Source organism: Gossypium hirsutum, chromosome D05 (genome assembly GCF_007990345.1).
Source record: "Gossypium hirsutum isolate 1008001.06 chromosome D05, Gossypium_hirsutum_v2.1, whole genome shotgun sequence".
In the NCBI taxonomy this organism is placed as follows: domain Eukaryota; kingdom Viridiplantae; phylum Streptophyta; class Magnoliopsida; order Malvales; family Malvaceae; genus Gossypium; species Gossypium hirsutum.
In genome coordinates, this window is record NC_053441.1 from 35,774,352 (window position 1) to 35,845,987 (window position 71,636).

General features: G+C 34.5%; 4 protein-coding genes across 14 annotated transcripts; 1 reads left to right on the plus strand and 3 right to left on the minus strand.

The window, feature by feature from the left end:
* Nucleotides 1-11,188: 11,188 nt before the first annotated feature.
* LOC107903931 (uncharacterized) lies at nt 11,189-17,071 on the plus strand. 5 transcript variants are annotated; one of them, XM_016830153.2, is made up of 5 exons: nt 11,189-11,873; nt 12,943-12,981; nt 13,318-13,553; nt 13,701-14,493; nt 14,632-17,071. In XM_016830153.2, the coding sequence occupies exons 3-5, from the start codon at nt 13,320-13,322 to the stop codon at nt 16,827-16,829; spliced, it is 3,225 nt and encodes a 1,074-aa protein (XP_016685642.1). In that variant the 5' UTR covers nt 11,189-11,873; nt 12,943-12,981; nt 13,318-13,319; the 3' UTR covers nt 16,830-17,071. The 5 variants fall into 5 exon arrangements, with proteins under 5 accessions (XP_016685642.1, XP_016685638.1, XP_016685639.1 ...); XM_016830149.2 differs by having other exon boundaries at nt 12,943-13,553; XM_016830150.2 differs by lacking the exon at nt 12,943-12,981 and having other exon boundaries at nt 13,303-13,553.
* Nucleotides 17,072-19,967: 2,896 nt separating this feature from the next.
* Nucleotides 19,968-26,321, minus strand: LOC107903928 (protein GDAP2 homolog). Of its 4 annotated transcripts, none has more exons than XM_041092914.1 (15): nt 26,147-26,321; nt 25,316-25,756; nt 24,658-24,735; nt 24,403-24,458; nt 23,881-24,000; nt 23,703-23,773; nt 23,093-23,186; nt 22,713-22,916; nt 22,008-22,259; nt 21,572-21,680; nt 21,323-21,390; nt 20,992-21,061; nt 20,838-20,912; nt 20,661-20,752; nt 19,968-20,408 (listed from the first exon to the last, which is right to left on the minus strand). In XM_041092914.1, exons 2-15 carry the CDS (start codon nt 25,628-25,630, stop codon nt 20,333-20,335), a joined length of 1,680 nt encoding a protein of 559 aa, XP_040948848.1. In that variant the 5' UTR covers nt 25,631-25,756; nt 26,147-26,321; the 3' UTR covers nt 19,968-20,332. The 4 variants fall into 4 exon arrangements, with proteins under 4 accessions (XP_040948848.1, XP_040948845.1, XP_040948846.1 ...); XM_041092911.1 differs by having other exon boundaries at nt 20,660-20,752; nt 25,316-25,654; nt 26,147-26,308; XM_041092912.1 differs by having other exon boundaries at nt 20,660-20,752; nt 25,316-25,690; nt 26,147-26,308.
* Nucleotides 26,322-26,824: 503 nt separating this feature from the next.
* Nucleotides 26,825-29,000, minus strand: LOC107903930 (uncharacterized). Of its 2 annotated transcripts, none has more exons than XM_041092917.1 (4): nt 28,647-29,000; nt 28,265-28,354; nt 28,077-28,173; nt 26,825-27,270 (listed from the first exon to the last, which is right to left on the minus strand). In XM_041092917.1, the coding sequence occupies exons 1-4, from the start codon at nt 28,834-28,836 to the stop codon at nt 27,075-27,077; spliced, it is 573 nt and encodes a 190-aa protein (XP_040948851.1). In that variant the 5' UTR covers nt 28,837-29,000; the 3' UTR covers nt 26,825-27,074. The 2 variants fall into 2 exon arrangements, with proteins under 2 accessions (XP_040948851.1, XP_016685636.1); XM_016830147.2 differs by having other exon boundaries at nt 26,825-27,242; nt 28,647-28,953.
* Nucleotides 29,001-31,340: 2,340 nt separating this feature from the next.
* On the minus strand, nt 31,341-34,385 carry LOC107903929 (26S proteasome non-ATPase regulatory subunit 10). 3 transcript variants are annotated; one of them, XM_016830144.2, is made up of 6 exons: nt 34,109-34,385; nt 33,204-33,529; nt 32,989-33,118; nt 32,291-32,415; nt 32,047-32,193; nt 31,341-31,829 (listed from the first exon to the last, which is right to left on the minus strand). In XM_016830144.2, exons 2-6 carry the CDS (start codon nt 33,387-33,389, stop codon nt 31,695-31,697), a joined length of 723 nt encoding a protein of 240 aa, XP_016685633.1. In that variant the 5' UTR covers nt 33,390-33,529; nt 34,109-34,385; the 3' UTR covers nt 31,341-31,694. The 3 variants fall into 3 exon arrangements, with proteins under 3 accessions (XP_016685633.1, XP_040948849.1, XP_040948850.1); XM_041092915.1 differs by having other exon boundaries at nt 33,204-33,610; nt 34,109-34,254; XM_041092916.1 differs by having other exon boundaries at nt 33,204-33,704; nt 34,109-34,244.
* Between the last annotated feature and the right edge of the window lie 37,251 nt (nt 34,386-71,636).

The window sequence follows — 71,636 nt, forward strand, 5'->3', positions numbered from 1 at the left end:
GAATCGATTAACTTCTTTTATAGCTTCTGTGGGATGAGACCTCACCTATGGATCTCTGCCGTTTCTTTACGAGGGAAAAGTGGTAGGTAGAATATTAACTTGCTAATCGTTCCTACTGATCTTAGAATTGTTACTGATGCAGGTATCAACCATGGCTCCAAGAACAATTCGGTAGAGACTGATAGTATATCTCACGAAATAAATGAGGCTATGGACATACAATCCTCGATAAGGGGCATACGCAAAAAGCGCAAGACAATTGCGAGGGTTGCAAATGTTGTTGTTACCAGCGAGGTTGAGGGAAATAGTGAAGGTTTGGAACAGCGTTGCAAGAGGAGAATAGACCCTGCTAGGTCTACCATTATAGCAGTTGCTATTCTAGCTTCCCCCTCTACTATCTCGCCATCAGTGCCCCTCGTTAGCTCACCTATTACTATTGACTAGGACTCTCTTCTCGCTGCTCATTATATTCCTCATTCTATGCCTGCTACTGAAGAAGCACGGGTTGAAGGTAATAGAGGTTAATTTCCATGGCATGGTTATTTAAGCGTGCAGGAGTACCCCTATAATCTTGTTGGTGCGACCCAAAAATGAAAGGCATCTTTACTAGAAATTGTGGGGTAGGAGATGCATACGGTGGGGCTATCGAGCGGTGCATAAAAACCCTCATTGAAAAGGTTTATTTCGTCTTTCTAATTTCTACTTACTGAAACTAATATCATTAAGCTATATCTCAGCCAGAATATTGATGGGGTTGAGGTCTTCCAAGGTGAGCTCGCAGAGACTAAAACAGAACTGGAAAGGGTTCGCAATCTGTACCTCAAGATGAGAGAAGAAAACGAAGACCCATTCTCGTAGGATGAGTTCGTATCCAGCTAGAGAAGCTCACAAGATTTTTACTTAGACGAAGACTTATTCGAGGCCAGCGTCTCTGCTGTTGACAACAACAATGTGGACCAAACCGTCAATGGGGAAGAAGAGGAAGATAATGTTCATTAGTTGATTAGTGCCTTGTATTACTTGTTTTTTAAATGAAGTTTAATTTTTAAGGAAATTTGGTTTTATCAGTTGTTGCTATAACATTATAGCATTTGCAAGCTTATCACATTTATCGTATGATTATATTGTTATCATCAAAGCTTTAACTTAAACAAAGTTTAGAAAATCATCAACTGCGAGCTGTTTTAAACTTAAGCAAATATTCCAACATTACCAAATGGGAATACAAATCTGTGAGCTATTTTGGAGGTTTTGATTTTGAATAAGTGAGCCTTTGCATATCAGTTGGGAGCTTTGGCTCGTGCTTATTATTTTGAAGGACGCGATATTGAATCAACGAGTCTTTGGATTACAGCTAGGAGCTTGATCTCACACTGACTATTTTGGAGGTCGCGATATTGAATCAACAAGCATTTGGATTACAATTGAGAGCTTTGGCTCGCGCTAACTGTTTTGGAGGTTGCGATATTAAATCAACGAGCCTTTGGATTACAACTGGGAGCTTTGGCTCGTGCTAACTATTTTGGAGGCCGTGATATTGAATCAGCGAGCCTTTGCATATTAGTTGGGAGCTTTAGCTTATGCTTACTATTTTGAAGGTTGCGATATTGAATCAGCGAGCCTTTGGATTATAGTTGGGAGCTTGAGCTCGCGCTTATTGTTTTGGAGGCCGCGATATTGAATCAACGAGCCTTTAGATTACAGTTGGAAGCTTTGGCTCGCGTTGACTATTTTAGAGGTTGCGATATTGAATTAGAGAGCCTCTGGATTACAGTTAGGAGCTTGAGCTCACGCTGACTATTTTGGAAGGACATGTTGTAAACATATTAATGAAAAAAACACTTTTTATTAAAGAATAAGAGTTTACACGTAGTCTTTTTTGAGGTAATGAGCATTCCATTTTAGTGTATAATACCTCTAACATTCTATTTGTCTTTGGGGTTGTTACGTGAACCCTGTGCTTGCTGAGAAGCATCATGATCCACATACTCGATGAGCTCGCCATCCCTGACTACCTTGTTGATAGTATCCTTCAAAGTAAAACAATCCTCAGTTCAATACCCCACATCATTAAGAAGACACATCTATCTGTTGAACTCAACCTCATTTCACTGCGCCTCATAGGGGACGAACAGGGCAAGATGCCAGAACTCTTCACTTGGTTCAAAATATATGCACGAGTTGCGTTCAATGGAGTATAGGTTTCAAACCTGTATTGTGGTACATACCTTATTGTTTGCTCGAGTGGTGATGTGATCCGGCTCGGTTGATTGAGTCGATTCACTTGATTGCCCGATCGTCGACGAGGAATAGTTGAGTTAACGGAAATAGGATGAAATAAGGCTAAAGATGCGGAAGCTTTTTAAGGTGATGGTAAATTTATAAGGGTAGTAGGCTCGATTTAAGTATAAAAATAAGAAAAATAGAAGTTGATAAATGAAGGCTCGGTTTTGTAAAAAGATATTATAGTTGGGTAAAATCTAGGATAGTCGGTGGAATGGATAAATGAGCTTAAACACCAGAAACGATTCAACACTAAAAGTGTCACCCCGATTTCTATTCGGTTCAAGGTGGGATTGCGGAATTGTAGAAGGTTGAACGCCACACCAAAGCAAGCTGATAAGTTCAAAAGAGAACGATAGACGCCACTAGCACGCTAGATAAGTCAGATCGAAACTCGTACGAATTTAGAGATGAGAAAACTCACTCTTTGAACAAAGTTCATTCAAATGATCAAAAGTCAAAAGTCCTTTACAAATGAAAGAAAACAAATATTTATAGGCACATAGATGACCATTCAAATTCGGCATCTAGGTGTTCACACAATAATAAAAACGTTCACACTAATGTATTAAAATAGTTCATAAATTCGGCAGATTCATGCACTAGCTGAATGGACACTTTCTTCCCCCTTAGTTTGTGCATGAATGCTTAGTCATAAAGAAAGGCTTCAAGTGACTTGTATGTGCACCAAAAGGTTGCATTCATCTCCTTGGGACGTTCATGCACTTGTATGGACCATGTATCTTCATAATTAAACACTTTAATGGCATGTAAGTTCATAAATGGTAGCATGAACCTAGTAAATTCGTTCTCCCCTTTGTGCATGCACTTAATTCAATCAATGTGTTGAATTATTGAGTTAATTCCTTCCCTTGGACGTTCTTGAACCCATCCATGCATGTGTAGTAGCCTATAGGTCAATTCAAAGTGTGAACATGCTCAAGGAGCTCTATGGTCAACATAGAATTAGTTAGCAGCTACTTCTTGGCCGAATAAGTGCCTTGGAAAGTTAAGAGACAGCCACCATACATGCACTTAAGCCATTCATGCATTCTATCATCCCATGCATTTGATCCATTCATGGACTAGCCTTTAATGTCCATACATGCATTCGACACATGCATGAATTTGTAGAAACATTGCATCTAGCCGTACATGCACCAGCATTTAATACTTCTTCATTCATGAGTGTGGAATGCCCAAAAGAGATGTTTCTTCATTCATACATTGTACCGTCCAAAGGAATGTACCTACATGAAATAAACAAGTCATTAAGACATCTCATGAACACTCATAAATTCGGCATGATGTGAACACATTAATGTCATGCATTAATTCGGCTATGTGAACATAATCAATTTATATAATGACAATGATATATTAATAACAAATATTAATATAAGACAAGTTTAATGCTTAAATGAATATGTGCAAATTTTATTTAATGTATTAAAGAAAAAACCGAGTTTAAACTAAAATGAGCTAAGTTTTAGCTCGTGAGCTAAAGTTGAGCTGAGGCTAAACTCCTAAGCTGAAGTTGAGCTAAGGTTTAGCTCGTGAGCTAAATATGAGCTAGGAGTGAGCTCGGTTTAGCTCAGGCAAGTTGGATCGAGCTTGAATAAGCTGGATTTGAGCTAGACGGAGCTCGTGGAGCTGGAAACGAGCTGGGATCAGCTTGCCAACATGTCAATGCTCGGCTTGACAGACTTGCTCGATGATGTTCGCGGGGCGTGCTCGTATCAAGTGGAGATCTTTGAGGGGCACTAGGAGAACTTCTTAGTGCTTGTGTTGTCTACTGTCTATCGCTTTAGGCACGTGAGGCCTAAGTGGGTGATCACTGCCTATTGCGAGCTCCTTCTCTTTCTTTGAACTACTGACCATCTCTTCAAAATGTGCCACGCGTCGCCCTCTTAATCTCTTCTGCTTTTGCGAACTTGTGAGCTCGCTCATATAGGTTCACCAAACCCTGTGACCTATTATTAGTAAAAGAGTACTGTACGTGCTCATTTTTCACTCTCATAATAAAGGCATCAATGACTCACTAGTCTTCAAGGTTTTTTTACAGTCGCTGCATGAAATCACTGTACGTAGTCCTGAAGAGGCTTTCCTTCTCTCTGCCTCACTGACGTCAATCCCATAGGTGTGCTCATATCGTCCTATGAGCCTTGAATCTTCCCAAAAACATCTGACCCAACTAGGAAAAACTTTGAATCAAGCTATGGAGAAGGGATAAATACCAATCCTTTGCACTCCCTTTGAGTGTTGTAAAGAAAGCTTTGCACTTCGCTGAATCTGAAGCTCCTAACATATTCATATAATTATTGTATTGCATCATGTGGGCTTGCGAGTCCCTCATGCATTCAAACATGTCCTTCGGGACTTTGAAGTCCCGTGGTAAACTTATTGTCGCTAACTCTGGGGCCAAAGGATTGTTAAAGGAGAAAGTCAATCCATGTCTTGAGCTTCTGGATTCAATGCCTTCACGTCTCACCGCAATGCATCTATTTCACCTTGCCATCCCCTTGCACGCAAGCTTGGAACTTCCTCTTGCATGGTTACATTATCATGAAAATCAGAATTATTAGATTGTACCATTTCTTTTTAGCTCCTCATTTTGCTTCAACAACTCTTGTTGGATGGTTTGTTGTTACTCCATTTGTACTTTCTGTGCAACCATTTGTTCCTTCATTAGCCCAATTTATTCCTGAAAAGCAAAAAAACTCTTGCGTAGTGCCTCTTGATTAGGGGGAAGTGATAGCCCTAGCTCGGTGGGAAGATTGAAGTCGGATGAGCTCGAAACTCTCGGATGGGACACATTACCCAAGTTCTCCAGCCAGTCGGCAAACCAATTAGCAAATAAATCTGTTCTAGCAGGTTGGCTGTCAGAATCTGAGGCTCTAGTCTTGCCAGACGAAAGATTAACGAAAAATTTTTCATTTGGATGAGCCATTATGATCATCAGACTGAGAGAATTCTATTGGTCGGAAGTGTGTCCACGCTCACCACGCCAATTTTGAGTATTTTTTCGTTGTTTTTCATTGAAGGGGATAATTAGGTATTTATACATATTATCACTATTCATGACTTGACTCTACTATTCACGATTTGATCCACTATTCATAGGACTGACAATCTGAGTGGGCCTCGAGCATGTTTTTCATTGAAGGGGACAATTAGGTATTTATACATATGTACTGCTCTAGGACATATGCACGAGTTGAGACTGTAAACTCCTTTCGACACGTGTGAGCTAATGATGCGAGCTCCCCCTGCTGACCTCTCGCTATATGTCTCGTACACATTGTTCTGGCAGAGTCTATTTAAGTTGCGGGTAAGCAATCTGGATGTTATTTAGATTTCAAGTTGGTGATCTTTAATGTATAACTATATGCAATCCAAATAATTAAAAAACATGTTTCTTGGAGGTCATTTTCTCGTAATTGTTGAAATTAAGTCATTGTAACGTGACCCCCAAAACGATTTAATTAAAACAAAGAACAAAATCAATCAAGCTTCAACACACCTAAAAAGGTCAAATCATTGTAATGAGAATAAATCATATTTCCGATAGATATACACATATATAAATCTCTAAGTGTATATAGCGAGAATAATTAAAAGATGGGAAAGCTTCACACATTTTCCATGAAAATGATGAATGCAGAAGTATTTAAGGGACCACAAATAAGATTAAGGTATAATTAATAAATTTCAATGAAAGAAAGAAAGGGTGGGTGGAATCATTACAGATTTATTTGATATGTATACAAAGTTTTTTAATTTCTTGATTCATACTTAATAAGTTGGGCCATATTTGTCACATCTTGAACCAAATCCAACCATACAAATTTCTGGTTTGAATTCTGTTGGATTTTTTAAAAAAAAAATTGGATTTTTCTGCAAGCTCATTAAAAATGCTGCATCATTTTAATTAATTAAATCATCCATTTCTGTAGCTTAATAAAATGAATTTCACGAGATAATGCAATGAAGTTATCAATTCCTACAGGAAACATTTATCAAGCTAATTACTAGTTTATGATGTTTATTCATTTGTCTTCTTACTTTATTTTTTTTACTAATTAAAATTATATTATTTTTTGGATAATTAATCTAATATAGCACTATAACTAAAAAATTAAAATTATTCTCTTAAACCCCATAGCAAAAAAGATAATTTCTTTTTAAATTTACATATTGATTAATATATTTAAAAAATACCATTTACCATTTTGCAAAAAAATTATATTTCACAATGAAAATTAAAAAAAAATGTTTTTAAAACATATTAAAATATCAGGTAAATTTGAAGTACATGCTGATATTGGAAAAAAAATTTTGGGTTTTCAGCCGATTTTTGTGATATTTAGGAAAATAGACCAATTTTGGAGATGTTTCTCTCTCCAAAACTCTTTTTTTTTTTGTGTTCGATGTTGGAAATTTGAAGAGAAAGATTTATTTGTGTTTGTGTATGAGGTAGACATTGTGATAGTTTTAAGGTATATTTGAGTTCACGGTGATGCAATAGCACTTAAAGACCCATACATTTCATCTGCCATGTTAGAATGAAACCATCACCTTAGAAACCTACCGCATTGCAACTCAGGCTCCAATTTCATAGTGCTTATACAGTCACAAGTTGAAGTATAACTAAGGCTCCTAGTTGACGATGGTTATGCAGTCACGAGTTAGAATATAACTCGGGTGCCTAATTAGCAGTGGTTATGCAGTCACGGGTTCAAGTTTCATGATACCGGAAAATGATGCTTTATAAGCCCCATACATAAGTTTAAGACCATAATTATAGGAAAAACAAATAGACTTTCCAATATAATCAACTTATTCTGTTTCTCCATCTCCACCAAAAGTAGTATCCTTAACCTAATATTTCAAAACCTGTGACAGAGTTGGATGCAAGATGACTTTTAAGAGGGGAGTGACTGTGGCGGTGCAGAGAAGATAAAACTCGAGTCAAGACGGTAGTGGTTGTAGTTATTAAGGAGTTCTTTAATTATAACAATCGTTGTCGGCCCGAAAGGACTTTCATCTTTTCTCTACTGTCATAGTCACTCCTCTCCTTGAAAGTCCTCTTGCTCCCAACTACGTCATAGGTTTCGAATAGGGAGGTTAAGGATACTACTTTGGTAGAGATGAAGAAAAATAATAAGTTGATTATATCGAAAAGCCCTTTAGGTAATTGCAAGTGATTTTGGTTTTAACATAAGGTATACAAGAATGAATGATGTACTTCTTACAACCTATACCAGTGAAGGGACATCCAACCGGGGTTGATAATAAACATGGAGCTAGAACGAAGAGGGAGCTAAAAATAAAGAGGGTTCTGAATCTGATAATGATCCAATCCAGGAGTTCGAGCTGAGTGGTTTGGAAATTGCATTATCTTCTGAACTAAAAAAGAGTGGTTCTGACGGTGAAGATTCGAAAATGCTAGAAGAACCCATCCGGATTTCACATCATATGCACATTTGGCCCACATGTATGATGTCGGCCTCCATGCTGAAGGTGGGTTAGAATTTCCAGAATTCCCTCATAGAAGACTGGACCATGCAAGTTCTTCTTTAAATGTCAGTGATTTATAAGTTAGAATTGAGTTTTCTTTGAAATATGCTTTTTTTGTTGTTGCAGTGAAGTGGTACAATATAAATCATGTGGTCGACTTCCATGTTAATTAATCCCAATTAGAAAAATTTGAGGCCAAGTGTGCAATGCGTGACAATAGATGTTCATGAAAAATCATGATATCTGTGAGAAATAAGATGGAGTTCTGGACAATTAAAAAATATAATGCTCCACATACTTGTGTTGTCGCAGGTATGTCACACAATTATTCAAGATTAGAATCTGACCTCATCTTTGAGATTGTATTACTTATTTTGAAATACTTATGTTATTGTAGGTATGACACAGGATCATTCTAAATTAGATTCTAACATGATCTCTGACATTATCTTATCTATGGTGAAAATGAGTCCTAGGATTCTCGTGTTGGTTTTGATTGCCAATATTTGTAGTCAGTACGATTATACTGTGCTGTACTACATGGCATGAGTTATAAAATAGAAGGCTATGGAAAAGATGCATAACATGTGGGATAAATCATATAATGATTTGTGGCAATAGTGTCAGGTACTGAATCGGTATGTCCCAAGTTTTGTAACTGATCTGCAAATGAGCTTGCATATTTCCGCAATCGTTTGGTCTAAGGGAAAAGAGTTTTTCATTGTTTGGTCCAAAATCGTACCCATGTTCCCAAATGTAGATATATTTATCGTGGAATTTTGCCCAATCTTCGTTGGTTCTCCATTGCAAGTTGACCTTGTGCAGTTCTTCAATGTCCTGGGATGACGTCGTAATACTTTGCCTAAACTCGAACTGACGCATCACTCAATCAAATTTGTGCATCTCTATCTTCGTGAAAACTATCAATGGCACCTTCACGTGCCACATATTATGATTGGCCAAAAATTCAGTCGGGATGCATTCTTGAATTATCGGATCAGCGTATAACATCCATTCAAACTATAGTACGAAATTATAAATATTATTATCTACCTAATACTAAATTTCAAATCCTTACGTAAATATTATATAATTTTAAAATTCAAAAACTAACCTCGACTTTCAATCATTGATCTAACAGTAGCTGATATCTTCGAGCTTGTCCATTATACCAACATGACTCGACTCATTGTTTCACCTATTCAAATAATATGTTATTTCAAAAATATAATAATGAAAAAAATATTATGATAACTATATTATCAAATGAATTTTACATTATTACGAGTGAGAAAGAATAAAGGGTGTTTACTCGAGGACGTAAAAATGGTAGTTGGTACCATGCCTATGATTGTAGAAAGAGTATGCAACCACTGATTTTAATTTTTTGTAGTTGTGTCACCTGACACATCTCTCGGTACAATGTGGCCAACACAACTAATCCCCAACTGAGTTACCCTGCTTCTTTCAAGTCGACGAGTTGTAGTAGCCACCTTAAATGAACTAGATTTCGAGATTTATCGGGCATTAGAAGACCTCCAAGTAACCTCTTTTCAATGGACTCGCGGAGTTGTTGATATAATTGAAATTTTTTTTCCAACCATTTCATCTCTACTCGACTACTAAAAAACTTGTTCGACATCTTGCCTAATAGTTGCTCGCAAATTGTGCTCCAATCGCCAACGACCATTACCCTCATTACGACTGACCCATCTACCAGTAAATCGAGTTGTAAAGCTACGTCCTCGAGTGCAATTGTACACTCACAACAAGGAAGATGGAATATGTGTGTCTCGGGTCTTCATCTTTCTATCAAAGCGCTGATAAGTGTGGGATCCAATTTAGTCCCCTTGAGCATACGAGACACGTGCAAGAATCTCGCCTCTTACAAGTGTTGTTCAATAACATGCGGTGCCCTTGTAGTTAAATTGTGTAAGTACGTCTCTAAAATCTGATATTTGGCTTGATTATATAAACATAAAAAATATAAAATTAATAATGTTAACAACTTAATAATGAACTTAATTAAAATTTAAAAAATTAATAATATTTTCTTACCATTTACAATTGGATACTAAAAATGTGCTTGCCAGCGAAACAAATAAGCCGAATTGCAATTATAAAAATTAATTAAAAACAAAGAAATTATGAAATATAAAATTAAAACAACAAAATTTGGAGAGAAATTAAATAAAAATTTAAGAACTAAAAAGTTAGAGAATTGAGAGAATTGAGAGAATGAAACTTGAATGCAAAAGGAAGAAAATTAGTTGTTAGAAAAAGGTTTGCTATCGGACTTTTTTATTGTTGGCTGAAAATACGTTTTGCTGGATGCCTTTTTTATTTCTCTCCTAAATCGACCTATTCTCCCGCATATTAAAAAAAATTGATATAAAATCTTAATTTTTTCCTAAAAACCCAAAAACATGTAATAATTTCTGACAAACTCATAATTTAACTCGTATTTTTGTCATTATCCTTTTATCCTCCTGTAACATGTTACCTTATATTGAGAAATTGGGCAGATTATTTAATATTTAATTTCGTGGAAATTGTAAATTAATAACTTAATTAACTATGTGAGTTGTAGTCCACTTCCACCATGTAAAACATCATTTTCTTTTTGTAAAAAAATTCTTACCATAATCATAACAATTGATTAAAAAAGGAAACATATAATTATAAATTAGTAGTTAAAGATTAATGGTTTCACTTAATTAGACGTTTGAATAATTAATTACTCTAACCCATAGTGGTAATTTTCCATTTTCCTTTGCTAATTAAGTGGATTTTTCTGTATTTAATAATTATATTAAAATTTTAAATAATGGGACAATCGAACTCAAGATTTTATTTAAGAAACATCATATTTATTGAAAAATAAAACTAATTTGGTAATTATGTGTCTTAAACCTGAAGAAAACTCATCTTTTTAACACAAAACAGTGTTAGAGGACCCCATTTATGTCTGTTGTATGTTATGTATTAACTAATTAATCACTGATTAGAATGAATCTAATTAACCACTAATTAATTACTATTACACCTTTTGGCTTAGGATTTCTTTTTCATTTTTTCTACAAATATCTAGATTTAAATAATGGAATAATAAAGGAATTGAAATTGAAATTTAAAATGATAAATGTCCGACCTAATATCATATTTAATTTATTGGATTCATGTAACAGTTGAATTCAACCGCAACCCGATGCAAAAATAATATTCAAGTTGCAGTTCTTCATTAAATATTCAGCGACAATAATTATTAGTTTTAAGAAAATAAATTAAAGAGGTAAAATTTGAAGTTTAAAAGTCTTTAAAAATGGATAAAGCTGGGATTTGTATAATTTTGTTAAATATCTGAAAAAAAGAGTAAAAAGCAAGGAAGGTAGAGAGAATCTAGAAATTCTGTTCCTCTAAATAATAATATCTGATTATAGTATAGGTGTAGTTTCTGAAAAACCCAAGGAGAGAAAAATAAATAAAAATGAAAAAAGAAAATGCGAGAGAGGAGAAGTGAAGAAAAAGCAGAGAATAAAAAGCGACCGGATGTTGACAAATTTCATGTCACTGTTCTTAGAAGGGTCGTTTGTTTGTGTGAAAGATTTCATTTCTTATCTGGGATCTCTCTCTTTCTTTCTTTCTTTCTCTCTCTAAAATCCCCTCTTCCCAAACCAAAGCAAATCAACTCTCTTTTTTTTTTTGGCCCCTTTAAACCTTTTTTTCTTCTCTCTCTCTAGAAACATAAATTAAAATTTAGAACTTCAACAATTATTCTTTGTTTATTTTTTTAAGAGAGAGAGAGAGAAGAGAGGTCCTGTAGATCGAAATTTCATGCTGTTTGTTAATTCAATCTGATGGTGATCTAAGCTCCTTTAATGGTGTCAGGAGAACATCCACTTGGTTGTTTTTTTAGCTGTATTTTTTTTGGGGGGGGGGGTAAAGATTTGTACTTTGTTTATTCTCTGGGGAAGTTTGGGAGCTATGGGTTATCTGTGATGCGAAAGTAAAAAGAGCTAAATCCATGGGAGAATCTTGAAGGAAGGGTGAGGAGAGGATGTGGGTCTGAGGTAAAATTCTGTTATTTTTTTCCCACACTCTGTTAATTTTACTTATAGATTCTTTTTAAAAAAAATGAGCTAATGATTTAGTCAATTGGATTTTCTTTTCTTTTCTTTCCTTTCATTTATTTATTTGTTCCTTTTTGCCTGAGTTTTTCCCCCTTTTTTCAAGTCTGATAAGTTCTGGGGGTGGTATAGTGGCTTTGTAATTGAGTTAATTAACCCCTTTAGCTCAACTGTAGGTTTCCTCCTCCTCCTTTTTTAGATATTTTTGTTTGCTTTTGATTTCCAGTTTATGGTTTCTGGATTGGGTTTGTTGGTAATTTTGATTTGATAGATGATTATAGCTTTTCTAATGAAATGTTTAGATGTTATTATTTGCTAATCTGTCATATAAATTTAGGTATTAGTTATGTGGGATCTAGTCTATTATTAATGTCCCATATGCTTCATAAATATAATAGGATTGTGCTTTCTTGATCATAGGGTTCCTAATTTTCTTTTTTAGCTCCTTTTTTCCCGCTGAATTCTGTCTTTGTCTGGGAATTTTCAATATGCTTATGAAGTGAGTATGGTTTTTAATTAATGATGTATGGACTTGTATTATAACTCCTAAATCTTGGTTTTTATGCGTCTACTTTTGGTGGCATTAGTTATGAATTTATGATTTGATACCTTACCATAGATGATAGGGCTAAACTTTTTAACATTTTAGCTGGAAGCCTGGAACTATGTATAGGAACTATTTTAGAGTATGGACATATTCTACCAAAGAAAGGTGTGACGATTCGATGGTTTAATGGCTATTTTTATGTATGATTTCCGTGAGCTTCTTAGTTGATGAGACTGTTGTTGTAGCATGCATCATTTAAAGTGGGGATAACATCAATGAGGGCGATTTTTCTTCAATATTGTTTGGTAAATATAGAAGTGGTTCCTTCAATTATGTTTGGTGCCTTAGCAAGTTGTTAGGTTTTGATCATTCAATCATCGTTGAAGTTTTCTTATTTTCTATATTTTTTTGTGAAACCACCATTGGCGAGGCATTCAACTGGGTTTTGTCACTTTGATGTTACAGGTGGTTTGAAGCTCCTTCTTCTTGGGTTGCTTTTTGATCGTAGGCATTCATCTCATAATTGCTTGTGATTGTTGTTATTTTTGTTTGTTTTTGGGTTCATGCGGGATAGGATCTGTGCATTAGCAGTGGAAGGGTGTCCTATTTTGTTCCAATGACTAATGTTCCAAGTTTTTAAACAAAATCCAACTCCGCTAGAGAATTTTTCTCACATCTTTTAAAAAGTTATTCATACTAAGAGAAGTAGAGAAAATTTCTCTCTTTTGATATTTACTTGTAATTAATTAAGCAAGTAATTTCCTTAGGCCAATAGTTATTAAGATTCTAGTACTCTTGATTGCTTGTTTATATCGAATTAGCTAGACTTGTTGATTTCAGGAATGGGAACAAAAGTGCAGTCTAAAAGCTATCTTCCAGGCTATTGCTCAATGAGGGATCTCAATGAGGACTCTAACAGTTGTAGCTGGCCACTTTATTATGGGGATAACACCTTGACCAATGGTCGGTATTACAGTAGTTTTTTCCCGAGGACCATACCCGATGCATATCCTGGGCGTCATAAGGATGTTTTGAAGCAAACTATGCTTGAGCATGAGGCGACATTCAAGACTCAGGTAATGGGGTCTCTACTGTCTGTTAGCCTGTGTTTAGTTGTATAAGGCTTTTACGTGTCATGTTTGATGAAGTTGACCGTTGCTTGTTTTTACTCTTCATTTTGTTTCGTAGATATTTAAATATCTGAGGTTTCTGTCTTTATCCAGGTGTCTGAGCTTCATCGCTTGTACAGGATTCAAAGGGAGTTGATGGATGAAATAAAGAAGAAACAATTACAAAAAAATCAGATTCCTATTGGGCCATCATTGTCATCAAGCCCATTAGCTTCGCAAATTACAACTGAAAATGCTCATAAATGGCATATCCCCAGCTTCCCTGAGGCAAACTCCATTTGTGCTAGACCATTGATATCTGGTGTTGAGCATAGTCATTCTCCCCTGAGTTTCATGAAGGGAAGCAGTATCCAAGCTGGTTCCTTTCTGTCACAAAATGGAGGTAACTCAAAGGATGTTGAGGTGCTAGAGTGCAGACCCACAAAAATGAGAAGGAAAATGTTTGATCTTCAACTTCCGGCGGATGAGTACATTGATCCTGAAGAAGCAGTGCAGTTCAAGGATGACTTAGAATCTGGCATGTCAAGATATCTTCCAGGTGGTAATGGGAATACCAGGCCTGAGAACGCTGAGAAGCTATTCCGTGGTGATGTTGGGAACACTGGTTGCTCAGGCGATGCTTCAAGATGTTTGAAGGGTAAAAATAGTTTGGCCGACTTGAATGAGCCTATTCAGATCGAAGAAACCAATAATTCTGCATATTCTGATTGCCATGACGCCTATCATGGAGGCCGTGGACTGTCTGTGAAACCTAAGCAAGAGCTTGGTTTGTCAAAAGAAATTTCTGTGAATTCTCATCTTCGAAGTGATAATAGTTCCACAAATAATATACATGCTGAAAGCAATGGAAATGCTAGAGGATTCTTTTCCCATGTGCTTGAAGCAGGTCCATAGATAATGTTTTGTCTATTATTTTCTTTTTGGTGCTAGACAAAAAAAAAAAAAAAAAAAGTGAGACTCGGTCTCTGTCATAATTTTGCATGTTGTTCTGATTATCTCATGTGAATATTGTCTTGCTTTGCAGGGAATGGTAAAAGCAACTTAGTAACTACTTCTCAAGGTTTTCAGCCTGAGAAGTTGCCTGCATCATCTCAGCAGGTACGCGTTCTTTTTGACAAAGCCCGTGATCCTCCAGCTTTTTCTCTGACTGATCAAAGCAAGGCAGATCTCTCTAGAGAGAGAATGCTTCACGGCTTAGAAGTTCCAGGAAGAAATTGTGAAATCTCTAATAACAGTTATCCAGATTTAATCACGACTTCCAATATACCTAGTTTGAATCCATTTGCTTCTTCCAATGCGGTAAAGCAGTGGTCTCATTCAGTTTCCTCTTGGGAAAAGCCTTCTAGTGGCCTAAGCCAGAAGTCAATGTCAGTTCAGAGTCACCCATTTTTTAATTCATCCGGTAGTAAGAGTTCCGTGATAGCACCCCAAAGCAATGGGATTTTTGGTGAGAAGTGGCAGGCGAGTTGCAATTCTAGACTTAACCGAGGTTTTGGAGGTGAATTGCCCAAACGGAATGGATTTTATCATGGATCATCATCAGGGTCCAACGAACCTGCAATTCGATTCGGTTATGATTACCCAAACTGTAGTAATGATAGTAAGGGGGTCTTTGAGCACTTCACCACTCATGGTTCAACTAAGCTCTACAATTGCTCAAGTAGCGTAGATATGAAATCTACAAGTGATGTGAATTTGAATGTGAGGCGTTTAAATAGTTCTTCTAATGAACCTGTTTTGCAACATGGTTATCAAATAGATGGAGGAAGAAAGCACGAGGACCATCTTCCAGGTCTGCCATGGCTGCGAGCCAAGCCTGCTTGTAAGAATGAGTCCCCTGTTGCAGGAATGGATTTGAACGTTGGAGAGTTGAGCTTCACTCAATCTTCTCCAGAGCAGTCAACCATTAAAAATGAGAGCGGAAATGGCTTCAACCAAATTTTGATACAGGATATGAAGTCAGTTCCATTCTCCAATAATATCGGTGCCAGCAGGAGTGAAATAAATGAATGCCTGCACAATAAAAAAATTCTAGGGATTCCCATTTTTGAGAGATGTTATATTTCTAAGAATGAGTCTTCTTTTACCTCCCCGCATGTATCTGTTTCTCAGCCAGCTGAAGGTGAAGCAGAAAATAAGGGGAGAAATAGGTTACTTGATATTAACTTACCTTGTGATGCCACGATTCCAGATGTGGGCCAAGACACTGTTGCAGAGAATTCTGTCATAGAGAAGGAAGTGAATACAAACTTTTCAAGTTTCAGACCTGAAATTGACTTGAACTCCTGTGTTGATGAGAATGATGCTTCTTTTATACCCTCTGTTCCTAGCACTAGCATGAAGATGACTGGAGGGATAGATTTGGAAGCTCTGCCGGCTCCCGAGCCTGAGGATGCCATTTATGCAGAAGAATTATCAGGAAAGGCATGTGCTCTACTTCCACAATCGGTGCAAAACAAAGATGATTGCTTGCAGTATGAAGTTATTAAGAGTGCAGCTGAGGCAATAGTTGCCATCTCATCATCAGGTCTTTACAGCCATTTGGATGATGTCAATTGCAATCTATCTGAAACTGCTGAGATAGACCCCCTTAATTGGTTCGTCGAGACAATTTCCTCTTTTGGCGAGGATCTTGAGAGCAAGGTTGAGGCTTTTTCAAGAGTTAAAGTTGGGGATCGAGATGAATCTTCATTGGAAGAGATTGATAATTTTGAATTGATGGTTTTGAAATTAGCAGAGACCAAGGAAGAGGATTATATGCCTGAACCTCTGGTTCCTGAAAACCTTAAAGTGGAAGAAACTGGGACTATTTCTTTGTTAACAACTCGAACGCGAAAGGGCCAGGGAAGGCGAGGAAGGCAGCGGAGGGACTTCCGAAGGGACATCCTTCCAGGCCTTGCTTCCCTATCAAGGCACGAGGTAACCGAAGATCTTCAGACATTTGGAGGGCTTATGAGAGCAACTGGACATTCATGGCAATCGGGATTGACAAGAAGAAACGCCACCAGAAGTGGGTGTGGCAGGGGGAGGCGATCGTTGGTAACAAACTCCTCTCCTCCGGCTTCGGTAGCTGCGACAACATGCACACCATTGATGCAGCATTTTAGTAATATGGAAGTGGGGTTGGAGGATAGAAGCCTTACAGGATGGGGGAAGACAACTAGGCGGCCTCGCAGGCAGAGATGCCCCGCAGGTAATCCTCCATCTCTTGTCTTGCATTAACCTAGTAACGGATTGAAAACAGGATTTTAATGTATTGATTGAGAAAAAAAATACTATAGAGGGAAGTAGTTCATTGTTTGCTTCATCGGCAGGTTTTATCAATTATCCATGGGGGTCTTGCCTTTGTACATTTAAAAAAAAAAAATCATGAAATTTGGGTACACTGGATTGTGTGTCTTGGGGTGGTTAGGTTACAAACAACTTGTATTATCCATAAATAATGTTGGATGAATTGTTCCCAAGATACGTGGCACCGAATTTTACTTGTCTGGTTGGTTTATTTTGGTAAATGTCTGGAAACGTAATGCTATTACAGATAGAGAAGCATAAGCTGGATGGTTGTGTCTTTTTACCACAACAAAGGTTAGGCATGTAATGTAAGGCAACCATTATTGTGATATAAAAATGTCAAATGGTTGTATTTAATGAATAATAATAACATTTGAAGCTAAGTGAGTTTGGATTAGAGCGGGTGGAGCAGGAACTGTTGGAAGTTCTGGTCCTGAAACTAGTTGAAATTTTAATGTGGTTTGAGGGGGAACACGTGAAGAAGAGGAGCGTGGAGGAAAATGTGATTCTAAGCTTTTAGTTGAGAGTTAAAATGTGATGATCGCATCCAATTATTGCCTTATGTCTATTTTTCATCCAACTTACCTTTTCCAATCTTCCTTTCTTCTCCTCCTCCTTATTAGAATGTTTCACTTCCAATTTTATAAAATTTTATTAGATTTTAATTTAATTAAAACTGAAATATTCGTTCACTAATTAAAAAGGTTAGTTATAAGCTTTTGAAAAGTCAACCGGGAAATGATTGTGATAGTGTTATTACTTGTTTCAATAGAAAATTTTATATTATAAAACATTTATGTTCAATAATGATTATATTTAGTACAATAAAACATTTCTAGTGTCTTTTAATATAAACATTTTTAATGTTAGAAATTTTTTATTTTAGTGCATTATATTTTAAAATAATAATTAATCGGTTATTTTTCTTAAATTGGGTCAATTTGAAAAAAAGGGGCTTTGAAAATTGATCTAGTAAATCTAGTTAGAAATGTTTTTTAAGAAAAATTAACGAGCAGGATTAATTAAAATAGAAAGATTAAATATTAATAATAATAAAAAAATCAAAATTGTAAATTTCATTATCTTAAGGTGAACCGGTTATTATCGTATTTCTGGATTTTCTTTCATTTAAAAAGAAATTAATTAATTTAATTAAAATTGTCCAATAGATAAGAAAAAAAAGAGAGAATTGGGATTAACTCGTAAAATACAAATAAAAAAGTTTTCATAACTTTTAATAAATATAATACGAAAAAGAAAAGTGCAGTCTTGAATTTCTAAACTTCCATCACTTCTCTTTTTGAACTTTTCAAAACGCCCTTATAATTTCCTTCATTTCTTAATCTTTTATCATTTTTACTTTTTATTTTCATAAAATAAATTCTGTTCTATGGCTTTTAAATACAAATTGGTAAAGTTTCAAAACTTTTTTCATAAATATTTTTAGACAAATTTTAAATATATATTGGTAGTCACCTAATTATTAATAAATATATTTTTTGATCATCCAACTATGAAAAGTTACAAAATTATCATTTAACTATTCGACTTATTCTGTTTTGGTAACCCAGCTATTCAATTTTTCTTTTTTGTTACCAACCGTTGAATTACTAATAAAAGGATACCTTGACAACTTCTAAATTTGGCATAATAGTAACTTCAACCCCTAATATTTATATATTACGTCAATTTACTCTTTCTTTCAAAAAATTAACCCTCAACATTTACACATTTTTACTTTTATTTGTGACATTGAGGGTTAATTTTAAAAGAACAAGAAAAGATGTAAATTATTATCTTGGATTTGTAGAAGTTTTAATTTTTGGTATATTTTTAATCAAAATTAGTTGATAGATTCGTTTTTTTTTAACTTTTTAAGTGAAGGGTCACAAAGATAAGCAAAATTGAAAAGAAAAAAAAATTAAATTACACATTTATGTTGAGGATTAAATTTTTTAAAAAAAATAAAAACTAAATAGACACAATCTATAAATGTTGAGGGTTAAAATTGTCATTATGTTAAAAGTTGCCATATCATCTTTCTATTAACCATTTAACAGTTGGTGACCCAAAAGAAAAATCAAATAGTTGAATGACTATTTTTGAGTGACAAAAGAAACTTATCAATAATTGGGTGATTACAAACGTAATTTACTCATTTTTGTATTATATAAAATTAAAATTAAATTAAAAATAAAATACAATTTGATTCAAATAACTATCTTTTTTTTAAGTTGTAAACTGAAAACCGTCCAAAGACGTTAGAATGGACGGATTTTTTCTTCTCAGCCGTACATTACATAGCAACATAATATAACTAAAGCTTAATGTCAAATTTGGAAACCGTAAATTTTTTAATATGGTATTGACGCTGTTTATCAATATAATATTTCTAATTAACGGTATTAAAATTTGACCTGTCAAAACATATGCCCCAATTAAATTATGACATCTGTTGCTTTTTTTCATCCTTTTTAATATATTTTTAACCCAAAAAAGGAATAAAACTCGTCATCTTCTCCATCTTTACACCCACAACTCACCACCATCATTAGACCTCTCCAACATCTTCCATGATTTCTTTTTCGCCCAAATCAATTGATTTTCTCAGTATTCTTCTTTCCTCAATAATACAACCTGTGAAACTTTTCCCTTTTCAGAGACAGACAGACAGACAGACATCCAAGGGACAAAAAAAGGAATGTTATCCCCTCTTGCTATATGTGTTGATGTTTTAGTTTTTTAATTAATTAAATTGCTATATGTATTAAGGATTACTGGAGATGTTCTGTTATTTTAGTGTTTCTTTTCAGAGCATGTAATGCTAGTCGACTGATTGATGATGGGTTTTCAATTTACTGATATGCTGTTAAGATGTAGAAGATGAAGTTTTTTTTTCCCCAAATTTTGGTTTATATTTTTTATTTGGGTTTATTTTTAGTTGCTGTTAAAGGGCAAAAAAGGAATGAAAATAAACAGGATATTACGGTGGAATCCGAACAAACACGCCCTTGCACCGAGAAAAAATGGAATCCAAAGACAAGAAAGTGTTTTCTAAGAGATGGAAAATTAGAAAACTCAATACATTGAAACAAATAGATACATACAATATAAATATGATCCCACACCGGACATCACCAACCATAATCCTCATTTACGAGATTTGATTCAATGATTTTCATAAGAGTGAATTAAAGTTGAAAGACATTAAAGCTCAGATCTCCCACCAAATATTCTTAATTAATACTTAAGATGATGCAAGAATATTACTTTCCCTAACATAAAAAAAAAAAGCACATCATTGTTTAATAAATCAAGAAATAGCTATTTCTACACCATAAACAATCACCAATCCCCCCCCAATCTGCCTACCAAATAGAGTTGAAACGAAACCAAACCAGGAATATCAACTGGTGATACCGTATATTTCGTGTCTACGGTCGTTGATATACATACTTCGTCCGGGGATCCACTATAAGACCCTTTCCACCATTCACTTCTAAATCGTGCCTGCAATCATCATATCGACAGAAAATTAGAATCATTTTCTACTTTTTTAAGTTGACCCTCTCACTCGCAAACATCCATTTCATATTGAATGAGATTGGTCCTGAAAACTGTTGAACTACTCAATTGCATCCATGACAAAATTATTAGGATTAAGCTACTATAACACTGCAGAAGAACGCCCCTCGGTTACGTATTAGAAAGGATGGCATGTTTCGCTTGAAATAATAAGAAGATAAAACTAGATCACTCAACTGAAACACAAAATCGGGGATGGTCAATTGCTCACGAGGAACGTATCTGAATAGCTGCAGAAGCCTGTCGACATATACCACTTTCTTCCACACCTATAGATAAATTCCAAGTACAGCAAGTTACATTAAGATTTGTAAACGGGTAAATCACTCCTCTATAAGAACAATTAAGACGTACCACATTGTCCGCAAACACTTGCAGAGCAAAAATTGTGGCTTTCAAGTGAAAGGTAGGATGAAGAATATATATTGCCTATACAACAAAAGTAAGGGGATCAAGAAACCACTATATATGAATATTCAAATTAGATGGGATAGATATTGCTGCATACATGCAGATTATGTTGGTGTTTCCGACCGAGTATTTGTTGTAATCTTCTCATCCATCCTAAGTCAGGTTGGCTGGTTGTTCCAGAAACCAGAAAACAAACATATGAAAATGCATTAAAACAAGGATATATGACGGTAATGTACCAAGGATTGTTTGTATTAATTGTAAAGGCAATTTCCAAATCTAGATTCTATTGTCCAAAGAAAAGGCATAACTGTTTTGTTTGATTTTATTGCTTCTTTAATCAGTTTAAAGAATTCAAACATTTAATTTAATTAAAGCCCAACCTGGTAATTCTTTTAAGGGAAAAAGTCTCAAAAATCAATACGTACATTTGTAAAGAAGCTGCAGAGTGCAAGTATACAATAGTATAAGGCTTCTGTATCAAGGGTTCAAATTCCTGAAATCAATAATCAAAGGATGATTTTAGCTCAAAAGCCAGCTTTCAGTAAACATATACTGTTAAGTGACCCATAGCCACAAAACTTTTCCCAAAATTAAGCAGTTTAATGATGAGTAGCTAAATAAGATGATGTCAGGAAACTTTAGGAGTCCGATTGAAGAAACTAGAAACCTAATACCTTTACAACATAGAGAACAAAGCGTTCAAGCTCAAGACACCGCAGCAGGAAATGTGCTCCAACAACAACCATAACAGGGCGACCTTCACTGTCCACCCCTCCACGGTAACTGAGATAAAACAAATAAACTAACTAAACATTATATTAAGACCGGGGGGTAATCTGAAGATGTATGGAAATTGAAGAGTTTCATTGTATAAATAAAACATGGTCCCGCATATAGTTAGTAAAGTCAACAAATAAAATGGGGAAAGTATATCGTCTACAGACTTGAACTGTTTACCATCACGAGTGTATTCACAAACATTGACTGTAAAGAACCCAAGTTACTAATGGAAATGTAAAGATTAACCCAATCCCCAAAATAGTAAAATATAATAGAGGAATGGTAACTCAATAGGCAAGATAAGAATGGAGAAACACATGATAAACTTACACAATTTTCATCTCTGCAATTTCAGAAAGATTAAGAGAATTTGCCTTGGAAATGTATCTAGAGTGAAGTGAGTATTCTTCAGCAGCAGATAATGGGGGCCCACCAAGATCACCAAATCCAAGCAACTTAGCACAATTCCAACCACCTTGTGCTTGAGAAGTTTTTTCCCACTGTTCCTGCCGTCTCTGATCTGGATCTTTGATCAAGGACATGAAAGCAGGATCCAAATATGTATCCAGGTAACTTGAATTCCTGAAAGAAAAGCAATCATCCAATAAGGTCATCCAATGAATTGAAATCCAAATAGGCCAAGACTACTTATAATAATCAACCCAGAACCACCATAATTGCAAGAGAATAATAAAAGGTGCCATGAAAACTCAGAGATAAAATTGTTACACTTTCAAGCTATAGAATTGGAGCTACTCTGATTATAATTTGAATTGATTATCACTAGGAAATGCTTGAAAGAAGTCTGAATGAAAGTGAAGATTTTATTACACTACATTAACCAATATACTTTTGGGGGAAAAAAAGCATAGGAAACCAAAAAAATACACAAGATTGTGCATTGTGATGTAGCTACACCTATATTCCAATATTTGCACATAATGATGCATTTACGAACCAATCCACGACCACGAACAGAATATAAAAATGTAGGGAAATGTAAAAGATTTTATTCATGAAATTGAGGCAACCGACCTTCGTACCAAACCTACATCACTAACAGGCAGTTCATCTGGAGCTTCAGAAGGCTTTGGGTTGGCCTTTTTGGGCAATGGCTTTATTCTGATTTTACGCTCATCAATGATAGTCTCACCATTCTCATCCCCGACATCAGCAGGAAGCTTAGATATAGCCACTTCCTCCTCATGCTTATCTCGAGGAAAGTATAGTGGAAGCAATCTACAATTTAAAAAATTAAGTGAGATGACACCTCATGCCTATAGCATTATTTTAAGCAAAAGAAGAAGTAGAATAATCAACAAATTCCTCAAGACAGGAAGGCAGTATAACAATGCATTCAAACAAAGCAAGCAATCTTTGCAAGGTCGTAGAAATGAATATTAATACTATGATACCTCTTATAGATTTCAGTATCAGATGACGTGCCAGTACAAAAAACAACAGCAGTGATTTCATCTTTCTGCTTTTCCAGTAGTCGCCGAACAGTTCCTGAAGAAAAGGACAAAGTTTGAAACCAGAAATATTCAACCTCAAAAACAGTTTTAATGGCATATTAATATGAAACACAGGCATGTAAAAACAAACAGAGAGGTTTTTTAAGAGCTTTAGCCCTTCTAGAAACTATACACTAGTAACAAAATATCAGATAACATGCACGTCAAAAAAAGAACTAAAAGAACAAAATGAAAACTTCACAGAAGTCAATGACTCTTAACATTGTATTTCTCACAGCACACTGGAAGAGTCAACTTAGGAAAATTAGAGGCTTAACTAGCATTGATCCATTGCAAATATTAAAAATATAATATCTTATAATATTATTGTCTTGTTCATTTGATGAGATAAGCAAAATTGCTTCAATTTTTATTCACCACTTTCTGTAATAAAAGTACCACATAATGAATAAAAAATTGCAAAACATATATTAGGAAATTCTGGATTTTTAGTTCACAGATCACCGAAAGAATCAGACAAATAGCTGCAATATGTGGGAAATTTTCTCACTTATAGCAACATGAGCAGCTGGTTCACGGGGATAGTTTTTAGCTTCTGTATATATGCATCCCATAGCAATACTGCATTCACACATGTCAAAGGATATTGAATATCTTACTCCATGAAACAACATACGAAATGAACAAATTGAAAAAAAATACATATATAGCATCTGCAATATACCAACCTCCGAAGACCATTTTCAATGAGAAGTTCAAGGCAAGAGCGGTAGCAGTGACTCAGAGCATTCTCGGCAGCAGTATGATACTTCACTGCATACTTGGGACCAACTGTATGGATAACTCTCCTAATGATATGAAACGTAAAACCCTCAGTTTCCAGTGAAGACAATTTTATGACTAAAAGTTAAACAGTAACAATTTTGGTACAAACTAAATCAAATACTTATATTCCAAAATGAAAAATATAACAATCAAGTTTGTATGGCTGCCCCAACGCTAGCTCAGAACCACATGCAGCAAGATCACAAAACTAACCCATAAATGATCAGATGAGATGATGACATCATGCAATAAGCTGTTACATTTTGTACAGGAAAGTGTTACATTTTGTACATAAACAAAGAATACATTATCAATCTGATTTATAAAGAACTTCATTGAAGCAGCAGACGCAAGTCTCTGATGATATTTTGTAAAACATCATATCTAGACAGCCTCTAGTTGTGCAAGAATGTGGACATACACACCTAGCAGGAAGATCATATGCATTAGTAACTTTGGCCATTCCAGTTCTGCATCCACCCTGTCCATACAAGCAACATCTAGTCATTCTTGCTTCAAGTTTATTTTGAAAATGAAGAACTTGCTTCAGAATCACAAAAGCTTTCCACAAACTGAACCAAAGTTTACGACATAACTATCAAAATGGTGCAACAGATCATTTAGTGCATCCATGCTAACAGTTCCCATAAAATTTCTTCCTGATTAACATTTTAGCATACCAGTGTTGCACATTCTTCTGCAAGACCAGGTCCAGCTGCTGCATGCAAACCTGGACTACTGTGTGCTTCTTCCAAGTTCTGCAACCCAGCATGGAAAGAACATATCAATAAATTTACCTCTTTGACTAATGACATGCTCTTGGTGAGGAGCTTAGGTGTTTAAAGGGGTCAAAACTTTAACTGAGTTCTCATATCAGAACATTAAGGATCAAACTTGCCAGTGGCACTCAAACGTAGTACAAAATGGTAGATAAACTGAAAATATACAAGTGCAAATGGTTAAATATACTCGTGTGAAGAAAAAAAAAAAACTCAGCTCGGTTCAGTTCTTAACTTTTGAACGAAGATGCAGAGCCCATGCAGATAAGTTTTGTGCATCTATGTGATAAACAATTAGGCTCCCTAAAAAAAGTAACCCTTTTTTTCTATTATTCCTTTTATGAACTCAATTCTCATATAGCAATTTGGTACAGTTCCAAGTTACTAATTGAGTTATTCTCATCATTGTGCTTCCATAATTGCTTCACTATACCACATACACTTGTAGGTGCAAAAAAAGGCAAGGTTCTCCATACCCAAGGTTAAAGCAATTCATGGGATCTTCAAAATGTCTCAAATTTTTACAGATCGGGTAGGATAGAGAAAACCTAGTGCTTACCTCATTTGTAGAATTAACAACAGCATCAACCTCAAGGTTCCACGGTTGACCCCTCCACAAGTATATCTTTGAGTTTATTTCATGATCAACGGGAAACCTCGATACCATCCCATTTCTACTACTCTCCTCTTCAGGAGACTTTAAAGGGTCGGGGAAAAATGAATTTGAAAATGAAGGATCTCCATTCTCATACTCCAAAGAAGACCTACTCTCTGCATCACTCCACCGCGGGACTTGAACCAAGGTCACAACAAAGTCCACATTGTCAGTTGGGACTCCCCCCATGGTTGTGGCTGTAGCCACTGTCCGATACATTGTAACAGCTCCCAATCAGAGTCCCTAACAGAAGGTGAGCCCAAAGTCCAGAAATTGAAACTTTAATGCCCCCAAATAGAGAATGGATTCTATGATTAAAATAAGGTAATTCAAACTATCCCCGCCCTGAAATAACAAAATTATCACAATAAATTCAATATTTTGATAAAAAACGAGAGCTTTATCACTGATCAACAACAAATCTCAAGATTTTTTAACCTATTTATATCAATCACCAGTATCCACCTTCCAAAAATTCCCCAATTATCGAATCATCCTTATGACATACCATGAAAATACAGGAATAACAAGACATCCCTAAATCCTCATCCGAAATTTGATAAATTATAATTAAAATGCAATAAAAAATAATTATTTAAGCAGTTACGTCTTGGGAAACCTGAACCTAAAGTCCAAAGTTTTCGTAAAAGAAGTAAACAATTGACCAAACGAAATTAAAATTCGAAGAAACCCAATACAACTTAGAGTTCGATTTATGTAAATAACATAACGCACCTGAATTTCAAAAGCTGAAGAATCAAAACTGATCTTTAACTTAATTAGGGGTTCTGATTTGTTTCTGAAATACAACTATTGTTGAATCGGAGCTCATTTTGGCCAGAAACGGATTTGGGTGAAAAAGGAATTTTCTTTTTTTTGGGTACAAAAAAGAATTATTCGATTGTCATTTTGTGTTGGTTTTTGTTTGACTAATGATGTTAGTGGCCCTCTAATTTTCGGCATATTCCGTTTAGGTCCCGTCCTTCCCTGTAGAACTATTTTTAGAGAAAATCAAACCAGATTCATATAAAAATAATATATCTTTGTATTACGGTTTTAGTCCCTTTACTCTTAACTTTTTATATATTTAATTTGGTCATTCAAAATAAATATTATAGTTTAATTTTATATAATTTTTCTATTTGCATAAATGAATGGCATGATTTTTGCTTAAAAGAACACCTATCCAATACAAAAATATACATGTTAGCACAGTGAATTAAAAGTGCTTTTTATTAGCCTTTTGTACTAACTAATAAAGACCAAATTTTGCCAAAATAATTAAATTTCAAATTTGTGCATAATATAGGATCAAAACTATAATTTGACGAATTGGACCAAGAAAAATAAAAAGAATTCCGGACCCAAAACACATATGGTTTACTTCTTAATGTTCAATTTTGGCTTTGCAAATAGAAATTAAATAGCCTTTTTTCTTTTAATGGTTAGTCTTGAAGGTAAACTTTATCTACAAAAAAAAATATTAAAAAGCATACAAATTTTCGATTTAAGGATGATTTCCCATCTTTCATCCTGTCATTGTTTTGTATGGATTTTGATGATTTGAAGAATGGGGATGTTTAAACCAAAAAAGGGCTATATATTGCCATTGCTATTACATTTTGTTCTTGCATGTTGGCTTTGCTTCCCATTCTTCTTTGATCTATATCCAAGCAAATTGAAATGACCATTTCATTTGATTCCAGCCTTTTCCTTCAACATTGCAATGAAGTTTTCTTTGTCTTCCGGCGACATTGCCTCCACTGAACAATCCCCTACTCCCCACTCCGCCCCGCGCATGCAGTACTTGTCTTGAATTTCTTGCTTGTTCCTGCAATTTTGCAATAATTTGCAGCAACCTTCACAATTCTATCTCAATGCCTAATCATATAATGCAAGTTCAAGAATCTAGAGCTTAATTCAGTCGGTTCATGCAATCTCCCTTTAGAGATGGTATTTTGATACATCTCAAGTTAGATTCTCAACATTGCAATCCTTCCCCTATCCCCATACTAAGGCCTCCTATACACAAAATAATGCAAGTTCAACATCACAATTATACCTCAATGCCTAATCAGATGATGCAAGTTCAAGAACCTAGAGCTTAATTCAGTCAGTTCATGCAATCACCCTTATGAGTGGTATTTTGATATGTCTCAAGTTAGATTCTCAACATTGCAATCGTTCCCCTATCCCCATACTAAGGCCTCCTTTACACGAAATATTGCAAGTTCAACAGCACAATTCTATCTCAATGCCTAACCAAATAATGTGCTTAGTTGCTTCATGCAACTATTCTTAGTATTCAGTAAATTTGGGATTTGAATCCTGAAATCTACAACCCTTCCATATCGATAATGCAAATTCAATAACTAATAAGTTACAGTTGATTCATGTAAACACCTTTAAGAGACGTATTTAGTAAATTTGATTGGAACATCTACAACCTCTTTCTATCCCCGTAGTTAAACAAACACACCCTTTTTTTATTCTTCCCTCTAGAGACAAGTAGTTCATAGTATGAGGATAAAAGGGAAAAGGGATTATAGATGCTCGGATTCAAATTTCATGTCACTTTTTAAGGCTATTGCATGAACCGGATTTGAAGTAATGCAGTTTAAGTAAGCAATTTTGATAGTGATATGGGGTAAAGAAAGTGAATTACTTTTCTTTGTTCTGCTTTGACCGCTCTAACAGCTGCTTCAGCAAGGGAGATGACTTGAATCTTGCATCAGCTTCAGCGTACTTCTTCTGGTTTTCTTCTGCATAATCAAAACCCAATATTTTTTAAGGCTAATTTTAGAATTCAAACCACAAATGTCAACGGATTATGGTGAGAACGATAAATCAAACCATTGAAGCGATTTAGGAACTCAATTTCAGGTAATTGAGGACCAGGGATTGATTCGATTCCGGGGAATCCTGATAACAATCCAGCTTTGGCTGCAAAAAAAAAAAACACAGAAGCTCAAGTAATCATTTTTTTAACTATACCTTGGATTTCAATAATTTCTGTAGTTAATTTCTTATGGAAGTCGAAACAAATTGATGAACATACCATATCCAACCCAAGAAAGAATTTTATAAACAAAATCCTAAAATGAAAAAAAAAGGAAAAAGGAAAAAGGAAAAGAAGAAGCAACTCAAGTTACCCAAGTGGTGAAATAAACAGTCAATGCAATGAACTCAAATTGAAGACATGGAAGTCTAACATTAAATCATTGTATAGTGGTACCTGGAATTGGAGACAGAAGAATAGTAACTGAAGCAGCCAAAGGTACAAAAGACTTGTGTAACACACTGCAATTCAACGGTAAATAACAAGGTGAAGAAGAAGAAGAAGAAGTTTTCAAGATTTTAGTGGAGGTAATAGAGATTCTTTCATCAAAATAAATGGGGAGAGAGGAAGCTGTTGAGCAAATCATTGTTGGGTTGTTGGCTTTTCTTCGAGATGAACAAGCTTAATAAGTAAAGATAAGAGGGTTAAAAAAGAATCCCCCATGAGCGGTTGATATTAGTTTCAAGTCTACAAATGAAAATTGACTTTATGTTTAGGTTAGGATTGGATTAAGATGTAGGTCATCAGCTCGATTTAGTATGTTAACCCAACGATTTTATAACCGGACCGGTGATCGAACCGGCCTGACCACCGGCCCAACCGGTTTACATGTTAAAAAAATACTGAAAATATATAAAAAGGGGTTTGGCATGGAGGAAACGGTTCATTTCAGACTTTTCAGTAAAAAAAAAAAGATATTTAAAATAATATAATGCTGTTACCCACTTCTTTCTTTTTATATTAAAATAATATTTCTTTTTATTGGTTGAATATACTACCCGGCCCGACTACCAATCCGAAATATGGGAGGGTTTGGGTAAAAATATAGACCCGAAATATGAGTTTGGGCAAAAAATGAAGCCCGTTTAGAAAACAGGCCGGGATTCGGGTAGCGCTTTTTTGGCCCTGGCTTGGCCCGGCCCGGCCCGAATTTAATAAAAATATATTTTTTATTTTTTAATTTTAAAATATTTTTAAAATATTTTTTTTTATTTTTTTAAAATAAATTTTTGGTGTTTATTAAAAAATAGGCCGGGTCGGGCTGGGCTCGAGGAATTTTTTCCCGAGCCCAAGCCTAGAACGCGGGCCGAAATTTTTTTGAGCTTAAAACCCGACCCGGCCCATGACCTCTAGTTGAATATAAAGCTGTGGGTTTTTATTAAAATAATACTAAAAATGATTAATTACGTAAATAATATAAAATATAAATTAATTTTAAAAATGGATTATTTTTTATAATGTTTTCGAGTTACCTAAAATTTCTCTCATATTTTATCAATAAGTCAATTAAAGTTAATATATATATATTAAGTTATGTTGTCAACATGTCCAAGCGATACTAAAAAAATACTCTTAAATACAAACTAGGTATCAGGCCTAGAGGTGATTATGGGTCGGTTCGGGTCAGATCCAGACAAAATTTTAGGCTTGTTTTCTAGGCCCGAGCCTAAGCCCGGCTCAGCCCGAAATATGAGCCTAAAAATTTACCTAAGTCCGTAAAAGAAAATTGCTAAGCCCGAGCCCGGCCCATATTAAATTTTACAACACCAAAATAGCATATTTTAAAAAGAAAATAGCATATTAAATTTTAAAAAATATATTTGATTAAAAATAAAAAATATATATTTAATATATAATTCGGGCCGGGGTCAGGTTGGGCCAGGGCCAAAAATGTTTTACCCTAGGCCCGACCCATTTTCTAAACGGGCCTAATTTATTTTTGCCTAAACCCATATTTCGGACCTATATTTTTACCCGAACCCTCCCATTTTTAGGCGGACCATCGGGCCGGGCTGGGTAGCCCAACCCATGATCACCTCTAATCAGGCCGCACCAGTTTGAATTAAGAAAAAGTTGACATTGAGGGTGTGGCCTCTCTGCTTCCTTCAGATTTGCTACCTCTCTTGGTTTGTGCCTCTGCTTGCTCGTTGCTGTTGTTTGCTAGCTGTTGCTTCGGCTTCCTTCATGCCATTGTCCTCTTCAGTTTCTCACCTCCCTCAGGTTGTTGGCACTAGTCACAAACTCCGTAAAATGAGCATGCAAGTGCAACATGCCAACTAAACTTGGTCATGAATCGGGCTACCTACCTAGGCTCGAAGGTCCACCTGAAAAATGAGAGGGTTTAGAAAAAAATATAGGCTCGAACAATGGGCTTGGACAAAAAGTAAGGCACATTTTCTAAATGAGTTGGGCCTCAAGCAAGTTTTTTTGGCCTGACTTGACTCGAATTTGACTAAATCTTTTTCTGTTGCGTTGTTATGTTATTGTTTTGCAATCATTTTGCTATTATATTTATACTATTTTGTTGTTATTGTTTGTATATTATATCACTCTTGTTTTATTGTTAATTTTACTATTATTTTAGAGGCATTTACTTGAGAAATTGTAACTATGTTGATGTTATTCAAGTATAAAAATATTGTTTAATATATTTTTACTTTGCCGGGAAACATTTGTTTTAATATTTTTAGTGTATTTAATGTATTATACTTTTTAAATCTATTTTATATAAAAAAATAATCTAAAATGAAGTAATACGGATAGGCCAAACTCCAATTTAGGCCAAACTCCAATATGGTATTTTTTATCTGAGCTAAAATTGAACAAAATTTTAGACCCATTTTTTAGTTCGGACCGAACCCTAGCCTAAAAGATAAACTTAAAATTTTGCATCAACCCGACCCAAAGCATGACAAAATTTATTTATTTTTTTATATTTTTTAGTTTGAAGTTTCTCTATTGAAAGGGAACTTTACTTCCTCTTTAATTAATGCACTGTTTTTTTATCGAGGGAACAGTATTTGCTATTGTGTTTGACCGTGTTATATTTTCATAACTGAGACAACATTTTCATTTTTAGGGAAAAAAAAATCCAAATAACTTACTAGGCAATTCATTTAAAATGAATCGGATTGACCGGTCCGATTTTGAAAACATAGTGTTAGCCCTTGGCTCTTAATATTTAGATGCAAGTCCATTGACTATCTACCAAAAAGTTCAGTTCAATGCCCAACCAATAAAAACGCAACCTATAGGCAGATCGAAGGGGAAACTGAAACAAAATAATTACTCAAATACTACTAAAGTGCAACTCCAAAATATTCCTCACAAGATGAACTGAATAAAGTGGTATTTTCCCTCCCCCCTAAGTTTCAGATTTTTCCAGAAAACACACGGTTTTAGTCAGCAGCACAACACACTCTATCAACGTGCCCATGGTCAAATTCATCCTTCAAGCATAGCCTTGGCAGCATCGATCAGTATCGATCTAAAATCTTTAGAAGCTAGGCCAAGAACAGTATATCCTTCTTTGTCTTCTATGTCCACATCCGCTCCATGTCTTATTAAGAGGAGGGCTACCTGACACCAAAGGAAACAATTCTGACTAAGAATACCCCAAGTCCGCAAAATTTCATAAGATGTTCAGGTTTCCCCTATCTTAATTTGTGAGTAATGTAAATCACCATAGTAGCATAGAACTGATTTTGGTTATCTCAAATGTAAAAGCGATGATAAATAGATGACGTTCACCAGCATGAGCCTTAAACCTCGGTTTCTCAAAGCTCAAAGAGAGTACCTCCTTATTTTGGCAAATAACTGCACTCATCAGAGGAGTTTCTCCAGCTCTATCGGTAGCATCAACTTCTGCCCCTTCCTCAATCAAGAGTTCACATAATGCCGACTTCCCAGTGCTAGCTGCCCTATGCAATGGGGTGCATCCTACCTGCATTTAGTCATACTATCAACTGATGAAATGGAAATTAAAAAGAAAGATACAGCCCCTATATAAGAAAAAATGATTTATGTGTGAAGTTACAAGCCTTGTCCTTTGAATTAATCTTTGCACCATGAGAGATCAGAAGTTCAGCAATCTTCAACCATCCCTTGCTAGCAGCATAATGAAGGGCGATGCGGCCACCATCATTTTTTACATTAACATTTGCTCCTTCGCAAAAAGTAAATAAGAAAATAACAATACGTAACATCAGCTGAGTGCAAAATTCGCACACTCGAGATAACAATCAGAGAAAGAACCCTGCTTATGCTCAATTAAGACCCTTAATAAAGAAACTTACAGGATAAAAAACATTTTCCATAAACCAGCAGGAAGATTCTCAACCAATATGTACATGCACAAATGAATTCCATAGATTTGCAGCTTATGGATACTCTGAACATGCTGATACATTAATCTTCTAATGTTCCGATTTTCTAGTACCCTATTAGGACATGATCTTGCAGAATGGAAAGCTTAAACTAAAAAGAACAGAATCGAAGATCTAGTATGATTTATGAGAGCTACAAAAGGTTTACAAAGTATTTGATCTGGTAGCAGTTATATGCTAAATTAACACCCTTTAATGCCTAATTTACAGCATAACTTTTCCATAAACTTAGCTTGAATATTCTTAATCCAATTCAAGTACGTACACATACATATATTCACAACTCAACTCAAAACAACTGAGTTTCTACATTAGGATTAATTTGGAAAATCAGAATTATACAAATTTCTCACCTTTACTCAACAGGATTTCCATAATTTCCAAATTACCAATGCTGGCGGCTGAGTGAATGGGAGCCCAACCTTCTTCATCGATACCATTCACAACTGATTCATCAGCGGCGGCAGAGAGTAGTTTGACCACCTAATGCAAATTGATTTTTTCACATTAACAAATCAACCCAATAGAGATAGGGCAACTCAGGAAATGGAAAGAAGTATGGGGTTACCTCGGGGTGGGCGGAGGAGACGGCGACGTGGAGAAGAGATCGGGCGTCTTCATTCCGGAGTTTAAGAGACTTGGTAAGTTGGTCTTCGGAGAGGGGTTTGAATATGGAAGAATCGCCCTTCTCCGCAGCTTTGAAGAGGTCTTTCTCTTTAATTTCAACTGATTTAGTTGGAGGATTAATTTCCATGTTTGAGGCGAAAATTACAGATAAAAGAAGAAGTACGGGAAAGAAGAAGGTTCAAGAACAAGAAGAATAGAAGGGCAGAACTAACAAAGATGCGTTTTCCTCTATTAGTTTTTTGGCTTACTCCGAAGAAGACCTACTCTCTGCATCCAAGGTCACAACAAAGTCCACATTGTCAGTCGGGACTCCCCCCATGGTTGTGGCTGTAGCCACTTTCCGATAAACTGTAACAGCTCCCAATCAGAGTCCCTAACGGAAGGTTTGCCCGAAGTCCAGAAACTCAAACTTTAACACCCCCAAAAAGAGAACGGATTCAAACTATCCCCGCCCCGAAATAACAAAATTATCACAAAAAATTCAATATTTTGATAAAAGAACAAGAGCTTTATCAATGATAAACAACAAATTTCAAGACTTTTTAACCTATTTATTTCAATCACCAGCATCCACCTTCCAAAAATTCCCCAATTATCGAATCATCCTCATGACATACCATGAAAATACAGGAATAACAAGACATCCCTAATTCCTCATCCGAAATTTGATAAGCTTTAATTAAAATGCAATAAAAAGCAATTATTTAAGCGGTTACGTCTTGGGAAACCTAAACCTAAAGCCCAAAGTTTTCGTAAAAGAAGTAAACAACTGACCAAACGAAATTAAAATTCGACGAAACCCAATACAATTTAGAGTTCGATTAATGTAAATAATATATAACGTACCTGAATTTCAAAAGCTGAAGAATCAAAAGTGATCTTTAATTTAACTAGGGGTTCGGATTTGCTTATGAAATAAAACTATTATTGAAAAACGGAGCTCATTTTGGCATAAATGGGTTGGGGTGAAAATGAAACTACTTTTTGGTAAAAAAAAATTAAAGAATATTAGGGTTTTAGGCCATTTTTCTTAAAATTTAAGAAAATAAACTTTGTAGAGAAAATAGGAAAATGCCTCCAACAACCACTTCAATTGAAAACGCTTCCTAGTCGATGTGTTTTCGTCCCAGCTAAGCGTGTCTCCCATTATGCTTTTTTTAAAATCGTGACCCTAATAACCCTAAATCCTAACATTAACCTTACATTCGGGTATTTCGGGATAAAATTTCACAAGGGAATCCAGGAATAAAATTGACACATCCCATTCAATCTTTCTGCGGCAGATAATAATGTTATCTTTAAAAACTTTTTAGAAAAACACTTATTATTAAAAGTGTTTTTTTTACTTGTCATGTTCAATCTTTTTCAACATTTTGAAATTATATTTCATATTCGATGGTAGAATTTCTTATAAATTGAACACATTTTGTGTAGAGGTTTCCATATTTCGAGCATATCAATTTCATAAGGAGGTTTGCATATAGAAGCCATTATTGACGCTAAAAATTTGAAGTTTAAAAATCGACCCAACAAAGTAAATTAGTTCAAGTGTCATTGTTTTAATTTGGATAATGAGTACTTATTTTTTTATATAATCTTTTCGTTTTAAACATATGAAACAAGTTATTCGGACAAAAATGAGTAGACGAATTAAAGCCGTTATTTATTACGACGGTCAAATTTGTGATACCGATATTGGGGTTGTTTTTGTATCGACCAAATCTGTAGAGTTGGCTATCAACCAAAGCATAAAATTGAACAAGCTTCAGTCAATAATTAGAAGGAAAGTGTCGACTTAAAGTTGGAGGAGAATTACGAGCTTGAAATATAGATATTTAATGTCACTGAACCTTGTTAGATATGATATATTTGAGGTCAAAGGCGACATGGATGTCGAGGCGATGCTTGATAGGCATTGCTCTAGTGAAAATGCTATACTAGATTTATATGTTCACTTTGTTGATGTCGAGGAAAATGGTCCGAGTTCGACAACAGTTCTAGTAAATTAAGAACAAGAAGCAAAAAGTCCAACCATACGGTTGTGCAATGTTTTCACAATGTTGTTATAAAGCTTCTATCAAGAAATGCCAGAATCATCAATGGGAAGACATTCTTCGGTTTCAGCCCTTAATACCAAATTTGGCGTACAATTGAGGTTAGTTGGTAATGTCACACCCCAAATTGTTAAGTTATGTTGGAATGGTAATTTTGAGGATTAATTTGAAAAGATTGCACATGGAGTATGCTTTAATGAAATAAGTAGAAATGACAGACTAGTTGTGGAAACGTTTTAATTCAACATTGGTTCTGTTACATTTAAACTAGAGAGTTACTTGGTGTGAGACATGATAATTATAGATTTGCACACTTGGCTGTTGAAATTGAGATCGATCAAAGAAGTGCGTGAGTGGTATATAAGGGAGAGATGTTATTCTCCGGTGTAATTTTCTTATTTTTCTATTCTTTCGTCATCTTCTTCACTAGTTTGGATTGAAAGAGAGAAAGGTGAAAGGAGCAGTATTCTTCATCTTCTTCATAGTTTGTGCATAAGTAGCTGATGATTTCTCAAGCTAGTAAGCTTCCTAACCTTTCTATGTTCATGGATTTAAGAGAAGGAAAGAAAGTAAGGATTTTTGTTATCCATCGGTTCTGTTTTATTTTGGTTTAAATTTTTGGATAACCTTTTAAATGGCCTCTGTATGCAAACAAGTTATTGTTCTTGTGATGATAAGTTATCTTCATTGAAATTTCTGAAATGGTCATTATGTTTTGTAAGTTGGAGGCTCGGGTAGCAAAGAAAGCAACTAAGAAGAGGGTTTTGGCATCAACTTCCAGATGAATTCTAGAACTCAAGCTTTAAATGGATGTTTACATTTTGGTGTTGTTTGTTGGGTTTGTAATTTTTGTCCTAAAGTGATAAATGCTCTAGCTGAATGATGGGTAAATGACGAGTTACTCCATAATTGAATATTAATGTATCGTGATGCCTATTGTGTTGATATGAAAGTGCATGAAATGTTTGGCATAATGTGTTTCGTGCATGGACAGTGGTATTGGTTGTCTGCATGTGTATGAATTATGCGGAGTTGTGGAGGGTTGTCGAAGTGTGATTGAGATGGAAGGCGGAGAAGGGAAAACAATATGTGATTTGCCTTTGGTATGACATGTAAATTCAAACCGTGAATGGTGAATGCCCCAGCCTTGCGGGGGAACACTTAGGTGTTAAAATTAACAAGGAGGATTTGCGGAGGTTTGGGCGGACTAAATCGAAAATGAATGTATATATATGATATGTGGCTTTGTGGAGGTTCGGGCAGATTGTGTGGAGAAGGGTGCGCACCAGTATATGAGAACCCCATTATAAGCTGAATATGAGAGCCCTTTATGGGACGTTTGATGAATGTAGGTCCATGGCCATGGCAAGATCCAAGGAGGTCTGTGAAGCAGTTCGTGTATATGAATCTGCTTGACTTGCCTAAGTGACATTATCCAGTGATGTAACACCCCACTCCTGACCCGTCCGTTGGATCTAGGTATGGAGCGTCATAAATGGACCTATACTTAATAATTGCTAATTTAACTGCTATAAATCGATTTAAATTAAAACTATCTAATAAAAAAATTAAAAATAAAAATCCTTACATCTAAAGTTTTAAACCACTAAATGCTTAGTTTTTTTAAATTTCTATCTCTAATCAATTTGTTTGTTTACAATACAACTCTTAAAATCTTTCTAAGGACTATTTGTCCTAAAAGTCCAAACTCTAAGGATGACGTCTGTTTACACCATGCTCTATCTTGAGGCGAAGCCTCCAATAGTACCCCCGTCCTATGTGCATAACTTGAACTGCCTACAATTCTTAATCTCACCACTCCATCTGGCTTGGTCCCTCATCTGAGTCCTCGTTCAGCCTCGTAAGTCCTGTGAACATAAATAAACTCGTAAGTTTAATAAAACTTAGTGAGTTCCTCCATTAGGCCGCTCATAATAAACCCTTTCACAAGAGGGTGACTGATACAAATAAATTACACATAAATTTACTCTCTGTTCGTTCATGACAAGTTTTCCTTGTCAAGCTGGTGGACTTCACCTGACCCTTCGAGCTACTCTGCTCGCCATAAGACTTTTCTTTGGTCGAACTTTTCATGTAACATCCTATTTTTTAGTGCTGTCAAAAATAGTGGTTTTGGGACCATAATTCTGATCAATGAGTTAATATTTTATTATTTATTTATTATGTGTAAGGTTAGTTCAGGGTCGTATAAAAAAAATTGGTTAAGCAATTTTGGAGATCAGTGGCTTAATTAAGTAAAAGGACTAATTTATAATAGTTGCAAAATTTAGTAGTTATGAATTAAATATATTAAATGAATAAGGAAATATTACTAAAGGATTTAAAAGGTAAATATTCCATTGAGTTATTAAGTGGACGATTTTGGTATTGTTTGATAGGAAAGTTATGTTTAATTTATAAGGGTAAATTAGTACTTAGTAAAAGAATTATTATTATGTAAAATAACAAAAAGAAAAAAATAGTCATCTTCTTCCCATTTTCACTTGATCACTGAAAAAACACCATTGAAATATACCTTGGAGTATTCGGTTCTTGCCCTAGTTTGCATGTAAGTATTTTGACTCCCATTTTTAATAATTTTGATGTATTTGTGATCGTTGAAGCTTAATCTAGCTAACCCAAGGGTTAATTTGTGAAACTTTCAGACGTTTTGAAAGTGCCATTATTGAGTTTGTGAAGTTTTTAAAGGTTAATAATAGTTTTGTGAGCTTGATAGTTAGATAAGGTTATTTTGTTAAGTAGTTTATTGTGATTTTGATGATTAAGGACTTAGATGTTAATTTAGGGCCTGTTTTGTAGTGCTTAAAAAAACACTTTTGGCTCCAAAAGCACTTTTGGAAGAAAAGCTGTGCTAAACAAATTGCTTTGGCTGGAATTTTTGGCTTTTCAGAAGTGCTTTTCAAAAGCATTTCTGAAAAGGAGAAGTTAAAATTTTTAGCTTTTCCTCTATCAAAAGCACTTTTAGTGCTTAATTACTTTTTCACTCCTCCAATAACATAGTACTTTTCCTTTTTTTTTCTTGGTTTTTAATTACAAATGTGTTAAAATCATTAATTGAAAATAAAAAAATGTTTTTAAAAAATACTAATTACAAATATTTAATGGTTATATTTAAATATTTAAAATATAGTTTATATATTCTAATTAAATTTTATAAATAATTAATATTTATTGCTTAAAAACATTTAAAATTTATATTTCATATATTAAAATATTAACAACAAGTTATAATAATTTTTTTATATTCTTACTAAAATATAATAATATTAACTAATTTAAATATTACTTAAATGCATATTTGTTACTTGATAATAACATGTTTAAAATGGACATTTTATTTCTCAAAAGCACTTTTTAACAGAAATGCTATACACTTAAATTTTAAACCAAACTTTTCAAAAGCACTTTTCAAAAGTACTTTTCCACAACACTTTTCAAAAGCACTTTTCAAAAGTACTTTTCCACAACACTTTTCAAAAGCATTGCCAAACTAGTCCTTAGTAAATTTACATGGTACTATTGTGAAATTTAGGAAAACATGGACTGTTTAGACTTATAGGATATTCGGTTGACTTGTTTTGAGCTTATTTTTGTTTAATTTGATATTTTCTAATTAAGGGATTAAATTGTGTAAATATCAAAGTTTAGGGGTAAAATTGTAAATATGGTTAGAAGGACTTATATGTGTAAATTGTGTATTTTTGAGGTTTGAATGAGTTTAATTAAACTAAATTATATCATAGATCAAGGATCTCAACGTGTGGAGGATGTACGAGAAAAAGGAAAAATAACAAATTAGTCCCTATTAGTTGAATCATCTACCAAGTAAGTTCGTACTACTGTGTTTAATATAATTTGTATTACTTTTATTAGTTCTCTCTATATGCAAATTGAGTTTCCATTATAGTAACTAATTTGATTTATAAGATGTATAAATGAATTTTTACGGAAAGATTTCGATGGATCAAGTAAAAGTTTAATATGTGAGATTTACTGTCTGAATATCTGTTCTGGACCAATCTCTTGCATGTGTTGTGGACTCAGGTTAACATGAGACTCGGATTAGCATGAATTAGCTATCTGTAGTTGTTAATACGTTTACCTAGCTCTGGCCAAGCTAGTTCACATGTGCTGTCATTGGTTTAAATCCGAAAGGGTAACTTGACGCAATTATACTGAATCCGATTAGCTCTTATGAGCATTACATGTTCTGAATTTACGTTTTGAGTACTTTTACAAAGATTCACTGGAATAGTAAATGGTTATTTGATATGAAAATGTTCAAATGAAGTGCTACAAGTCATGAAGTGTGAAATTCTGTAAGTTTAAACGGTACTAATTTTAAATTTTCAAAGATAGTTGAATAAGGTTAAAGTTCAATTGAATATATATTCATAGCTATTTAATGAACATTGTAAGTAGTGTTTGGTTAATGGAAGCTTACTAAGTATTTCTCAAACTTACTTTGGTTATTATATTTCTTTTGTAGACTTTGAACTTTTGAGGAACTCGTTGCTTGGATCATCGGAGCATAGACATCTTCCTACGTCTTTATCGGTAGATTTTGAAGTCCCGACTTCAGGTTAAATATGGCATGTAACTAGGATGTTACCATGTAAAAGTGTGAATATGTTTTGGTACTTGTTTGATATAAAATCTTGATGCTAGCAAAGTATTTATATCAAAATCCTTTAATTGGTCTCTTGGTTATTTATGGTTTAGCATATGATACTTTGGTTTAGTGTGTTTTGGTGGCATGATGTTAAATTATTAAACTTTGTGGAATTGATGATAGATGGATGTTTTGATGAGAGAATTGATATGGATGAATGTAATTTTGCTTAATGGTGTGATTTGTGGTGCCTTTGAATGACATATTAAATTTTAGGATGGTTTTGGCATGTTCTAAGTTTGTTTAAAGTGTGATTTGATCATATGAAATATTGGTATAAATGTGGTCTTTTGGTGTGCAAGAATTGGACTTTTGATTTCTTGTTTTAGGGGCTAAAATTGGAGCACATGGCCTGAGACACGAGCTGTCACACGGCCGTGTGCCACACACGGTTAACTCACATGGTCATGTGTGTCCTTGTTATTTAAGTGTAGGTTTCACACGGTCTGAGACATGGCTAGCGAGACGGCCATGTGTCTCAAGTCAATAGGTTGCACGGGCTAGCACACGGCCTGCCACACAATCGTGTGAGCCAAGTTAGTGAGTTACACGGTTGTCACACGGGCTGGGACACGGTCGTGTGTCCACATTTCTAATGCCCACACGGTCTAAATTATGTCACACGGTCTGGCCACACGGCCGTGTGACCCTTGTTTTGCAAATTTTCAAGTTTTTCTGAAATTTCCTATTTTGTTTCAATTTGACCCCTGATTGTTTCCAAACTGTTTTTAGAGCACTGTAAGCCTAAGTTAAGGTCCATAGTAATATTTATACCATGTATTGTTATTGTTGTTATAGGTTATTAAATTAATTGTTTAACTGTTTTGAATTCAAGTGGAATGTTTTATTATGATCAGTAACACTCTATAATCTTAATCCGGCAACGGAGACGAGATAGGGGTGTTACACTTCACTCGTCTGCATCCCAAATACTTTGCCCTATCAACGAGTATTATCCTTACCCCTCATCTTTTCTTTCCTTTCATACACACTACTTACATAATGTCAGCTAACCCCTTATTTTACTTGGTTGTACGCCCATCTAACATTTTGTACCTCTATAGTAGCGCTTACTTGTCTTTTGCCCAAGGGTCCTTGGGTCATGCCTTCCTTGACGGACTTCATTGGGTGAACCAGTCCTTAGTGGACTCCCTCTTCCCATATGTTAGTCTCAAAGGACTTGTTGACATTGTTGTATCGTGCTGACTTACGGTGGACCTTGCCACTCTAGTGAATCCATTCTTGTTTCACCTTAGTGCTCACAATGGTGGAACTACATCCAGTAACCCACCCTTCAACAAAACCCTTACTTAGGGACCCTCTTGTCCCATAAGTGAAGATCGCTCTGTCTAACTGGACTAGCAAGTTACCATTCTGGCGAATATGTCACCCATTTTCTCACTTCTCCCTACGGACTATTATTGTGGCGATGTACCCGTATTAGACTTTCTTTGTCATGTCAATCATATCCTATCCTTTAATACGTTCACTCTGGCACAATTAACACATTTAACCATTTATTTACAATTCAGTCCAAAACTCACCTTGTTGTACCAATTTGTAAATACCTCAAATTACATACGCACATACACAAAGATTATAATTCAAGTACATAAAACTCAGCAAACAAGTTGAGTCATAATGACTAGTCAGCAACTTTCCTATTTTCTCGGTTATCCTTAACTCGATTCAAATCTTGATCTATACAATAATATAATCTCAATTTATCAAATCCAAATATATTATAACACTTAAATACATACATATGAAATTTTAATTTTAATTTTTTCATTTTCCCTATTTTTATTTTATTTTATTTTATTCAATTTAGTACGTAAAACCGAAAATGCTATAACTTTCAAATTTGAGCTTCAATTTCAAAATCGATCTCAATTTCATCCTTCTATAGACCACCAAAACCTATAATTACAAAAAATTCATGCTAAATTTGAAATTATTGCACTTTAGTTCTTATGTTTAAAGCTAACTATTTTAATTTATAATTTAGTCCTTTTTCATTACCGAGCTTAAAATCTAACCAAATAACATAAAAAAACTTCAAGAATCATCAATGGTAACATTTCAAAATTTTAATAGTTTCATAATTTAGTACTCGAGTTTGCTAAATAAAGTTCCCAAAATCTCAAAAACATCAAATTTTAGAAAAACAGACCGCAAATGTACTTACATGCAAGGGTCAAAAGCTTGAGAGTGTTCAAAAATGGCTTCACTATCTTTTTTTTCTTATTTTGAACAGTGTCAGGAGAAATGGTTGAAGATGATACAATTTTTATGTTTTAATGTATTATTATTATTAATTTTAACTTAATTATTAACATACATTTTATTAAATTACACATTAACCAGCCACCATAAATAAATTTTGTCTAATTGCCAAATAAATCCTTAAATAACCAGTAATTAAGCTTTATAACTAATAAAATTCAATAGCAATAACTTTTACGATTTTTATGATTGAGTCATTGTACATTAATTAGTCACTAATTCGACAAAATACTTATCCAAAATTCAATTCACCTATAAAATAACTCCGTAAATATTTAATAAAAATATTCGGGCTCGATTTAAAGAAATGAGGTCTTGATACCTTGTTTTCCAACACCACTAACTTTAAGGTAAAACACTTGTACCTTAATTAACTATTCAATTAACAAATTTGTCAGACCAAAATTCAATATAATACCATAATTAACTCGTAAATATTAATTATAATATTTACAGACTTGATCATCGGAGAATAAGGTTCCAAAACCATCGTTTTCGATACCACTGAAAAACGGGTTATTACATTAAATATATTTTCTCATGGACTCTTTTTCGGTAAAGTCATCATGATTTTAATGAAATTAGAATTGTGTTGAAAAGATTATTTAATGGGATGTTTATTTTGGAAATAGAAAAAAAATATCGGGTTAGATCGAATTATAAAGTATTGGGTTAAAATTCGAGGAAGTACTTGTAATTGGACACGATATGGGAGAGGCCCAAAAGCCACTCGTGTTAAAGAGAGTGACAACAAACCCTAGTATCATTAACTAGGGTTGTTGCCACCTATCCTTCTAGTTAGAATAGGAATTCGTTTTTCTAGTTGAAATAAACTTCTATAATTCAACAAGGGTTTTACTTCTTCTCGCTATAAATAGATGGCATCAGTAGGGCAAAAGACACAACTTTAAGATATTGTTACTCTCACAATTTAGTAGTGTACCCATATATATAAATTTTAACACTATTTTCTTGGTTTTTCAAAATTTAGTCGAAGATTTTTATCATCATGAACTTGATTGTCTTTTGTGATTTTCATTTGTTTGAGAATCGATGGAAGGGTTTAAGGTTGAAAACCCACAAAATTAGGTTATTAGCACGTACTCTAGAAGGGAAGACTTGTTCAATTCATTGGAATCATGGATGATATAAACACATTGAGGGAGATAATTCAAGTCACGGGCGGATCTAATCATGCTGAGGAAATTCTTAAATGGGCGACAAGAAAAGCCAAGACATTTATTGATTAATAACAAGCATAGTTAGTTTTTTTTTTACAATGATTTTTTAGTCCTTCAACTTTTTAAAAAGAGTTATTTTAATCTCTTTTAGATATTGACCTTATATTTTTTTTTGTTAAATCACTTCAAAATGGATGAAAATGTTAATGTTTATTAACTTTATTAACCTGAAATATACATGGATGACAAGCCAACATTTAATCATTTTTTTAAATTTCAAAATATTAAAAAAATATTTTTTTATAACTTTTATACTTTTTAAATAATTTTAATGATTTTAAAAAATAATTTTTATACTTTTTTATTTTTTAAATTTTAAAAATTAATTAAATGTTGACGTGATAATCCACGTATATACCATATCAAGAAAATTAAAAATCCTTAATTTTTATTCATTTTAGAGTAACTTGACAAAAAATCTAAATTTTAAAAGATAAAAAAACAAAAAATTGAATAAAAGTTAAAATAAATTTTTTTATAAAGTTGGAGAGTGAAATAATCCTTATGCTTTTATTTTTACCTTTTGTTTTCCTCTAATTTGGTCGGTCTACTTCTGATCTTTTGGTTAATGTATCAAGACAGAAAAAACTTAAATTTTTCATTTATTTTTAACTAAATTTAAAATATTTTTATTTATTTATTTTTACTTTTAAATTTTAATTGATTAACATAATGTAAATTTCATTTGTGGCAATGTCCCCACAGTAACAAGTTAAAAATTAATGAGATGGAAAGAAATATAATATGGTCTACCTGTTTCATAAAATCTTTTCTTTTTGAGATTTTAATTTCGCTAAAGTTTTCATTCCAAAATTATATATATGCATGGTTATATTTAGAAAATGCAACAAGATAAATTTGATATAGTTTTTTTAATTAAAATTTTAAATTAAAATAATAATTTTCAAAATATTATTATTAAATATTTAATTCAAATATTTATTACCAATAAAGTTTATTGTAAAATATTAAATACATGAATATTATTTTTTATTTAATAAAGGCAAATTAATAAATTACCATTATATTTCTAGGAAAGTATTAGTGAACCATATGTGATAATGCAACTTTGCAAAGATTTTAATCAATACTTTCCAAAGTATACGAAACATTGCAAAGTAATATTCCTAATAATCACATTCTAAAGAATCACATTCTGTTGAAATCATAACATGGGAAAGCACTAAATACTACCTAATTAGAATTAAGCTTATTTCAGGGTAGCGGCTTTAGGGTTTGTCCAGAGTTTAGGGGATTTTGATTCAGTGCGCAGTGTGCCTTTGCAACTGAACTGACTGAGCTTTAGCAAAATTCTATATAATTCGAAAAAATAAATTATTTTTTAAATTTTAAGTTAATAATTTAAATTACTTAAGTTTTTCAATTTTTTAAATCAAATTGAGTAAACATTTTGATTTTTCAAGTTCAAAGTAGAGTTAAATTTTACAATCCATTTAACAAATTGGTTTCTTTTTAGGTTCTTCTCAATTTAGAAAATGAACAATTTTGTTTATCTCACAAAATATTTATAAAATTTTGAATATAATAATTATAAAAATTGTTAAAGACTTCCAAAAAATTAAATATTATATAAAATGTCAAAATTTTAAATTTTAAAAAGGTTTTAAACAAGTAGATTAGGCTTTGTCGAGAAAGGGTTGACTCCTAGAGAAGTCTTTGAAGTGTCGTTCGTCAGACAACCGATTGAGCCTTTAACAACCGAAGTATTGTTCCCTAGGGAGGGTTTTGTCTCCCATGCTCTACCAAGAGCCAACGTGCAGTGAGCAATTTCTATGAGGGCCTAGTTCACAGAGCCGAGAGCTCCTTGACCATACCTGGACAAATGACCACCCACCAGGGCAATGTGAGCGTCTCACCCTTGGTGGGGTTCGAACCCTAACTTATGGTGCAACAACCTATTTTCCAGTGGTGGTGGAACGGTGGTTCTGAAAACCCATTTCCATTATTTTAGTCCATAAATATTATTATTTAATATTTACGAGGTTAGTATAAAATTCTATTAAAGTTTGGTCCCTAAAATTTGTCAAATTGATAGTTAATTAAAGTATAAGGACTAAATTGTAAAAATTAATCGCTATGAAGTTTTAATTAACAAAAGGACCAATTAAACAATTGGACCATTAATATATAGTCAAATGGTGGTGGATGACAACTAACATCCACCAATTTTGTTAATTATGATTAAAGTTAGTTAATTATAATTAATTAAGTTAATTAAGATTAATTAATTATTAATATAAGTATATAATATAAAAAAATAAAAGAAATAAAAATTATTTTGTGTTCATCTTCCATTCTTACGAAACAAAAAGGAAGAGGGAAGGGTTTGAAGCTTTCACCTTTAGTCCTTCAATTGGTATGTTCAATCAAGTTATTTTCTTGTAATTTTTATGTTTTTTGAGATTGTGGGAGCTTGATTTAGCTAGCCCATGTACCAATTTACAAAACTATTAAAATTTTTAAAACTTTCCATTGATGAATCCTTGATGAAATTGGTACTAAATTGTTAGATTTTGAGATTAGAAGTGAAAAAGGACTCAAATGTGTAATTTTTTAAATTTTTAAAAGTTTCTATAATTATTGATAATATAGTGTTATAAAAGGATGTAATTGAGATTGGTTTCGAAATCGAAACTCAAAATTGAAAGTTATGACAATTTCAGTTTTAGGGGCTAAATTGAATAAAATGAAAAAGTTTAGAGAACATTGAAAAAGTGAAACTGAATTGACTTATGCTTATAATAGAATGATATAAGGTAACTAGAGTTGATAAATTGAAATGAATTATTGTATAGATCAGGAATTGAATCGATCAAAGGATAGTCGAGGAAAAGGAAAAATTACAGATTAGTCCTCGACGTCTTGTTGGTTGTTGCTTTTTTCAGGTAAGTTCATATGAAGTTTACTATTTTAGTTAATTGATATGTTGGATTGTATTTATTTTGTTTTTGAATTAAATTACTATGAATTGGATGGATTTGACATCAAATGGATTGAATTGTAAAGCATGAATATTGTGATTATTATGGATTATTTCAAGGTATTGAGATGAATATCAAAATGTATATGGAATATATATAATGTTTATATGGCTACAGGGTGTAAAATTATACTGAATTGGTAACAATGCCGTGTGAACTTAGTAAATGATTAGGATAAAAATGACATGCCATTAAGGTCCTAATGAAAAAGGAAACGGTTCAAACGAACAAAGAAAATGGTTGTTTGATTAGTGGCTTATATTATGATTTGAGATCCAACATGTTGTAGATTCTCTGAAACTTGTGTGAGGAAGCATCGAACCTGATCTAATGATTATATGAGTAGCTTAAATATGTCATCTCGTATGAGCAAACAAGTCTGGTATCCCAATTCAATTTACTTTAGTTCTTCGGGCGTAAATAGAAATGAAACGGTATTAAATGGAAACAGAAATGGTTGAAATGAATGAATATGAATGGAAATATATGTATATGATGCAAGTTGAATATGATTAGTTTTACATGTTATAGAATATATTGTTATATGTATCTATGATTGTATTATAAGTTTATGACCTGCAAATGAACTAACCAAGTTGATGTTTTTGTGAATTGCATTTGAAAATATAAGATGACAAAGGATTACTATGTTATGGCAATGTGTTTCAATTGCTTAAATTGTTGTAAATGTCAAGGTAAGATTAGTAAATTTTATTTGAGCTTACTAAGCATTCGATATGTTTATTCTGTTGTTTTCCCTTTTCTTGCAGATTGTCAACTTGTAGAACGTGTCTTGCGAATCACACATAAGCTCACACTATCCTATTTGCAAATAGGTAGTTTTTCAATCGTTTAAAGTTTAATTTTTGATGCGAACCCGTGCTCAGAGTTGATGACGAGTTGCAATTGTTCCCGATCGCAAATTAAGAAGTACCGTAATTAAAGGCTAATTTTGAAATGGTTTTCAAGTTGGTCAGTTTTTCAAAGGGAAATGTTGGATGGACAATTTGGCTAAGTTAAAATTAAAAATTAAGGTTGAAGGGTGAACCAATATTATAAATGAATATTGACCCGGCTCCTATGTCAACACTTAACAATAGCTTGATTGAAATAACAAAACCGTGACCCTCTATCTAAAAAGATAGGAACCAAACAGTATAGGTGTTGAACGCCACACTTTGCTGGAAATGATAAGTTCAAATAAGAATCGGGTTGACACCACTGGACTTTTGCTAGATAAGTCAATCGAGTCTCAAACGAACAAAGGGAGTTGAATAACTCACAATTTGCTTAAATTTCATAAAGAGTTCAAAGTTAAGTAACCCTCCAAACAGACTACAATGAGCTATTTATAGCTGTTACAAAATCCAGCCGAATGGACGCTAAGTAAATGCAAATTTATTCAGCTGGGATTCAAGTTAATTTCAGTTGAATGAACCTTGAAGAAATTTAATGGAACAATGTGATATTTGAGGTCCCCGAACAGCCTTGGAGCTGACTTTAATTAGTTGAGATGAAAATTCATTTAACTTATTCGGTCCATGTATTGGAGCTAAAGTATAAATGTTCTTTGATGAACCGATAGATTGAATCAGCTAAGGGGTGTATGGGAGACACCAAAATACAGGGCCTTTGCATTTCAGCTATGTGAACTTTGGGAGGTTAGCTGAACATGAATTTATCTGATCATTCAAGGTGGCATGAACTTGAATTAAGTCTCCTTGGGAAGCTGAATGTGCTCCAATGAATTGTGGCTATTTGTGGCATAAGAACAACCACCAGGTGTGAACAGTTGGCAATGGATGGTCATCTAGGTGTGAATGGAATTAAGCAGCTGATTAATCAAATGTAGGAACATTGAATCCATTGAACCCCATGAAAATGTGCTTGGAAGAAAGCAATCAATTTTAGATGGTTTAAATGCCATCTAATGGATGTGTTTGAGTAGCCAATACATTCATCCTGCAAGACAAAGTTAATGCACGGTTTAAATGCTATCAAAATACTTAATTTTAGACGCACTTTAATTTGTTCGAACAATAGACACAATTAAAGTGTCTGAACTAAGACCAATTTAATTTGTCTAAACCAAGACCAATTTAAATCACAAAATAAAGATGTACGAAAATGAGACAGAATTAATGAACTTAAGACATATTAAAAATTTTCAGATTTTGACACATTTAAAACTCAAATTATTGATGTTCAAGCCAATACATAATTATGAACCTAAATTTAATAGCTATAATCGAATTAACTTTTTTATTCTAGCAATTAAACTCGTAAGCTAAAAACTAGAATTGAAGTGGAAGTAGGTTTCATGGCATGCTTGAATCGTAATTCCATGATTGCTCAATAATTCTAGCAACCAACTTAACAATATGAGAAATTAAAACTTCATTTTGCACTTGGGCCCCTTGTGCTCGGGTCAATTCCGATGTCGTCGAATTGTGTCGTGACATGATACAGCCAAGATCGCATCAATTTTGTGTCAATCTATATAGGTGTTTTGTATATGTTATCTTGAAATGTTAATGTTAGCTTGAACTCTTTATAATACATGGTTTTGGTAATGCAAATTTATATTGGATTAGTATGGGTGATAAGTTGAATCTTGGACTTAAAATAACATGAATACATATAGATTAGTATGGGTGATAAGTTGAATCTTGGATGGCTTAAAGGTTGGATAAATGATATAAAATTGATTAAGTTAAAATGGTATGCTTTGTGCAAAAGTGAAGCTATATTGAAGTGGTTGATTGGAAATAATTCAATGGTTTGTTATAGAATGATTTGGTAAATGATTCGTGATATGTATGTGACATATGAAATGACATATTTGGATATGAAATAGGTATTAAAAAAAGTTAGTATATGCTTAGTTTTTAACATGTATGCATTGGTATTGGTATGAAATGTTTAATGGTTTAATAGATGTTATAAGTTTATATGAATTAGGTTGTGGCCATTTACACTTTGAATGACAAATTTGAACATGAATTAGAATGATAATGTTGGTTTTAAATGAAAAAAAGGAACAATGATATAGGTTAAGTTTGATTAGGTTGTTTTGGTATGTTTTGGTGCCAAATTGTGGCATATTGGGCTGAATGATGTGAATTGGTTGAAATGAAATGGTTAAGTATGATTTTGGTTTGTTTTTATGTAGGTTTAAGTGTGCATATAAGCACCAATGGGGCATATTGGTTAGTTGGCATGAAAAAAGTATCAAAATGTGAATTTTTTTGACTTTTTTGCTTTGAGGTATCGATATCTTAAAAAAGTGTATCGATACTTTAGTGATTTTATTCAAAATTTCAAAACATTGAACATTAAAATGGCATCATTACAGAGGCAATGTATCCATACCTTGGAGAAGGTTTCAATACCTTGGATTTAATTTAAGGTTTTTTTAAACAACGAAGCTCAATTTGGTATTTTCACCAGGTAAGGGTATCATAATATTACAAATTTGAAATTTTAAAATATTACAATTTGGTCCTATTTCGTGCTCGGGTCAACAAAAGAGTTTTCGTGAGCTTTAAGGCTCAAATTTAATTGTATATCATAATATCTAGGTGTTTATGACATGATTGAATATTTGAATGATTTATTTATAATATACTTGATCAGAAATTTTAAAAATGTTGCAAAAAGGTCCCTATTCAATCTCAAGTTAACTTTAAAGTATTCATATGCTCATATAAGACCCATGAAAGAATGTTCATGATATTCAATGTTGTATTGCAGTTGATTGCATGAATGATTGTAACGCCCTGATTTATTTATCCCTATTTTTGTAAATTCTTACACAAATGTGTATCTACTTTAGTGGTTAAGTGTTTTGGGTGTGTGTGTGAGGTATTGGGTTCAAGTCCCACTTTTGCCAAATTTTGTTATTTTAGATCCAAGCCTTACCCTTGTCGAGTTGGCTTATATAAAATTGTCCGTTAATTCATATTAGAATGTACTTGCTAGCTCGAGTGGTAAGGGATTGTAGTGTTAGAGGTCCTATGTTCGAATCCCTGCGTGAGCGAGGGTGTTAATTTTTTCTCGATTGACTGATAGAGTTTCGGTAAAGTTAAAATTTTGAGGTGGTTGTGAGTTAGTGGGTTAGTGAGTGAAAAATTAGGGAGATTATCAGATTTTTGAATTTTTGTTTTTCTTTTTTCCTAAAACTCCCTCTTTCTGACGTTTTTCTCTCCTCCCTTGTTTTATCACTTTCAATTTTTGTTTCCTTCTTCTGATTGTTTTCGTTTTCTCGTTCGAATTATTGCTACTGCATTTTTAGGGTTCTCTAATCGGCTTGGTAAGTGAAGTTTTGTTTATAGTTAACGATTGGTTTTTGAGTTGTGGGCAATGTTAATGATAGCAGATAATTGGTGAGTAATCGATGAATTCTGTTGCTTAGGTGAAGGCGGTGAAGCATCGATTTACACTTCAACAGCTTGATTTGAGGTGGTGGTCGTTTTTGGTGAACGGTAAGTTGATTTGTTTTGCGTAATTAGGTCGTGCTAGACTTGTAAATTAGTTGCTAATAGGGTATTGGGATTCTATTTTTAGGTGCTAGTGGTCTCGGGGCTGATTCCACATCAAAATCGTAACAGGTGTGTTCCTAAAACGCAGAAAATTGAGCTTCAGTGAAAGCCAAAAAATCATTCTATCGACGCTACATGGGCGTGTGGGTGGCCGTGTGTGAGACATGGCCGTGTGTTTGACGAAGGTATGACCGTGCTCAAGCCACGACCGTGTGGTGTGGTGTGTGTAGTCGTGTGGGTCACACGGGCTAGGCCAAGTTAGACGTGTAGGCCTACACGGACGTGTGGGTTTTGGGCTAGGCCGTGTAGGCCACACGGGCAAGACCAATCTGGGCGTGTGGGACCATACTGGCAAGCTACACGAGCATGTGGACCCATAATTCTAAAATTTTCCCTAGGGTCGCACGGTTCGTTCTGATCGGCTGTGGGCCTATCGTAGGGTTGGTAAGGGCAAACCAAACCCTGAGTTATGTGATTTGATATTCTGATAGGCTGCCTTCTATAGGATTCCAATATGTATACCTGTTTTGTTTAGAGTATGTATATGCTATCTGTATATGAGCATGTTATGCATTATATTATTGTATCTGTTATTTCTATATCCGTGGTTAGGGTGGGATTTGCCCATGTGGAGGAAGTGATTTGTACGGCGACACTTCGCCTATATTTTGGCAGCTTGACTGCAAATTATTTATAATGTGTCGCATCGACACTATATGGTGTGTAGGGATGGGTATGTGTTTTTAACTCCACATGGTGTGTTGGGATGGTCGAAGATGGTGTGTAGAGGATGGGGGTAGGATTTTGCATATCTGTATTGCTTATCTGATTCTGTTATCTGTATCTAAAATTGACGTGAGTCCGAATCTGTAACTGACTGTATATGTGATTTTTATATGTATTGCATGTCTATTTCTGTTGGGTTACACACTGAGTTTACGAAAACTCACATCTGTTTATCTGTTCTGTTCAAGTAATCTACAGACTTAGACGAATCGGTGTGACGGAGCCACACGGTGTCCACGAGTTCGTAAACTGTTTAAGATTATGGCTTTTATTTTAATTTAAGGATTATTTCTGGAAGTTTTGTAATAATTGGACTCTCCGAACTATTTGGTTTTATTTTGGGATTTGAATTTTCATTTTAACACCTTATTTGCGATGGTTTTACTAAAATAAAGGTTTTCTAAAAATACGAACGGGATTTTCTAATACAACGATTTCTTTGACTTCCATTGCAAATTATGTTTTGGCAAATAAATTAATTAAATAACATTTTCGATAATAAATATAAACAAATATGAGTTATAAAACTTGAGTGATTTATCGAAATGACTCAGTTTTCAAAACCCTGCTTCGTGGTATATCTGGATTCAGCCATAACTTCTAGGCCGAGTTTGGGGTGTTACATTTAGTGGTATCAGAGCCAGGTTACAAAATTCAAGCTATGAATTTTGGGTTCCAAAGTTAGATTCCAAAAAAATTGATTTTTAAATAATTTAGATAATTTGAAAAAGTATATGATACACCGAGTCTCCAGCGTCGATCCTGTAAGTATTTCTGAACTTAGATAGAACTTTAGAAACACTGTAGTTCGCACTTTCTAAAAACTCTATTGAGGTAGTTAGAGACTAAAATCTCTAAAACACTTCTGAACTTCTGATAACTTACGGATAAAGTATCTGCTAATAAATACCGAAACTAATACATAAAATTTTATAATGTAGATAAAAATTTGAATTTACGATGAGTTCTCGTGGAACTCGTGGTTGTGGTATTCGTGGGTGTGGTAGAGGCTGTAAGGGGTCGAGCTAAGTCTTCTTCTTTGGGCAGTATGCCAAATTTGGACACGAGTGAGACACTGGTTTCACCTGCTACTGAGACTGGGTCTTAAAGCAGCTCGACCGGGGACGACGCACTGTCCCAAGCCTTGTTGAGAGTGTTGAAGAGGTCGTTGGACCCTATTCTGGATCTGGGGGACGTGGATCAATAACTGAATGACTTCAATCCAGTAGAGCTGAGCTGTTTAAGGGTGTAACTAAAGTCGCCCCTACTATGGCCGAGTATTGGTTGGAGGCCACTAAGAGGATTATGAATGATATAGACTGTACTCCTGAGTAGAAATTAAATGTGCAATCTCTTTGCTTCGCGAGTAGGCATATCAATGGTGGTTATCGATTGAGGAGGGTACTCAGTTGATCATCTGAATTAGGACTTCTTTAAGACGGCTTTCCAGGGGAAGTATGTAGGGGCAAGTATGTAGATGCTCGTAGACGTGAGCTCATGAATCTCACGCAAGGTGATAAGTTTGTGGCCGAGTAGGAGGCCAAGTTTCTGAGGTTGAGCCGCTATACTCGAGGCATGGTGGCGTCTGAGTATGAGAAATTCGTTCACTTTGAGGATGGCTTGAGAGATAATTTGAGTTTATTGATTGCTCTGCAGAGGGAGCGAGAGTTCACAGTTCTAGTAGATAAGGTGAAGATCGTCGAAGAGGTGAAGCGCGTACAGTGCCAAAATAGGGACCGAGAGAGAGGCAAGAATATGAGGGATTTAGAGCCATCAGTTCTGTTCAGAGGCCTAAGAAACGGGCCATACCTGATGGGTAGGTTAGAGTGGGGGTTTCTGCTGTTCCTACTGGGATGCAGAAATATGGGGATTGTGGTAGGCGCCATCCAAACGAGTGTTGAAGGAGGTTAGGGGCTTATCTGAAGTGTGGGCCTTTGGAGCATCAGATTTGAGAGTCTCCATAGCATGTTGATCAGATGCAAGCTTCGGGACCAAGTTCTGTACAGCCTAAGAGGGTAGTTCAGCAGCTACCTGGGGGTTGTGGATCGACTAGGGGTGGTAATGGTATGGGCTGAGGACAGAGAGCATCGGGCAGATGTGTTAGTCAAATTGAGGCGAGGTAGCCTGCACTAGTTTATGCTGCTCGACGCTGAGAGGATAGGGACACTTTTGATGTTATCACGGGCATGTTCTTTATTTTTGGTGTACCTTATACTTCTCTAATAGACATAGGTTCTACACATTCCTATGTAGCTAGTACTATTTCCAAAAACTTGAGGATTTCTGTCGAGTGTACTTCTAGTGAGATTACTGTACTGAGTCCATTGGGGCAGTCTATTCGGGTTGATAGACTTTATAGGAATGTTCTGTTAAATGTGCAAGGGGCTTTATTTCTTGCAAATCTGATGGAGCTATCATTTGGGGAGTTTGACTTAATTCTAGGTATGGACTGGTTAGTTGAGCACTGGGTTAGTTTAGATTGCGCGACTAAGAGGGTCATTCTGATGACCGAGGATGATAAGGAGGTGGTTGTGATCGGTAAGCATCGAGATTATCTATCTAATGTGATATCCACTCAAGTGGCGGAGAAATTGGTTCGAAAAGGGTGTGAAGCATTTGTGGCTTTCGTCAGTATTTCAGTTTTTGGGGACTCTTCTGTTGGGGATATCAGAACAGTGAGGGAATTTCTAGATGTCATTTCTGAGGAGTTATTAGGTTTGCCTTCGAATCGAAAAATTGAGTTTGAGATTGAGCTTCTATCGGGTACAGCTTCGGTGTCCATCGCTCCATACCGTATGGCACCGAAGGAACTGACAGAGTTTAAGGCTCAACTTCAAGAGCTTCTAGATCGTGGTTTCATCCGTCCTAGTGTGTCTTCGTGGGGGGCACCGGTTCTATTTGTAAATAAAATGATGGTACCATGAGGATGTACATCGACTACCAGTAGTTGAATAAATTGACTATGAAGAATAAGTATCTACTTCTGAGGATCAACGATTTGTTTGATCAGTTCCGAAGGGCTTCAGTGTTCTTGAAAATAGATCTCCGTTGTCGATATCATCAACTTAGATTTAAGGAAGTTGATGTTCATAAGGCTACATTTAGGACTCGTTATGGGCATTACAAGTTCTAGTTATGCCCTTTGGTTTGATGAATGCTCCGGCTACATTCATGGATTTGATGAACCGAGTCTTTCAGCTGTATCTGGATCAGTTCGTCATAGTCTTCATCGATGATATTTTGGTTTACTCTAAGACCGAGGATGAACATGATGAGCATCTTAGAGTAGTGCTTCAGATACTCTGAGAGAAACAACTCTATACTAAGTTGAGCAAGTGTGAGTTCTGGTTACGAGAGGTAACTTTTCTGAGGTACGTGGTTTCTGCTGAGGGGATCCGAGTTGATCTTAGAAAGATTGAGGCGGTGCTTGATTGGAAACAACCTAAGAATGCATCTGAGATCCGTAATTTTTTGGGTCTTGCGGGATATTATAGGTGGTTTGTTGAGGGGTTCTCTCTGATTGTAGCTCATTTGACTAAGTTTCTGCGCAAGGGAGTTCCTGTTGTTTGGAGGGATGCACAAAAATCGAGCTTCGAGAAACTTAAGTCTGTTCTGACTCAGGCTCCTATTCTTATACAATCTGAATCTGGTAAAAAATTTGTGGTCTATAATGATGTATCGCACATTGGTTTGGGATGTGTATTGATGCAGGATGGTAAGGTTATGGCCTATGTGTCTCGTCAGCTTAAGTCACATAAGGGGAATGATCCGACGCATGATCTTAAGCTAGCTGTTGTGGTTTTTGCGTGAAAGATCTAGAGGCATTATCTGTATTGTGATAGGTGTATTATTTATACTAATCACAAGAGCCTCAAGTACGTCCTTACTTAGAAGGAGTTGAATCTTATGCAGCGTCGGTGGATTGAGCTGCTCAAATATTACGACTGTACGATAGAGTATCATCTTGGTAAGGCTAATGTGGTGGCCGATGCTCTCAGTCGAAGAGCGATGACTGATTTGGGAGCGATGTTCGCTTGTCTTAGTCTATTCGAGGATGGAGGTTTGTTAGCCGAGTTGCAAGTTAAGCTGACTTGAATTGATCAGATTCGGGATAAGCAGTTGGGGGATGAGTTTTTGGTTCAGCAATTTCATCAGGTTGAGAGTAATAGTACTTCAGATTTTGGGCTGAATACATATGTGGTTTTGTATTTTCGAGTTCGAGTTTGTGCACCGAATGATTTTGATCTGAGACAGTCGATTCGGAGGTAGAAGCATAGTAGCCATTCTGCTATGCATCCTGGTGGTAATAAGATGTATCGGGATCTTCGTGAACTGTACTGGTGGTCAGGGTTTGAAACGTGAAGTTACAAATATTGTTGCTCGTTGTCTGATGTGCCAGCAGGTTAAGGATGAGCACCAGGTTCCTTCGGGTTTGCTACAACTTGTTAAGATTCCTTTATGGAAATAAGAACGAGTGACGATGGATTTTGTTAGTGGGTTGCCTTCTACACCCACTAAGAAGGATTCTGTTTGGCTTATCGTTGATAGATTGACAAAGTCAGCTTTTTTTATTTCGGTTCAGACACACTACTGTTTGCAAAAGTTAGCATCTTTGAGATTGTAAGACTGCATAGGGTTCTTGTTTCGATAATTTCTGATTGAGATCCTCGTTTCACTTCTCGATTTTAGAATAAATTGCATGAGGCTCTGGGTTCTAGATTGGACTTCAATACTGCGTTCCATCTTCAGAACAATGGTCAATCTGAGAGGGTGATTTAGATACTGGAGGCTATGCTTCAGAGTTGTGAGATAGATTTCTGAGGTAGTTGAGAGGATTTTCTGCCGTTAGCTGAGTTCGCCTACAATAATAGTTTCCAGTCTAGCATCCAGATGGCACCTTAGGAGGCCTTGTATGGTCGTAAGTGTCGTACTCTACTATGTTGGACTGAGTAGGGTAAGCAATGGGCTTTGGGTCTTGATTTGGTTTCCGAGATTGAAGATAAGGTTCGACTAATTCGGGATCGTCTGAAGTCGGCTTCTGATAGACAGAAGTCTTATGTAGATTTGAAGAGGAGAGATATTGAATACTCTGTGGGTGACTTCGTATTTCTTAATGTTTCTCCATGGAAGAAAGTTTTGAGATTCGGTCGTAAGGGTAAGTTGAGCCCTAGGTTTATTAAGGCGTATCAGATTCTAAAGCGTGTGAGACCGGTTGCTTATCAGTTGGAGCTACCTCTAGAGTTGGACTGTATCCACGATGTGTTTCACGTCTCGATGTTAAGGCGGTATTGGTCTAATCCATCTCACGTTGTCTTTGTTGAGGAGATCGAGGTTAGACCGGATTTGAATTTTGAGGAGGAGCTGGTTCAGATTTTGGATAGTGATATTAAGGATCTAAGGAGGAAGCCCATACCGTTAGTAAAGGTTCTATGGCGGAATCATGGCACTAAGGAAGCCACGTGGGAACCTAAGGACTCGATGCGTCAGCAGTATCTTTATCTTTTTTGATCAGGTAAATTTCGAGGCCGAAATTTCTTTTATAGGGGTAGAGTTGTAACGCCTTGATTTTTTTATTCCTATTTTTGTAAATTCTGACACAAATGTGTATCTGCTTTAGTGGTTAAGTGCTCTGGGTGTGTGTGTGAGGTATTGGGTTCAAGTCCCACTTTTGCCAAATTTTGTTATTTTAGATCCCAGCCTTACCCTTGTCGAGTGGGCTTACATAAAATTGTCTGTTAATTCATATTAGAATGAGCTTGTTGGTTCGAGTGGTAAGGGATTGTAGTGTTGGAGGTCCTGTGTTTTAATCCTTACGTGAGTAAGGGTGTTAATTTTTGCTCGGTTGACTGATAGAGTTTCGGTAGGGCTGAAATTCTGAAGTGGTTGTGAGTTATTAGTGAGAGAAAAGTTAGGGAGATTATTAGATTTCTAAATTTTTAATTTTTAATTTTATTTTTTCCTAAAACTTCATCTTTCTGACGTTTTCGTCTCCTCTTTTTTTTCACTTTTAATTTTAGTTTCTTTCTTCAGATTGTTGTCATTTTCTCGTTCGAATTGTTGCTACTGCATTTTTGGGGTTCTCTAGTCGGCTTGGTAAGTGAAGTTTTGTTTATAGTTAACGAATGGTTTTGGAGTTGTAGGCAATGTTAATGATAGCCGATGATTGGTGAGTAATCGATTAATTCTGTTGCTTTGGTGAAGGCGGTGAAGCATCGATTTTCATTTCAATGGCTTGATTTAAGGTGGTGGTCGTTTTTGGTAAGCGGTAATTCGATTTGTTTTGCATAATTTGGTAATCGTGTTAGACTTGTAAATTGGTTGCTAATAGGGTATTGGGATTATGTTTTTAGGTGCTGGTGGTATTGGGGCTGGTTTCGCATCAAAACTGTAATAGGTGTGTTCCCAAAACGTAAAAAATTAAGCTTCGGTGAAGGCCAAGAAATTATTCTGTCGACGCTACACAGGCATGCGTCTTGCCGTGTAGGTGGCCGTGTGCGAGACACAGCCGTGTGTTTGACGAAGTTGCGTCCGTGCGCAAGCCACGGCCATGTGATGGTGTGAGTGTGGCAGTGTGGGCCATATGGGCTAGGCCAAATTAGGCGTGTGGGCCACACGAGCATGCCACATGAGTGTGTGGGTTTTGGGCCAGGCCGTGTGGGACATACGGGGAAGGCCAATTTGAGCGTGTAGGCCCACACGGGCATGTTGGCCCATAATTCTAAAATTTTCCCTAAGGTCGCACGATTTGTTCCGATCAATTGTAGGCCTACCGTAGGGTCAGTAAGGGCAAACCAAGCCCTGAGTTATGTGATTTGATATTCTGATAGGCTGCCATCTGTAGGATTCCAATATGTATATCTGTTCTGTTTAGAGCATATATATACTATCTGTATATGAGCATGTTATGCATGATATGACTGTATCTGTTATTTCTATATTTGTGATTGGGGTGGGTTTTGCACATGTGGAGGAAGTGATCTATAAAGCGGCACTTCGCCTATATTCTGGCAGCTTGACTGCAAATAATCTGTAATGTGTCGGATCGACACTATATGGTGTGTAAAGATGGGTAGATGTTTTGAACCCCATATGGTGGGTTTTGGGCCAGGCCGTGTGGGACATACGGGGAAGGCCAATTTGGGCTTGTAGGCCCACACGGGCATGTTGGCCATAATTCTAAAATTTTCCCTAAGGTCACACAATTTGTTCCGATCAACTGTAGGCCTACCGTAGGGTCGGTAAGGGCAAACCAAGCCCTGAGTTATGTGATTTGATATTCTGATAGGCTGCCATCTGTAGGATTCCAATATGGATATCTGTTTTGTTTAGAGCATATATATGCTATCTGTATATGAGCATGTTATGCATGATATTACTGTATCTGTTATTTCTATATTTGTGATTGGGGTGGGTTTTGCACATGTGGAGAAAGTGATCTATACAGCGACATTTCGCCTATATTCTGGCAGCTTGACTGCAAATAATCTGTAATGTGTCGCATCGACACTATATGGTGTGTAGGGATGGGTGGATGTTTTTAACCCCATATGGTGTGTTGGGATGGTCGGAGATTGTGTGTAGAGGATGGGGGTAGGATTCTGCATATCTGTAGAACTTATCTGATTCTGTTATCTGTATCTGAAATGGATGTGAGTCTGAATCTGTAACTGACTGTATATGTGATTTTTGTATGTATTGCATGTCTATTTTTGTTGGGTTACACACTAAGTTTACGGAAATTCACATCTGTTTGTTTATTTTGTTCAGGTAATCCACAGACTTAGACGAATCGGTGTGACAGAGCCTTATGGTGACCACGAGTTCATAAACTGTTTAAGATTATGGCTTTTATTTTAATTTAAGGATTATTTCTAGGAGTTTTGTAATAATTGGACTCTCCAGACTATTTGATTTAATTTTGGGATTTGGATTTTCGTTTTAACACCTTATTTGTGACGGTTTTACTAAAAAAAGGTTTTCCAAAAATACGAACGAGATTTTCTAATACAACATTTTGTATGACTTCTGCTGCAAATTATGTTTTGGCAAATAAATTAATTAAATAACATTTTCGATAATAGATATAAACAAATACGAGTTATAAAACTTGAATGATTTATCGAAACAACTCAGTTTTCAAAACCCTTCTTCGTGGCATTTCCGAATTCGGCCATAACGTCTAGGCTGGGTTTGGGATGTTACAATGATGATGTGAAGTGATGATTTTGCTGTGAATTTATCTGTAGTTGCTACGGCAACGATTGTAGAATCCTGTAGCACGAACCCGACGATCAGGTAGGGTGAGGGGTGTTACCTATGGCATGTAGGTCGCTTGTTGTGGAAGATTGATCTTGACTTAATATCAATTATGGATAAATTTATATGCAACAATACAAAAAATATAACATATTCATTTCTCAAATTTGTGGATTTTTATTCTCAGGACATTTTGCACAAAATCTTGCTAATGCTTTACTTGATGACAAGTAATCTAAGAAACCCAAATTTAACCTCAAAGGATTGGTTGTAAGTAAAATTGCGGCTACTTAATGAAATTTAATTTCCATTTTAAATATATATTTGCATAGAAGGATTAGTTAGGCATGTTCATGTTTGAGTAGTTTGCCAAATTCTAAAAGGCCTAGCTTTATTAGATTAGATTAGAGTAACAACTTCTATGTTTTGGATCAAATCAATATGACTTCATTTATTGTTTATCCGTTTATATCATAAAAAAATAAAATTTGATTTAAAATAAGTATTGGCACTAATATAAAAATAAAAATTTAATATTATTCTTAAACATTTATATGAAATTTTGAGTGAGTCGAATAAGGCCTAGATAAAACAATAAAAATATCGTGTTGCAACTCAACTTTCTTGTAAATATGTTTAGGTTCAATTTAATGTTACTAGAAAATTTGGAAAAAAACAATATTTCTTTTTCTCTTTTGAGATGATAAACAACTCGTTGTATAACGAAATTAAGAAATAATGAAATGCCATTGTTGAAAATAATTACTTTTCAAACATCAAAATCACTTGGAGCGCAACATGCAAAAACCTTATGAATCAGGTTGTTTTGGTTGCTTTCAAGATTGATGCTCATAATTACTTGCCACAAAAGCTATTTGATGTCTTTCACGATCTTTGTGATGAAATGAGAAAGATTTGAGCTTAGGCAAACAAGTTTTCATTTATCTCTTTACATTCCTCTTCCTTTACTTGCATTCGAAACTAGAGATAAGAGAAATTCGTATAAAATCAAATAAACTAATCAATCGAGTAAAATTAATTTTGTGTTATTTTTCTTTTAGGTTCCTAAATTTCACACAGAAGTAGGCATGCACCGTCGATTAAGGGCGTAATGTTACTTTAATCTCCCAAAAGTTCAAAAAGCTTTTTATGGGAATCAAATCAAACTTGTTACATATATGAAAGGGTTGTTTCATGTAAAGTTTCCTCTGTAAATTGAACCTTTTTTTCGATATATTAATAAAATTAATTTTTATAAATGATTTTAAATTAAGTTTTAAGAGTCATGGTTAATTTTTCTATCTCGATATTGTGACATCTTTTTTTAGGAAAAAGAAAAAAGAAAAAAGAAAATATTTGTTTATTGAGGTGAATGTTGTGTAACAATTGTTAACACTAAAATTTTCATTATATGCCACTCTTATTTATTTATTTAGAGTTAATTTTAAATAAAAAGAAGTTGATAAAGACCTTAGATGCTACCTGCGCTTAAAAAACTTCTTCAACAACCTTTTCCCATTACAATATTCAGGTTGGTATTGTTTTATATGCGAATGATTTTCCAATACTTTCTTGAAAAAAGTTTAATATGTATGAAAAATCAAAGTAAATGATTTTGAAAAGAAATTCTCATGCAATTTGCCTTTTTTTCTATTTTTATTTAATTTATTTTTTACATTGGACTATTTTTGTACTTTTTTCTTGAAGTGGCAATTGAAGTTCCTACTTCCACAAGCACTTTGAGTAATCTTGTTGGGTTCAATAGAAGAATGGTTGATCACCTTTCTTTTATCGACTCTCATAACTGATTCATTGCCAAGCTCTGGTAAGAGATTAGAGTCATCCAACAAATAAGGGACCGAGAGATTGCCTTACATAATGAGTTGCTTACTCACTCCTAGTATTAAAGATTTGGAATTTGTTTTGAACAAAAAGGGGAGTATAGAATTTAGGAGCCATGGTGCTAATGCTGCTGGTTTAGTAATGGGAGTTATTTTTTAAAATATTTTTGAAGGTTTTGTAATAACCCTAAAAAACTTATAATATTATTCTGGATATATGCAAGCCCGACTTTGAAGACCAATTCATTTAAATTAACTTTCCTTCAAGGTTTTATTAGATCGGATCAATTGAATCCCTTGGACTGTGGAGAATGGATTGGAATCACATTGAAGATACCATTGAAGAATGAATCTCCAACAGTTTACTTACATTGGTCTTTATTAGTATATTGGATTTTGTTATTTTATACCCAAGAGGTTGGATTGTAATTAATCTCTAGTATGTTAGCAAGTCTCAAAAAATTCTACATATTGAGATTCTTGTATAAGTTTTGTACAGAGCATAGAAAGCACTTTATTGTTCATAGAGGAATGTATTTAGTGAGTGCATTTAAAAGTAAACAACTAGAGTTTATAGCCTAAAATCTCAGTGAGATATTTCAGAGGTGAGTGATCTAGTCTTTAAGTACAACAGTGATGTCATTATACTAGGGTGTGTTATGACATGATTCACTTGTTGTATTGGTGAAAAAGATAGTGACTTTACTCACTGAGCTAGGCTCCATAGGAATAAGGAAACCAAATTGCATAAGTAATCCTCCATGTCTATTTTTTACCATATTTTTGTGTGTTCATCGACACGTTAATCAAAATGCTCACTATAACCAATCACTTCCATTCAAGCACTTAATTTTGAAGGCAATTATCAACAATTTGGTCCAACAAAAAAACCAAATGATTTTGCCTAATGCCCTGATTCCTTCACAATATTGGCATATTTGTAAAACATGAAAACTCATACTTCTTCAACCTTTCCCCGTAGTCTTTCTTTATGTTTCTCGATCTGTTTTAACTTCAATTTTAGTTGAGAAATTCAAATTAAAGCCAATAAAATGGTGACGCTGAGTATGGCCAAGAATTAAAAGGCTTTAAAGAAAACAAATGAAAAGTTTGAAAGTTAGCCAAACCGAATAAAGGAAGACATAGGAAAGATAAGGGAAGATCAAATAAGCATAAGACGTGGAAACAAATATAGGGGAAATGTTTAGTGATATTAAATGCCAATGTGATGAATTCAGATTGGAAACTCAAGTGATTGTTAAGCAATCAATTTTCAATTGGATTTGGGTTAGTATTGTGCTCAATATATTATGAGCTTGCGAAGATGATGGCTTTGATAAAATTGTTACCTTTAGACACTTCCTTAATTCCTTTTTGATAGAAGAAAGTAACAATTTTTTTAAAAAGAATTTCAAAGCTTGTGTCGACTATCAATGATTTCAAAGGATGTACAAAAAAATGTAACATTACAATATGTTTTTATTTTTAAATGCTGCGAAGTGGCCATCCATGCTATGGCGAACACAGATCGCACATCTCTGAGCTCACCCAAAGATGCGAGCTCACCAAAAAATGCAAGCTCAACAAAGCTGTGAGCTCACCAAAAACGTGAGCTCACCAAATCTGCGAGCTCATCAAAGTTACAAAGTCACTAAAGGTGTGAGCTCTGTTTGGCGAACCCTTACTTTGCAAGTTGCCAACTTGCTGTGAAACGATAAAATTTTGACAAGATATTTTGGTTGCTGATTAGACCAAAATTAGCTAATAAAGAGGCAAGTTGTACTATACAAGTTCCAAGACTTGCCAAGTTGCAATTATTTAATATTATTTTAAGCTTATTTAAGCATTGTTGCATATGTAAACTTGGTGTGTAGTAATGAAATTGAAGATCATAACTTGATTACTTCATTTTGTTCTATTTTTTGCCTTCTGTCTCAATCCATTCTTCACAAAATAACCAACAATTGGTATCTACAGCCAGTTATCTTTGAGGGCCTTTGTTTTGTTTAAAAAACACAATCTCTATTTCTATGAAAATGTCTTCAACAAGCTTTTCACCACCTTCACCCCTTGTTTTTTCAAGAGAAAACTACCCCATTTGGGTAGTAAAAATGATTATTTATCTTCAAGCTTTTGATCTTTGAGAGGTCGTAAATTTTGAAATAGAACCACCAGCCTTGAGAGCAAATCCAACACTTGCTTAAATGACACAGCACGGTGAGAAATGTGCAAACAAAAAACATAAGGCAATGTCTTGCCTGCAAAACGGTGTTTCAGAAGTAATCTTTACAAGGATTATGGCTTGTGACACTCCTAAACAAGATTGGGATAAGATCAAGAAGGAGTTCTAGGGTTCACAGAAGACAAGGCAACAACAGTTAGTAAATCTCAGACGAGATTTCGAAAAACCTCAAGATGAAGTAAGCTGTGACTTTAAAGCAATATTTAGATAGAATCATGGCAGTGGTGAACTAGATAAGACTGTTACGAGACCAGTTTGCTAATAGTCAAGTAGTTGAGGAGGTTATTACCACACTTCCTGAGATATATTAATCAAAGATATCCTCACTGGAAGATTCAAAGGATCTACCAACCATCTCACTTTCATAATTGATCAATGCTGTGCATGCTTAAGAACAAAGAAGGCCAAGCAAAGAAGAAGGGCACGCTGAGAGAGCCTTTCAAGTCAAAAATAGAGAAGGCTCGAGCTCCTCAAGCAATAAAAAAAAAGAAAAGCAAGACAGGTAAGAAAGAAAATTCAAAAAGAGATATTGGAAAGAAAAAAAATATCCATCATGTTCGCAATGCAAAAAGATGAGTGGTAAGAGAGTTTTTTGGTTCAGGCATAATGCTCAATGTAGAAATTACAAACAATTTGTCCATGAAGAAAGAGTGTGCAAGAGTAAGGGGCAAGTACAACAACAAAATGCTCAGGCACAAAAAATAAAAGCAAATCAAGAAGAATTGATGTACGCTACCTCCTGCGAGGTTAAGCTCACAACCAGATGTGAAGACCAGTTCGTTGCCCCATGCGAACCCTCTAAATGCGAAGACCAGTTCACTACCCCATGCGAACCCTCAAGCAAAGGTAGAAAGATCTGATTTGTTGATAGTGGTTGCACAAGTCACATGATTATAGATGCAAGCATCTTTAAGAGCATTGACAAGAGTTTCAACTTCAAGGTGAAAGTTGGAAATGACCAGTACATCAAAGTAGTAGGAAAGTGAGATGTTTTGATTAAAACTCCAACAAGTACTAAACTTGTTACAAATTTTCTTTTAGTTCTTGACATAGATCAAAATTTTCTAAGTGTATGTCAGCTGCTTGAGAAGAGATATTATATGGTATTCAAGGACAATAAATGTTTAATCTTTGATCCTTGTGGATTGTAACAACCTGTTTTTCAGTGGTGTCAAAAACGATGGTTTCAGGGCCACAAATCCAATGAGTGAGTTTTTAAATATTATTATTTAATATTTATGAGTTAAATATAGTCTGATAATAAATTTTAATTTGAAATTTTTTTTATTTGAACGAATGGTTAAGTTCAAGTTGTTCGCCCCTAAAGTCAAGTGGTTTTAGAAAATGAGGTTTTGAGACCTTATTTTTATAAAATGACTCATAAATATTTTTATTAAATATTTATGGAGTGATTATATAAGTTATTTCAAATTTGGTCTATAAATTTTGACGTTTAGATAGTCAATTAACTAAAAAGGACTAAATCATAAAAGTCACAAAAGTCAATTGCTATTAGTTTAAAAGGGCAAATTGAGTATAAAAATATAATTGAATGGCCTTATATGGTAATTTAACCATATTCAAGATATTGGCGATAGATATATGTGTTTTAAGTTAAAATATGAATGATTAATGACATTTCGGTAATTATGTAATAGAATAAACAAATGAAAAAAATAGAGTGGAAAAACAATTGTCATCTTCTTTACTTTTCATGTTTGGAAATTGAACACCATGTTTTCAAGCTTTATAGCTTCGACCTTAAGTATATTCAAGCATGGTAAGCCATATTCATCCGTTTCTCGTAAATTTTATGTTTTTAAGATCGTTGCAACTAGGTCCAGCTAACTGGTACCTTTGGTTTCAAAAATGTTAAATTTTTTCAACTATGCTATTGATGATTTTGAAGTGTTTTTGAGGTCTAATGGTAGATTATTAAGCTTAGTTGTGAAATAGGACTATTTTGTAAAATGATTTTTAGTAATTTTATTGTTATAGGATTAAATTGTTAAAATAGTAAAACTTCTTGGAATTATTGTGAAATTGTAATAAATGTGGGCTGAAGAGGGAATACATAGAATTTTACTAGCATGGGCTCTGATTAAATGTGGTTAATTTGCAAATTTTGGGTTTAGGGACTAAATTGCAAAATTTTTCAAGTTTAAGGGTAATTTTGTAAATTTATATTAAAAGGGCTTATAAGCTTAAGTTTAGTTATTTTAGATGTTTGAATGGATTAATTGAATGAAAAATATTAATTGATCAAGAAACGAAACAATTGGACTTGGATTGTGGAAAAGCTAAATTATCAGATTAGTTGTCGGCCTTGTTTTCGCAACTGTTTTTTTCTAGGTAAGTTCATATTTTTATCTTTGGTTATAATTCATTATTAAATTTTGTTAATGATGTATATTTATATATATATATAACATTGATGAAATGAAATTGAATTATGTGAAAAATATTGAATTTCTGAAATAATTTCGATAGATTGAGTAAAAGTTTCATACATGAGATTTATGTCTGAATAACTATTCTGGACTGAGCTCCAGCAAGTGTTGTGGACTGGGGTATACATGTGACTTGGATTTAGCTTGAACTGGTAATCCGTTGTCATTTTAAAGGTTTAGACTGGACTGGTAACCTTATATGTATACATAGCCCTAGTTAGGCTATTTTTTGTGTTGTCACTAGTTTATCCCGGACGGGTAACTTGACACATTTATTCTGTATCTGATTAGCTCTTATGAGTGTTATCTATTTCTGGACTTATGTATTGAATACTTTTACAAAGATCGATCGGAAGAATAAAGGTTATATGATACGAAACTATTTCATTGAAGTAAGCGAATTACAAATTCTAAATATATGAATGTCTAAATGTTTACTTATCTGGAAATTGTTGAATCATGTTGTGATAATGTCGATACTTGAAATGGCTATATGAAATCTGATTTGTGTAAAGAATAATTATGAAATGACTATATGGTATCAAGCTTTGAATGGAATGTGTCACATATTATAGATTGAGTGGGGTGATTGAATTGCAATTGTTATATATGAACATTATATGATATGATAGTTTTAAGATTTTATATATGTAAAATGAAAAGAATAGATTCATTAGCTACAAAGAATCAATCATTGAAAGGAGAAATTGGATAGGGTACAATAAAATGGAATCGATTTACTATTTGAATGAGTTGGACGGATTGATTGGTAAATATGTTATTTGAATGTTTTGCTAAAGTATGCTCAAGTTTCATGTATATATGTGAACTCACTAACTTGTGAGATTTGTTTTGTGTATAGAAAATGAATGAATTTATAAGCTTGTTAATGAATTTATGCATGAAATGTACAAATGATTAAATTTGGTAAGTTTAAGTTTCTGTGATATACAAGCTTACTAAGCATTTATTTGCTTATGTCTGTTGTTTCTTTCTTTGTAGATCATCGAAAATCATGATCGGTTGGAAGTTTAAGTCGAAGCATACACACTATCTGTTCCCAAATCGGTAGAAGTTTTGATCATTTTGAAGTTGGGTTATAAATGGCATGTACTAGGAGTTTGAATTTACTTGTTATTAGACATGTTGTTTCATGCTTTGTAAAGTGATGTTGTGGGTGTGTTTATTTGGCACTTTTGGTATGTTTTGATCATATGCATATAAGTGGTAAGATTCATGCCTTTGCATGTTTGGTTTTGATTCTGGTTTAAGGTTATGAAATGCTTGATATATACATGTTTGGTGTTTTGAGAATAGATGTATGTGATTTGGATTTTAAATGTTTGAATTGTAGTACCGATGAGGGTACATTGGTTAGACACTTAGTTTGAATGTTTTGGTATGTTTTTGACATGTTTGAATGTGTTCTGAATAGTTGGAAATGGTTGGGTTTGATACTTGAGAAATGGTGTTTGAAATTACTTGTTTTTGGAGTCATTTTGGTTGTACATAGCTTGACATGGTTTGTCACATGACCATGTGTCTTTTTGATTTTTAGGTGCAAAATTTTCCACACGGCATCAGTCTGTTACACGGCCTGGAGACACGGTAGTGTAACCCAAATACAAGTCACACATGGTCGGGCACACGGCTTGACCACATAGCCATGTGACCCCTGTTTTTAATTTTCCCACATTTTTTTTATTTTGTTTTAGATTAGTCCCTCATCATTTCTAAATTATTTTTAAGGTCCCATAGGCTCGATTTAAGTCAAATTTTGTATGATTGCAATGATTAATGATTGACTCACTACACCAAAATAGGCTTTTAGCGGCATTTTTTGTGGCGTTTGGACAAAAAACGCCACTAAAAATTGAGCATTAGCGGCGCTTAGAATAAAACGCCGCTAAAGATCTAGCATTAGTGGCACTTGTTTGGAAACGCCGCAAAAACTCAGACCTGTAGTGGCGTTTTTAAAAAAAACACCGCAAAAGAACATCATTAGTGGCGTTTTTAAACCAAAATGCCGTAATAATACTGACAAAACGCATCGTTTAATCTTCAGGAATAATGGCAGAAGCGGTGCATTATACAAACGCCATTATATAGTACAATTAGCGGCGTTTTTTTATAAGCGTCGCAAAAAATGTTGAACAAAACGCAGCATACGATATTGAGGTAGAGTAAAATTAGTGGCGCTTATGAAAAGCGCCGCAAAATATCTTAACCAAAACGCAACGTTTGGTCTTGAGGTATAGAGCCAATAGCGGCGGTTGTAGAAAACGTCGCTATATCCCGCAATTAGCGGCGCTTAACTAAAAAACGCCAGAAAATTTTAAAACGAAATGCAACGTTTCGTCTTAATCTGATGGCGCTTACCCGAAAACGCCGCTATATATCAGCTTGTAGTGGAAGCGCCACAAAAATTTTGACCAAAACGCATCGTTCCGGCTTGATCTATAGAGGCGTTAGCGGCGCTTACCTGAAAACGCCGCTATATCCCTCAATTAGCGGCGCTTAACTAAAAAACGCCGAAAAATTTTAAACAGAAACGAAGCGTTTCGTCTTGAGCTATAGCGCCGTTAGCGGCGCTTACCCGAAAACGCCGCTATATATTAGCTTTTAGTGGCGCAAAAATTTTGACCAAAACGCATCGTTCCGGCTTGACCTATAGAGGCATTAGCGGCGCTTATTTGAAAACGCCGCTATAGAGCAACTTTTAGTGGCACTTTAGGGAAAGCGCTGCAAAATTGTTAACCAAAACGGCGCAGCTTTTAGTACTTCAGTGGCGTTTTAGGTAAAAACGCCGCAATAAAATTAATTTATTTTTCCATTTTAGGATTTAGAATTTAAGAATTAATGTTGATGTATAGAGTTCTAGGGTTTATGGTATACTATTTTTTATTTTAGGATAGGGATTGAAGGTTTGATGTTCAAGGTTTAAAGATACTATTTGAAAACTAATTAAAGAATAACATTTGAATTTTACTGGGATTCATGCCACTTTGTAGCACACCTATATTATTTAATATAATTAAAAATATAAAATATATATTTTGTACTAAACTAAATTGGCCACTCGAATTCCCAAGGATATGGTTTAGGATTATGGTTTATGATTTACGGTTTAGACTTTAGGGTTTGGCCAGTTTTAGGGTTTAGAGTTTATGATTTGGTGATGTTGTTTGTGGTTTACGGGTTTAATGTTTATGGTTTAGGGTTTAAGATTTTCAATTAATGTTTACGATATAGTGTGGATTGGATTTTGGGGTTTGGTGGTTTGGTGTTTTATGGTTAATTGACGGGTTTAGGGTTTAAAGTTTACGATTTGGGGTTTAAGGTTTATAGTTTGGGGTTTAAGATTTACGGTTAAGGCTTACAGTATAGTGAGGATTGGATTTTGGGGTTTGATAGTTTGATATTTTATATGGTTGATGGTTTTAGGGTTTCCACTTTGGGGTTTGGGGCTTTGTGTTTAATCTTGGATATTTTAGAATATAAATGTAAATAATATAAATATAAATTATTATTTAAAAAATATATCAAAATGGGTTAAATCCCAAAAGCACACATGAACAATGTTTTATTGTTCCACTTTTAATTAGTTTGATCCAGATCTTGTAAAATAGTAACATAATTATTGATATAATTAAAATAATTTTTTATTTATATTGCATACATAAATATTTATATTTATTCAATATAAAAATATATTAATGTATTTATTTTTTAAAATGTGTAATTATTTTTTAAAAATGCATTACTCTCTTTTTTTATTCGTTAATATTTTCTCTCTAATTTAAAAGAAATTATAAACATTAGCGGCGTTTATGTTAAAAGCGCCGCAAAAAGTGAGGCAAATTTTATTGAAATGTTAGCAAAACATCGCCGTTTTGTTCTTTGCTTTTAGTGGCGCTTTTTGTAAACGCCGTAAAAGTGTATTATGAGTTAAGAAACTGTGTCGTTTGGCATTGTCTATAGTGGCGCTTTCCTTAAAACGCCGCAAATATGTTTTAAGTTTTATATAAACGGTGTTGTTTTTTCTATATTAGTTGTGGCGTTTTTTTAAAAATTCCAGGAGTTTGATTTAACTGATTTGGAAACGACTGCGTTTGACTATATTTAGTGGTGCTTATGTATAAACGCCGCAACTGGGTTAAATAGGAAAAGAAAAAGGCGTCAGTTGTTTTCCATCCTTTTGACCGAAACAAAACCAAACCTCGATTCTTCCCCCCCCCCAAATTGTCATCTCCCCCAAATCCCTAAAATTTCCCCTAATCTCTAATAGTTCCCCAAACCCGACGTAATCTTGTACAGCGCCGTCTGCTTTGCTGCATCACAGCCTCCGTGCGTCTCCAGTGCCGCAACCATCGGTAAGTTCGGCAACTTCCTTTTTCTTCTTCATGCGTGAATGTTATCTGGAATACCGATTTTGAACAAAAAAAATCCATTTCGGGTGTTTTGATAATGTCGTGAATTTGGGGCTTCTGAATATTTGGTTTTTTTATTTTCATTTTCAGAAAATGTTATAGGTTGAAAACTTTGCAAAAAAATCAGTTTTATATATCGACATTTCATATATATCAAAAAACAATTTCATATATCCTTTTCATTTCATATAGTAGGGCGAATCCGTTGAAATTTATATATATGTATATGTATATGTATTAAAACTAAAGCATACTTATTCTTATTTCTTTTTTGCCTTATTGAAAAATTCAAGAAAAAGGAAGAATTGAAGTCTTACGGTACTTAGATGAAAAAGAAAATTCAAAGTGTTTTAGTATGTTTTACCTTTTTGTAATGGAAAAAAAATGGTTGAGTTGGAAAAAGAAAAATATTAAGTTATCATTAGGGGAGATGAGAAATGAATGATTTGTTCTCATTTTGATTTTTGATATCCTTGAGCTTAGGTTGATTTATTTGTTAACTTGCTAGTTTACTGCAACTATTTACTCTCTCTTTTTTTGTTTAGTAACTAT

Coding starts and splice junctions, on each gene's coding strand:
- LOC107903931 (XM_016830149.2), top strand. CDS start 13,320: ATGGGAACAAAAGTGCAGTCTAAAAGCTATCTTCCAGGCTATTGCTCA. Junction 13,554..13,700: donor AGGCGACATTCAAGACTCAG/GTAATGGGGTCT, acceptor GTCTTTATCCAG/GTGTCTGAGCTTCATCGCTT. Junction 14,494..14,631: donor TTCCCATGTGCTTGAAGCAG/GTCCATAGATAA, acceptor CTTGCTTTGCAG/GGAATGGTAAAAGCAACTTA.
- LOC107903928 (XM_041092911.1), bottom strand. CDS start 25,630: ATGTATCGGACAGTGGCTACAGCCACAACCATGGGGGGAGTCCCAACT. Junction 23,774..23,880: donor ATTGAAAATGGTCTTCGGAG/GTTGGTATATTG, acceptor GTGTGAATGCAG/TATTGCTATGGGATGCATAT. Junction 21,681..22,007: donor ATTGCAGAGATGAAAATTGT/GTAAGTTTATCA, acceptor GTTTTATCTCAG/TTACCGTGGAGGGGTGGACA.
- LOC107903930 (XM_041092917.1), bottom strand. CDS start 28,836: ATGATTTGCTCAACAGCTTCCTCTCTCCCCATTTATTTTGATGAAAGA. Junction 28,355..28,646: donor TCTTCTGTCTCCAATTCCAG/GTACCACTATAC, acceptor TTTTTTTTGCAG/CCAAAGCTGGATTGTTATCA. Junction 28,174..28,264: donor GTTCCTAAATCGCTTCAATG/GTTTGATTTATC, acceptor TTGATTATGCAG/AAGAAAACCAGAAGAAGTAC.
- LOC107903929 (XM_016830144.2), bottom strand. CDS start 33,389: ATGGAAATTAATCCTCCAACTAAATCAGTTGAAATTAAAGAGAAAGAC. Junction 33,119..33,203: donor TCTCCTCCGCCCACCCCGAG/GTAACCCCATAC, acceptor AATTTGCATTAG/GTGGTCAAACTACTCTCTGC. Junction 32,416..32,988: donor GGAAATCCTGTTGAGTAAAG/GTGAGAAATTTG, acceptor CTTTTTGCGAAG/GAGCAAATGTTAATGTAAAA.